The following is a 72,089-nucleotide window of genomic DNA, read 5'->3' on the forward strand; positions in this document are numbered from 1 at the left end:
GTATTTGTTAATATCAGTATTGGTAATATCACTATACAACATTAAATCTCCAAATAATTACTAACAGTTTTGTACCTTCTCAGTAATTTTGCTATCAAATCGTAGACATTCTGGAGCAAATCGTTGATCCCAATTGTATCAATATTGTGAGCAGTGGATTAACACATACTCCCATATCTCCTAACTTAACAAGTACTTCCTATCTCCATTTTTCAGGTAGGCAGAACAGAACATCGTCCACGATCTTGCAATCATAACAACAACGATGATCCATTCTTGGAAACCTGTAGCATAAATGCAAATAATAGTTCAAGCTATATAGACTCTCTTCTCTCTCTCTCTCTCTCTTTTCTCCCCTCTCTCTTTCTCTCATTACCTAAAAGCCAGTATATGCCTAAGTTTCAGGTCACTGTGTATAATAACCAATGGGAGGAGTATGAAGATAATGGAGGCCATCAGTCACCTTACAGTGTGTATATAGTGAAGTGTCATTGTTGCTAATAAGTGCTCAGCTAGTACAACTGACCTGTAAGAGTATCAAGTAGAGAGAAACAGGACAAAAATGAACAATTTGTTTCCTGTGACATTTCCTAATCCTCTCCAAAGCTCATTAATGGAGCCCATTCTAATATGAAAGATGAAGGGTTAGTGAGTAGTCCAACGAACTTCACAACAAAGTTATGATCAAGTACGCTCAGTGTGTTGAGCTCATATCTCATATCTGCATATGATTTGAACAACTCTAGTTCGGCATCATAATCCATGTCAGTGAACGAAATTCCTTAACAGCAACCTCAGGTATGCATCAAAGTTGTACTACATGGATATACAATACATAGACAGAGAGACAGACAAGATAGAAAGACAGACAGATCGTACCTGCATTTGCATTATCTTGTGATAAACAACACCGAAACATCCTGAGCCAATAGGACTACCGTCACTCTTGGAGGATCTCTTTAATGCACGTACGTTAATCTTCCATGTTGAAAGATCATTGAATGTCTGTAAAGAAAAAAATTGAAGGTTCATCTAAAAATAGTAACAAACATACAACCAGTCTAAAAATAGTAACAAATGTCATAGAACTCACAATGTCTGGGGACTAGGAATTCCAGAGCATATCATTTTACATTGGGGACATTGGATATAGTTGCTAGTCATGCTAGAACGGGGTAATACATTGGTCAATCGAGAATACAATGATAACATCATCACCAATTTTTGTATTGACAGTTTGAGGCTTTGCCACTGACATACCACGAAGTCTGTGGATAGCCGCTGGTACTGGGATTATGTTGCATTCCAAGGGTCTCACGACAATCCTTTTCTCCGAAACATATTGGACAAGGGACAACATGAATCATGTCACCAATTGTATATATACCATTCTGGCTAATTGCTCACAGTGACCTTTGAGAACTTCGTCGATCATTTCTAAAGCTTCGCTAAAAGCTTAGCACTGACGGTGTTATCATATTTTTGAGGGCTCACCAGATTAATTGTGGGACAAACCTCAACCACTTCATTGAATTGAGTGGACAGGAATAGTTATACACCTTCATCGGCAAAGTGAAAATGTTTAACTTTATCATTTGTTGCTGACACAACAGGCTCGTTCCAGGGGATCAATAAATTCATCAGTTTAAGGCTATTAATACTTAACCAAATCTTATCATCAAAAAACAGGACTATTCCGTTTTCCAATACATCCAAGTACTTGCCGTGATCCAATATCATAATACCAGTCCATGCCATCCAGAGAGATACATTCTGTTGCTTTCAATTCCAGAGATGATCTTTACAAAATCATTTTTTTGGAGGAAAGATAATGAGTTTGGCTCCAAAAACCAGCTGGTAATGGAGGAAGAAGAGAAACATACGACGATAGACCAGACCACTTGATTGTATTTGAATGTTCGGACTCTAGAGATCTGCAAGCTGCAGGAAGATTTCTAGCAAACATCTCCCAGTTTGTTGTCTTCTCTTGTAAGAGAAGTTACCTCGAGGGAAAAGCACCCTGACTTGTGAACACTTTCTCAGTGTGTTAAAAAGAATTTAAAAAGTTTTATAAACTATATCATGTTTATAACAGTCCAGCTATCAATCCATTGTAAAAATGTATGATCAGTTGAAATGAATCCTTCCATCCATCTATCCATCTACAAACAGGAATAGGGTGATATCATAGAAGGCACAAGAGCTGTTTCCTTGTCCACAGGAAAGTAATACATTCATATTGATGAAGAAAAAACTGAAGATAAGAGCAGCACATTCCTGATCATAGCCTTTATCTTGAAACATCTCTTGCATTTACTGAAACTTCAATAAACCAGATCCAGGATCTACAAAAAATAGTAAAATACTTGTAATAGCAGTTATATAAGTAACTATTGCCACACCACTGTTAATTAAAGCCACATCCTAATGAGAAATAAACCCGGACAATTTAACCTGCTCCTGCGTGACTAAAATGCTCACGTTATTGGGAGAAATAACAAGAGCACATGCATCAAACCACCACTGTGGATTAAGAATGTAGTAATACTTCTAAGAGAGGCTTAGGAAAATGGAGGACTCGGACCACTGTGTGGGTGTGTGTGTGTGTGTGTGTGTGAGAGAGAGAGCGAGAGATGAGAGAGATTAATGTGTATGTGTTAATGTTCTGAACTTACTATTATGAAGAAAATTGATTGCAGCATCCTTCTTGATCATCAGGAATAATTGTTGTTTAAACATTTTAACTCACTAAAAATTATGAGTTAGACTTATTTCCTGAATATCACAAAAAACTTACCAAAATTCACTTCTCTTGTAAATTGGTTTATCAATCGCTAAACCACCAATGACTTTTTCTAACTCAAGATAACATCTTGGAATTTTCTCATCAATTAGTTTCATATGTAAAGTAGCAGGAGTCCTGGAGTGGAGCTGGAAATGAGAGGAGAGAGAGAGAGGAGAGAGAGAGAGAGAGATCAAGTGGCATATATCAACACAAGGACTTACTTTGAGGTAGTTCCAATTGTGTTGCTAAATAAAAAAGTATCATGGAGCTGGTATAATTTAGTGGTACAGGATCAGCAGAGAAGGGACCAACAGTAACAGGAAACGAAAAATGGGAAATGACTCGAGAAAACCAACACAAATAAATTTTGTGTTATTTTGGTGCTGTCCTTTCACGTGATGAGTAATTTTGGAAGATTCTGGCTTCGATATTGGTGGAGAAGTTGCTCTGTGTTCTTGCCTTCTTTTCTAACGAAACTCATCCAAATGTGTACCCACAATGATTACTACTTAGCATAAGGAGCAGCAGCCTAATAACAAGAAACATAGTAGCTATCCTAGGTTACTGTAGTAAGTACTGATGGTTACTAGTCTAGAGCTTACTAATGGTAGTGTATCCTAGGTCACTGTAGTAAGTACTGATGTTTACTAGTCTAGAGCTTACTAATGGTAGTTATCCTAGATCATTGGTAAGTACTGATGTTCACAATATCAACTATAAGTTAGACTTACATGTAGATTCTCAGCCATACTGAGAGTCCTCAATTCCATGTTCCTTGTCTGTTACTTTCCAAACAAGTAGATAAAGTGCTCTGTTAGTTAAGAAGCACTGATGTGTGACATAGTACTCATCCTGAAAGAAATCATATTACACTATAGGGTGTAGGAACAATTTTGTCATTGGGGGGGGGGGGGGGGGAGCAGTGCCCCCTGTTCCTAGACCTATGTACACTACAGATCACATTGTAATATATACACATATAATAATAACAATATGCTTTCTCATAAAGAGCTGAGAATAATAGTAAATACAAGATAATACTTAGTTAGGACCACCTTGCATATTCAGGACACATGTTCTAATCTCATAATCTCATTATTTCATATATCTCATACTAGTACTTTATCTTTCAATAGAGGACAACCTCAACATCCCGAAGTGTCCCATATAAAAAAGTATCGTTATCTTTGCGTCGTAACTATTTTACCGTCCAGCAAAATCCCACGTGTAAAAAGTGATTTTTTTATTTAGTTTTTCTTTTTAATACAATGCCACAGTCCGCATTGGATTCCAACAGTATCTTAGAAATGTTGCACATCAATGGACACGCCCCTTTCAAACTAACCTTTCTCAGAGTTATGTCTGTCTCTTGGTCTATGTTCTCCTAAACTGTCTTCTTTTTAAACCTGAAGATCTTTGGTTTCTCTCCTTGAAGAGTTTTTAAAATGGTTGTCTTTCCTTTATGACAATGTCCGATAAGAAACAGTCTCATTGTTTTATGCTCGATTATCTATGGCACTAGAGACAAAATGGATGCATATTTAGTAGAAAGATGGATCAATGGATGAATGAATGGATGGGACAGATATATCTATAAATGGACTAATGGATAGATACACTGAGATATTTATTAGATAGATACACAGCTGGTTCACCATACTCAGTTTCTCGTGCTCTCAAGTAGTGAAAGAAAGTGGGCAGCATTCTTTAAAGGTTTCCAAAGTGGAGATACTAGGATATCCGATTCCTTTTTAAACGAAACCGATCCAAATTCTTCCAAAAGATGAAGTTTACGATGGGGCACCAATTCTTTAATGACGAGGATTGTTACTGATGTCTAAAGTACCAAGTCGTTCCAGTTTTATGAATTCCACAGGACACGAGGTCAAGTCATTGTCGTGAGAAATAAAGAACATGGGACTTTGGAATGATATAGCAGACGTTCTTCTAAGACAGAGATCCATGGTTTGAGGCAGGGCAGTAAATTGTGGGGTTTTCAACCTTTCAAGTACAACAAAGTTTCTTCCAATTCGTTTTTGCTCAAGTTGAGGTGTTGGTAAGTTAGGTGTTCGGGCCAAACGAAAAATGATCACTGTGTGTAAAACGTTTTGGTTGATGAGGCGGATGAGGCAGGCAATAAAACCATGGAGGCATCGACGGACGATGAGTGATGCACATTTTCCCCACCATGTTTAGTTCACCTCCAAGATTTAACAGAGTAGGTAATCTGATTATGTTGCCAAAATTCTTAATTTTATTTTTACTGGAGTTTCAATGTCAAGAGCATTGGTGCAAGGCATGGAAAAGGACTTAGGCAGGGACGTCAGATTGTTTTCAATAACATCTAAAAACTCAAGGTTATATTCCAAATGATTATTGATTGATAATCTTTCATCTCTAAGCTCTGCAGACGTGTCTATAAATCCATGCCGTCTATGCTGTGAGTAACTTCTCTCTCAACATACTTGGAGACAGTAGTCCCACTGATTGTATTGCTAAACTCTGCCTCCTCCACCAAAGTCAGGGTAAGGGCGTTCGTCAATCCTCATTTGATGAGGAAGGAATAGGGTTTTTGAGACACGGAGCTTTCCACATGGATTTATCAACATATTTGATCTTATTGTTACTGGCATTGAGACTTAACAGTTTAGGGGAGAGGAACAAGTCTAGGGGGAGATCAATAAATCATGCTAGACATATTAAAATAGGCTAAGTTCTGACTGACACTGCCACTTCTTCACAGGAGGGAAAATGTGAGAGTTTGTTCTGACTAAGTGCTAAGGAGCCTAGGTTTGGGTGGAAACAATTGCTAGAGGAACTTCTGCAATTCCTAATTCCGATAGTGACAGATTTACTAATGTACACCAATCAATTTATGACTAAGCATGGTCATGGATAATATCAGGACGACCCCGGAGGAGACACATGGACAAGCAACTCCAACACTGAATTTTTTTTGGAGAAGTCTCTTCCTTGCCAAGTTGGTATAGTCCTTGGAGAGTATCCGATCAGGAAGGGGTTTTTTGTCTTGTGAGTAAGATCATTTCAATAATTTTTCAAGTCTAGTCTTTTCTCTATAACAGCATCGAGGAAGATAGGTATGTAGGTATCACGAAAGTCGGAGGGAAGTCACTACAAAGACTGAGGATAGCGATCATGACAAAACATTAATACCTCACCAAAGTTGTGACCCTCTGAATATGCCATATGAGAATAAAATGGACAAAGTGAATAAATGGTTTGTGTATTGATGAGTGAATGGGTACAGAAAATAATAAATTAATAAAGGGAAAAAGAAGATGGCTGGGATGAGGTTAGTAAATATAAGGACAAACGATATACTCACCACTCTATCAAGTGATATAAAGCTCTCCTGTGATCATTATTAGTTGTAACATTTATTTGTCCATACTATGGACACAGAGATAATGGATACATCAGTAAATGACACTAACCAGTAACTTTACCAGGTGTTGCTACAGATTTATCTGATGACATTAAAGCTAACATATCTGGAGAAAAAAAAACAAGAGAAAATGATCATAGTAACAAACAATTAATAAACACAATAGACAGTTGTTTAAAAATCCATTAAAGTACACGATATATAACAATACATACCTTGTTGGTATGTATTGTTATCATGTGTATATAATCCAGCTGTCACATGACATTACTACAATAGTTAACAAAGTAATGTACCCCATAATAATGTATTGTTAGGTTTGTTTAGGGGAATGTATTATAAAAACATTAGATTGTGTGCTTTTAAACTATGAAAATATATACAAGTAAGTGATTATTTTTCCTCATTATTTCTGTTAATGAATAAAAATGAAAACATTCAGTTTCATAGTAAATCATAAACGACTGACCAATTAAAAGAGCAGCCCTCACTGAAATTGCTCTCATAGCTAGAGCCATCAATGAAGGATGGAGTGGTGGCTGGTGAAAAACATCTTCTTCTTAACCTGGTTCTTGTCCAAACAACTAGACCAGTAGGTGCCTGTGCTTTATGTAATGATAAAATATATCGAGTTGAATCTTGCGAGCTTCATCTGGTGTTCTTGGGAAGTAGAGATGGCTCCACACTAGCCTATAGAAAGGTAACAATATTATTATGAAAGTAACAATAACTGCTGTATCCATAACAACATGTAATTTGATAATGTGCGCATGTATTCAATATAATATATGATAGTATTTTTTAAACAATTTTACAAAGTTTTGTTCTCTGGTATACTATTGCGTACTATTGTTTATAAGTTAATAGTTATTACGAAAAAAGATTTGTTTGTTTTCCATTTGTTTATCAGATAAATTTGTTTAAGTAACAGCAACTTACTGTGGGGTCTGGTTCATTAAGAAGGTAGGAACAATTCATTGATACCCATATAAACAGCATAGTGATAAAGGTTCCAACCGTAGTGCTTTGTGTATCATCATCATCATGAGATCTATGAAAAAAAATAGAATATCCAATGTGTAGATGGATGAATGGAAAACTAATGATAATACATTATTAATAGGTTGAGTCAATGGTCAGATAGAGGATGGATGGATGAATGGGAGGATGGAAATGGGACAAGATAGAGGATGGATGATGAATGGGAGGGAGGGAATGGGGAGATGGAGGGGTGGATTGAATGGGAGGAGGGAATGGACAGATAGAGGATGGATGGATGAATGGAAAGAGAGAATGGGGAGATGAATGGATAGACAAAAGCAAAATGTCACTTTAAACCTTATGGTAGTAATAAATATAACACTGTCTTACTGAAGATATGTGTTAATGGATTTAATAGTGCATGTGTGTCTGCCAACTGTACCTATGTATGGTATTTCTTGAGTGCACCAAGGTTGACCAAATTGTGCAGCTGTAAAGAGACATAACGTGTGATCTCCCTTGGTTTGTCCTTGTTTTCGTCGACCCACCACTGAGCATCTTCACCTAAGCAAAACATGACCATTGTCCTGACGTCCTGTCCTTCAAATCCGCTCATAATGGCGTCACTCGTAACAATAGCTTGCTTCTATTAGTCTGGAACTAACAATTTAGTTTGTCTTCTTGGCTTTGCAGGTTACTACTAAAAATATGGAGACATGGACAGTCGTGCTCAGCACAGTTTTTAACCCCGGGGTTCCAGGTCAAATCCCCGGGAAATTCCCCAGGCTAGTTTAATATTAACTAATTTTATTAATAATTATTTATTTTTGAATGATTTATTGTTGTAGTTGACAACATTTCAGATATTAAATGAAAAAAAAGAGCAAATGTCGTCTCACTATGTTCTTGTCTGAAGCATCTGGAGTATAGTCCATGACCCTATATGGAAAATACCAGTTCCAATAAACTTTTTAAAAATAAAATGCATACCTCTCAATTTTTTTGTCCAAGCATTTTAAAGAAATCAATTTGTGAAATCAGAAGAATCTCTAATAATAAAGATAAATTATAAAACGAAAACATAATAATACCCTCTCTCTCCCTTCTCCCTCCCTACCTCTCTCTCTAATAATTATACGTACACTAAGACGGGCACCTCCCACGAACCTCAGTACCATATCGGGAAAGGATCCTGCTTGCATAATTATATGGCAACAAATGAGGATTTATTTGTTGAATTAATCGTTGTCTTCTACCTTCTTCACATCATACCTTAAATAAAACAATACAAATTTTACAATAATATTTTGGTAATTATTTTCTTTGGGACTTTACGGTGCAGAAAAATCAGGACCTATGTAAGTGGGATTCCTTGGTTGTGGTAAACGACTAGGTCTTCTACTCTAAAGGACTTAGTCTTAGAACATACTGTCTTGTTGCTGCTGTTGCTTCAGATACGAGTGGACCATCTGAAAACACAACACATGAATAATACACAATTAATAAACTAAGAAGCTAAGAATAATAGATTGATTATCTATTATTGTATTTATCAATTTTCAGATATACTATTAATTCATTGACCTTTCCCTCCATCCATCTATCCATTCATCTATTTCTCCATCTTCACTACATCCATCCATTCCATTCATATAGAAAAATATCACTCAAACAAACCACGTGTTTCTGTGTTCTTCTCTCCTTCATCTTTAGATGTAGGAACAACAGCGGGTTGGATAACCTCACTTGAACGTGAGGATCCACAACCCATAATTATCAGACTACTGACAGCATAGAACAGAACAGACAACAGATTTGTTGATTCATCTAACAAAGATATCTGTGCCATTTAAGGGGCAAATTGATTTCATTTATTAATTTTAGCCCTTTAAGTTATAGACAAGTAATTACAGGTCTTGCTTTACTTGGACGCCAAACTTCAAATCTTACAACGAGCCCCACCCCATTTGTTCTGCAAGTATGGGCGTGGTCTTTCTTCACCCACGTGGAACTAAAATGGCCATCTTACTGAGAATACTTCATAGAACATTCTTTGAGAGTTTAGGTTAAAAACAGAAGCTAGTGTCACCCAAGCTCTTACCTATTTAGTCATCAAACCCTTTTTGCTTCACCTGTTTTATTCAGGTTTATTTCAACGAAATCCACTGGGGCACTTCTCCAATAATAACACTACACATGTAAGTGTTTAAATGTCATAATTTGTTTTTAATAAATAGCTTTGCAGCCACTAAAGAACTAGAAAGTGGAACTGTGAAGAAATTGATTTGGGAAGATTACAAAAGAAATCACAAAAGGAGCCATACCCCCTCAAGTACATATTTACATATTCTGTTGTAATTATCTCCCTCTTCTCTACCTCCCAGGAAAACCAGACTAAGATGCAAGGTTATATACATTTTATTTTAAAAAGATAATAAATTACTGTATTTGTTCTTTTAACAGAGAAGAACCAAGAAACATATTGTAGGCAACCCCTGCCCAATTTTGTAGAGATAACATTGAAATTGAGTATACAGTATGTATGATGGCTACAATTATAGCTGGTAGATTTTATTATTCCATAGGATGTTAAGTTTATTAATACAGTTTATATGCCCCTATAATGGCACAGATACTTCCAGCTACTAAAAACAGGTAAGTTGGCAACAGTAAATACACTGTAGCTACTGGTAACTGTGCTATATATTTCACTACAAAATAATATACTCCAAGATAAGTACAGGATATAACATTAAATTTTCCCTTAAAGTATAGCACTTTATTATCAGTAGACACAAACCACACGATTGTTATATAGTATTCTCTACTTTATATATATTTATATAGGATTTATGGTAGACTGCAGCAGAAGAAACTAGTAACTGCTATTGAGAAGCAGGGGATTATGGTAACTTGTTTAGTTAACTGTCTTATTTTTATTATCCTCTCAGGTCTAATGACTTATACTATCCAAGAGAGACTGATGCCCATTCTACTGGAATGGAATCGAATTATTCTTTATCCTGGAACAAGATTGATGTTATTGAACCTAAACATTAAGAGTTTAGTACATTTCTAATAACAATTATATTAACAATATTTATAACATCAGAATTTCAAAGTAGATTCTTTAGTTTCTCTGATATGCTTTTAACTACAAGCGTGCATGTTTTAAACTATAAGCTAGAAAAATATTAAAAATATGAAATTACTCTTACAATGATGAAAAATATACCCTTACGCTTTTAAATGTGCTCTAATATTCTCAGTAAAGTACCCACTATCAATCCACTTCGTGATCTTTAATGTAATCAAAAGCAGTCTTACTATAACAGCATTACATCTATAGTCTGCACCTAAATTTTAAAAATTAATATTATGATCAGATGACACTCTTCTTGTGATCACTGACCATGCTGTAAGAGTTTACTAGCTGCATAGAAATTGTTATTTCTGACATGCAACAAAAGTGTGTCATTTTGTGCTCCATCAATACTATAATATCTGCATTAGATTCTAATAATAAGTCTACTATGTCAGAGAGATAAATGTGACCAACAGCATAATGTAGTAGACTAAATCAAAGAAAGAAATATAGCTAGTTTGTGTTAATGATAAGTTGGTATTGTTTTATTCTTTATACCTTTTGCCATTTTGAGGACTGTGTTTACATTTTAATAATCCATTTTTTTAACAGAAATCTGAACATGTCTATAGGATTTTTACTGTATGTGGTTGTTATAAACAATTTTAACTAATTCTATACTTACTGTTTTTTCTCAGCATTAGTAAAAAAATAGTTTTGTGCTAAAGTTGTAGCTTCTTCCTCTTCTAACAATGACCCATTCTTCACACTAACCTGATAGAGAGACTTAAAATTAACTCTTTAGAATTCACTCATAGTCAGCAAAGACTCCATGACCTACTTACCATTCTGTACACATTAAGTGACCTTCATTCAAAGCTATATATCCCAAACTTTTAGTATTTGACTATTAGAAAAATGATTAGTCAAATGAACTATTATAACTTCTCTATGTATGACTTTGTTAGATTAGTTGTTGAATATTGACTGAACAATATCTCTAATATTGCTATGTGACTCTCTCAGTGTAGCACAGTGGATAGGTAATAGCCGTCATCATTCTCCACTGTCAAATCCACTCCAGCTTCTAGCTGTATGAAAATCAACAATATAGCACTTTATACAATTAATACGTTATTAATATATGCAATTAATAAGGTTAATAAAATATGTACTTACTAACACTGCTATTAATTTCTTCTACTTGTGCAGTGGGTTTTCATGTCTAGACAGATACAGTGTAGTGGCGTGTTCCCTTTCTTGTCTACAAAATGACGTATGTCCATAATCCAATAACAATTAGCTATAGTTGGATGTCTTGTTAAATGTAATGCTGTGGATCCAATATACCTCTTTACATCAGGATCAATATGCTGAGAAGAGTGTGTCTTGTGTGTGGTGTGAGAGAGAGAGCTCTTTTAATGTATGTCATTACTGACAATACTGAGTTACCTTTGTCAGATCAAAATGAACCAATTTTAACAGCCCAATGCAAGAGAGTAATAACCATCAACACATCTGTAGGGAAACAAAGAATAAAAAATCATTTTTATAAATTAGTATAGTCAACTGACCTGCTTGTAAGACTGGCAAATGGTTTCTCCTCCAAAATCTGGTCATCCTCGAATAATCTCTTCAAGATAGGTCTGGTTTTTTTGTTGACGAAATTTCTTAACCAGTTCTGAATGTTCTTCAGCCACTCCTATTAACACAGTAATGACATTGAAGTAACATGAATTCATTAAGTAAGTCTTTCACTTTCTAGAAACTTCTTTAAGTCACTGTTCCTCACTATCTCTAATGCTGTCTTGCTTTTTCTGTTAGGAATATCAATATTAGCTCCCCATTCAATTAGTAACTATAACATAATGATGCAACAATAATAATTAATGATGTATGTACTTGACTTAGTTTCTTGTGAATCCCTCTACGCTGACAAAGAAAGGAGTACAGCCTGAGTTGTTTTGGGTGTTAACTAATGCTCCATTCTCCAGTAGATATAATGCTGATTCCTATGACAAAATATATATTAAATAAAATTATCAATGATAGAAATAAACAACTTACAAAAAATGTCCATTTCTAGCAGCAAAATGGAGTGGTATATTACCAGTCGTAATATCTAAACTATTAACAAACTCTTCATCAGATTTGAAAAAGACGACCTATAATATATAGGTGAAAAGTATTGGATTGGATCTAACTTAAGACTGACCCAGTTTCTGTATTGTCTCTAGATCGCCTCCTTTTGCAGCTGACCTGAGCAGGGTCGTTGACATTGATTTGGAGTACCAGGAAACACTTGATAGAGAAACCTGTTTGTAAAAATACAAGTCATTTGAATACTCTGTGTTATACAAACTTGGAACCAGCTTTGAGGATTTTGTTCCTAGAAGAGCTCTCAAAGAACAACTATTTCAAATGTAATTTTAAAAAGGCATTTTCGGTATATTAACTAATACCTCATAATTAATGTGGCTCTATGGCACTACCTCAATTCATCAGTTAAATGTAGGCCTAGTAATCCTCTTAATGAACCTAATGCATTTGACAATGAGTCTATAGAGTCTCTATACATGTGTAGCAGTTACCTTTAGGACAATCTGCACCTGAGAAATCATCATAGAAACTCACCTAATGACATTGTATAAGTGATAACTGTGAAACAGGGGATTTTTTCTAAGTTACCAGATTCTTTGTCTCTAGCTACCATCTTTCTTTTAGTCCATAAAATTCTCTTTATTGTCATTGGTATAGAATCCATTACACTAGTTTAAACTCTGCAAGGAAGTAAGAGGCAATGATTACAATACGAGATTATGTCTCACCAATTAATGACATATATCTTGCACAACTCATTAATTGTCAAACCACTTAAAAAATCAAAGGAATTTGGAAGTCAATTTTTAACTTTTATACAGTGCTTTAACTGACCATGTATTCTCTGGTACAGTACAATATCAAATCTCCTACTCATTGCTAGCAATGCTTTCTCTTACATCAGCTTGAACTGTTTTATTGATCTCAGCCAATCTTGACATCTTTCTATATTGTAAGTACTGCTGAGCCAAGACAACTCTACATTATAAAGTTATATAATAACAACATTATGTTTGATTCCTAATCACCTTCTCTAACACTCTGTAATGCCATTTCCTCTGTCCTACTCCTAAGACAGCATTGGCAGTAAAGTACATATGTAGTAATGTACTGACTGTTTCTCTTTAGGTGGTGATGACTGTAAGAGAGATATTGATCTAGGAGCTTTACGCTCTTGAGATTAAGGATTTATTTTCTGTAATAATTCTGGAGATCTTCTTGTCTTTTATATTTAGTTCTTCCTAGGGATTATAGAAGTCTGTAATGATTTTTAAGAATTCTTACAAATTGATAACAATAGCTCTTGCTTGAGTCAATGGTAACAAAGCAGAGAAAGAAATAAGTCAAGAATCACCAAGCCCCCATGTCATCTCCCTAGTCAATAAAGGTTATGATAAAGTTTTTTTATTATTTTTTTTGTAGAGAATAACTAACTTCATTTAATTCTTTAGAGGTCATTTTTAGTGTCTTCTTTGAAACAGTTTTAGCAGCAGTTTGTAATGCCTAGATTTATACTCCATCTTTAATAGAAATAATATCTATATGAAACAACACAGTACACAGTATTACAATCATTGTACCTGTCATTTAGGAGAACTTCTGATGTAAATGTTCCTGGTACAAAAGACTTAACTAGTGGCACCTAATATTCTGAAAAAATATATCAAATAAAGAAACACATTTAATAATACTCTTACTTGCTATCAACGAGTTCTTGAAAAATCCTTCAAAAAAGGAATTATTTATATTTGTATATATGTACTTTTAAAGGGTATTTATTTCTTACTGATATTTTGAGCCTTCTTCCTTCAGGAACAGTCTATAGTGTATAGTCTTAAGTTACATATATCACAGCAATATCAAATCTTTACTTTCAATTGAGTATTCCTAACTTCAGTATCATTTGTTCAGGTGTCATCAGAGTACCCTCCTTTGCTCTATAAATGAGGACAGTTACTAATAAAATCTTTCTACAAAACAAATACCTCTTTTGACTACGAAATGTGCTGAATTTTCGACTCTCAGCTGATTGGTAGTAAGGCTAAAGATACAGAATCAGAATGCACACAATATCATAGGACCATGCCATATATATAGGTACCTACTTTGTATTGTGTGTCATTAGTTAAATCTTGTGGGCCATCCTATAGATACACCAGTAATAATTATAGTGCAAACTAGTTATATATATTGTTTTACTTTCAGTGGTTCTGTCGTATGGTTATATTAGCACGGATAAAAGCCTGTTGAATGTTGGTGCTATCTCCCATAAAAAGCAATATCTGTCACTAAATAAATGCCACAGTACTGATATATCTGGTTTAGTTCAAATGGACAAAATGTATTATTGAATGATAATTGAATTGGGCATGATAGATGGATAATAATGCATTATGGATGAACTTATTATTATTATATGAGTAATGGATATGGATATTCAGTGGTCAGCTGTGTATCATATCTCACATGATCTGTAGAATGCTTGCAAAGTCTGGGAGCTAATTTTTCAATGATTGCGGTAGTTTATTTCTATAACAAAGAAAGAATCAGATAACATAGTTGCAGAATAAGTTGCCGTCATCACTTACTGTTGTTTTCCATGCATCAAACCAATCCACTCTTGTGACTTTTTTGTGATGGGTCCCAATCTAAAAAAGGATTGGTATCGATATTCATATTTAATGCAATTGACATATTGTGACTTACCCATCTTAATGAACCCTAATCTCTTTGGGAACTGTTCCTGGGAGTTCTGGAGAGATAAACTTTAATTGTTTTGACAATATATCTTCACTTTCTTACTTTCAAAGAGTGTTTTCATATCATTTTGCTCCTGCCATTTTGTTCTTTGAGAATGTTTTCCACATCAACAGAAAATTACCAGACACTATTCTCATATTAGCCCGATGCTGTGAGCTCTGTCATGGTGATTAACTCCATCTTTGTATGTAGTGCCCCTTCGGGGATCATTGTTTATTTCCATGGTAACTACACTGGTTATCTTTCATTAGGTTGAAGCCATAGTTTACGGAATTGAGTTTAATTTGTGGCATTTCCATTTTTTCATAAATTTCTTTTTTTTTCTGTCACTTTTTTTTTAGCAACGAATGCAAACACAATCTAACACAGGTATATATGAATTGTTTGTTGAAGTATTTAAAGAATAATTTTAGAAAACAGCTATAGAAATTTCAGTATTATTTGTTTCCGTTTTTTTGTTCGGACATTGGTTTCCAAAAATGGGCTTTAAGTTGAAAACATATTGGCGGAAATGAAAGAACGTTGACTTTAGCAGCTGCAATAGAACTAGTCCTGATTGGTTGCAAGAACTCTTGTTCTTGTTTTTAGGTGTTGAGCATAGTTTGTTGATCATACCATTATGCTTCCTTTGTGAACTCTGTAGACGATCTGTTCTGTCCTAAGACGAACACCATGCTGGTTTTCTTCCCTTTATTTCAGATGGTTGGAGTTTAGACTGACTTCTTTAACCCTCTATAAGGGTCCTGCAAGTTAAGAGGTCCCTTTTAGAAAGTTCACAGCTATCTATAGGACCTAATGGAGCAGGTAAGAGATGCGATTGTATTATCCTACTATTTTTACGAGGCCAAGTCCCATCTCATGCGAGGCCTATTAGCTTTGTATTAGTCGGCGAATCAGACAAGAGAAAAACCTTCGCATTCCAAAAGTTTAAAAGTATTTAATTAATTATTAGTGTTATTTTTTCCTACCCTTCTCGATGCTTCCTTTTTTTTGTTCTGTGAAATTTAGGAGTTGATCCATGGAGAGCACCCATTTCTAAACCCATAGCAGCCACAGCTCGTTTCCAGCATCGTTTATAAATAGAAAGGAATGGTATATCTACCCCAGAGACAATCCTCTTTCTTCCCCATTTTTTGATCCCCAGAACCGTGAATACATGTCACTAATCGATCCCGATCCCCCATTTCTTTTAATAGCTGCCGTTTCTGCCTGTCCATCTTGATTTATTTATAACATTGTCATATGGTTTAGTCATCGCCTTATAATAGTCTTTATTTTATATAGTATTGTTGAGCAATAAATCGAACAGAAGAGTGTCCTATTTTGGGAAATGTTCTATAGAATTTAATGACAAAGTAATTTACCTCAATAACTGTTTCACATGCTAGATGATATATGACCATTGATTATTACTAGGTAAAGAGTGCAGTAGGCAAATATGAATTTTCCCTAGAACAGATTGAGCTCTGTATTAAATCAAAGAATTTTTCTATGGTTCCCGTACGGACGAATGAAAGTAACCAATTTATTATATATTCAGTTCTATGGTATAATAGGGGATGTGGCCTAGTTGAGTCTCTCCTTGCATGATCTTATTACACCTAAAGATATATCTCCGTAATTCAGTGGTTTGAAGAATTTCATGTTAGGTATTATAGTATTTTCGGTGTTTTTTTTGGGTAATATTTTTTCCAGAGCGAAAAAAAAACAAAGGAATATGGCGGATGAGTACGAAGAGAAGAAAACCAGCCATGGTGAAAGCTCAAGAGGAGACAAGCTCTTCCGCTACCAATTACCAAGAGAAGGGAAATCACTTAAAAATTCTTTTAAGTTCACAACTTACATGTATACTCCAATGTATGTGTACCATTGGAATTGTGTTATCTTTTCCCCCCTTATCAATTGATTGTGCTACATGTATATTGTATACAACCATGGTATTTTTCTATTGGTCTAATACACTATCACTGTTTCGCCCTCATAATCATTAGAGAAGAAAAACGAGCTCGATCAGAAAAGGAAGAAGCTGCACAAATTCCCCCCAAGAACCACTAACACATTAGAATTGGTAAGTTTTTTTTGAACTTTTTCTCTCACTTTACCCCCCATGCGACTTATCTATTATAGTGTTGTTGTTTGTGTAGTTTGAGGGCCCAAGTTGAGGATCAATTGTTTAATTAGATTCATATGAGCAGCAGATTGAAAAATTGAGCAGAAGAAATGAAGTCTATGCAGAAAGCAGTCGTTGATAAAGATATTAAATAAAATAAATTCCTAGATGGTAAAGTTTGATATCATTGTTGTAGATTTCGTAATCTCCGAAAACTGGAGGACCCGCCTTGAAGTCTCCAATACGTCAAGAGTCGGCTCGATGGACTAGAGCCAAATCAACTCATTATAAAAGAATGATGAGAGAAAGAAGTTGAAATGAATTCAAAAGTGGGAAAAAAAAACCCACGTTATCATCAAATTCTAAAGAGGAGACTTCTCCTGGTATCAAAAGATTGGAATCTCAGAATTAAAGAGTTGTTGAAAATAATAGTTACATTTTCGTACCGAATACTTTCCTTTGAATTATAATTAACGTTGTTATTTTCTTTAGAAAGACACTATCCAAGGCTAAGGAGAAACCACTCTGACAAACTACAAGAAAAGGTAAGTATATTATAACAAGACTATTAAAGATATTTGGTTGCCATGGTAAATCTCTAGAAGAGAGCTGATGAGAGAAAGTAAATGAAGCTTTTGAACTTTTCAATGTTCAAAATTTGCTGCTTCCAAATGAACGCACGGGTATACAATCAAGGATGATGAGGTCAACTCTCTCTAATATTAATATTGTACTAATGGACTATTATAGGTTGCTGAGTATCTAGTAACTATAAAGATATTGCTGGCAAAACAATCTGCGTCCAATAGCCACAGCAATTGGAAAGGGTATGATGACATCATCTATTCTAATATAATACATATACTATCTTTTACATGTACATACCATGTACATGTATTATTGCACCTGTACATTTTGTAACCATCTACAGGTCGGACATGAACAACGTACGATGAGCCAGATCTTGAACACGACAAAATGAAAAAAGAAAGAATGTAGAGACACGTGAACAAACACTTCAAACCAACTCTCACCGCATAGACAGAGATTAAAAGAACGGAGTCTTACATAAAGTAAAATAATAATAATAATGTATTTTATTTGATAGTTTATTGTCCCCTTTCCTTAGAACAAGCTCAGAACATCATTGAAGTTAAAAATGATCATGAAAACTATATGATGAAATAACTCGATCTGATCTCCGTTATCAAAGAACTTCAATGAAGCATTGGGAGGAATTCATACTAAAATCAGAGATGCCAAGGTACATGTGGCACATGTTTTACTGATAAAACATTATATGCTACGGTAGTGTGATACTCATGAGAACATCGGACTCAGAGAAAACTGGAACTACTTGAGAACCTTGAAGAGACTTTATTATCCTGGTGTTTCATGGTCGTCGATTGATCTTTGTGAACCTGTCCATCGAAAGATACAGTGTAGCCATTACGAAAGTGATGGGTAGAAATATGGATTCTATTTTTTAACCATGAGAAAAACTGCAAGGACTGTAATACATACATCAAAGAACAGGTTCTAAATGGACAGGTAAATATGATGGTGACTATTGTTGTACGTTGAGAGCCTTGTGGTTTCTTCCCCTTTTGGATAGTAATTGAAGCTAAGCCAACAAATGGAAGCCTTGCGGTATAAATATGGGTTTGTACTTCAATGGGCATACTCTCTCTTCCCTCCAGGAATCTAGTGTGGTTCAGACCAAAAACTAGTTATTGACATTATTAAAGTTTGAACCACTGTTAAACCAGCTTTAACTTTTGCTTGTGTAACTCCCTGTGCTGTGAACATCTACAGAAGAAGCATAGGAGAGTAGCCCCTTCGGTTCACACCAGAAGAAAGAAAGGTGCACATTATGTTTACACCAATAATATTATAATCTCTCTTTACTGTAGACTGTCTCTTTGGATGGGACTCTGTTTCAGAAGTCAGGTATTATTTCAGGTGGAGCTAAGTAATATTAAAGCAAAGCTAAAAGATGGGATGATAAGTATTGTTATACAATACAATGATATCAGTCTTTGTTAACACTATAGCACGTGGAAGACTACGACTACAAAAAGATCGCTATCTTGAAGAGATACAGGAACTGGTAGTTGTTCGACGTAAACTCATAACTCCAAGGTATGACAGTCTCAAAGATGGGGGACTAGAATCTCGACTGAACTACTCCAAGAAAGACTATGACATACTTGTAAGTGAACTACTGAGAGTTTTAGTCAATTAAACAATATTATATAGTCTAATTTGTTGTCCCAAAGACAGAGTAGAGAACTGGAACATATTAGGACAGAATTACAGCCTATTGAGGTAAGCCCCTTTAATTACTACTGTTATTATTATCTTATTAATATACCCAGCCTAGAATGGTCAATATTCAAGCATCTATTGACAAACGAGAAACCAAAATAAACAGTCCTTAACTCAAAAATTAGCAAAGTGGAAGATCAGGTAACAAATTGTATACATATATATTTATATTCACATTACTTACAAACCATTTTTTAGATTTTTAAAGACTTTTGTAGAACGTATCAAAATATCAAACATTAGGTAATTATGACAATATCTGACTTCTAAAGTCTGTATTGTGTTTATTTCAGGGATATGAAGGAAGAACAACTTCGTAGTCAACAACAACAAAACAAAAGAAATTGGAGTATGGAGAATCAAATCTCAGACTCGAGAACCAACTAGATTATGAAAGACGACGTGATACTAAAAGGTATACAGAGTAACTAGATTACATATAATATGTACTATATAAATATGGAGTAACTAGATTACAGTAATATGTACTATATAAATATGGAGGTAACTAGATTACATGTATATGTACTATATAATATGAGTAACTAGATTACATATAATATGTACTATATAAAATGGAGTAACCTAGATACATGTATATGTACTAATAAAATATGGAGTAACTAGATTACATGTAATATGTACTATATAAATATGGAGTAACTAGATTACATGTAATATGTACTATATAAATATGGAGTAACTAGATTACATGTAATATTTACTATATATTAATATGGGAGTAACTAGATTACATATAATATGTACTATATAAATATGGTAGTAACGGGATTACATGTAATATGTACTATATAATATGGAGTTAACTAGATTACCATTTAACACGTACCATATTATTATGTAGCTATTGTACAGAAAATTCTTACAAGTATTGCAACTGACGAGGGACTCCAATTGCCTCTCTACAGAAACAAGAGATAACCTCTTAAAAGTACTTCTATGTCATGTATCAACTACATGTCCATGTAACATTAATACATGTACATATACTATGCATGCATATGTATTTTATGATGTGTATTGTTGTTAGGCTATTGAGTTCATTGAAGCTGAGATTGAGGAACTAAGAACTCAAAAATTATCTGTACAACGAATTGAATATGACCAAGTACTTACATTAAACTACAGTAATATGATAGTATAATTCTTTTATTTTTAGGATGTTGAGGTTAAAGAGTTAACAAAAAAAGATGTTAGCTAACATTAGTTTTTATTGGTTTTTGTTTGGTTTACTAAGGAGTTGTTGTTTATAACTATACAACAGACAGATCAATGCTATGGTACTTATAATACAGTTTAGTGATTGTAATAGTTTGTCTTCAATATTAGGAGACGAGCGAATTAGATCAGAAGAAATCAGATCGTCATAGTCTGTTGAAAGCCTGCAAAGTACATTAACATTGATAATATATATTTTATGTTGTGGTCTTCTTTAGATGGAAAAATATTCAGATTCCAATTGCTGACAAAGGGGGGGGGGGGGGGGGGGGGGGGGGGGTGCAATGGAGATATTGAGATATTGAGGTAGTGCGAATATTATGTTATAATTTGTATTGGTTTGTACTCTCCTCTTAGGGAGGATCACTACTCAAAGTGGTGAGACTAGTTCCTCTATTGCTATGATGGATGTTGACAGCATGACAACACAGGTACATGTACATTATAATTACATGTATTATTATCATGTATTTTTCAGGGTGCCCAATTACTATATGAGAGAGAGTCTAGGATTTCATAGACTACATTGATTTAGAGAAGGCTACAAAACAGTGAGTTATACACCCCACTCTAACAAGCAAATTAATGTATCTCTCTTAGATAACACAAGTTGACCAGATCACAGAGCACAGCTCAGACCTCAATGCTCAAGTTGTTTCGATTACAAACTAACTTGCAACGTATTACACTCCAAATATAGAGCACTAGACAAGTAAGGGGACTATCCTCATATTATATGTACTGTTTAATGCCACATTGAGTATATCGTACTTCATTCATGTGGATCATGCTATAGTTTTTAAGAGCTAACATTGTGCTATATATTATACCGTAAATGTGTTAGTTTATATATAGTAATGTATTTTCTTTAGATTAGATTATGTTGAAGCACGATTGCAACAAACTGCTGCTGCTTTTGAACATCGAGACTCATGGCTCTAAAAACTAAAACAGATTTTGCAAGAATCAAAAAGAAAAGGTGCGACTATATTCTCTAACTAGATCACAATTGTGTTCTATTCTCACTAGATATGATGACTTTATTCGAGCATTTGATCATGGCTCCACAGTATTGATGACATATACAAAGTGAGTACAGCAAATATCAATTTAATTTTAGCTCATTTTCTTTATGTATAGAAACTCTCTAATAATTTCAAGTGCCGCAAGCTTTCTTAGGAGCTGAGAATGGCTGAAGTATGCAATTACATAATAATTAATGTATTATGTATATTAATTATAGGACCCTATCTTGATGGTATTAGTTATTAATTGTATTGCTCCTGGTAAAAGGTAAGATAATTGTAAAGTAGTATGGAATTATCAATGATGTGATGGTAAATGATTAGTTTTCGTCCGATGGATAATTTATCTGGTGGAGAAAAACAGTGGCAGCATTGGCTCTACTGTTTTCTATACACAGGTATAAAAATTAGATACTGTAACTATATAATCTCCTCTCTTTCTTTTTCTCTCTCTCTCTCCTCTCTCTCCTCTCCCCCCCTCCCCCCCCCTCTCTCTCTAGTTTTTCAACCAGCTCCATTTTTTTTTCTAGATGAAATTGATGCAGCTCTTGACACTACAAACATCAACAGGGAGAATGACAAACATGTACATGTATCTTGATCACAACCTCCCTCATGTTTGCGCGTTACATCACTGAACAGACTAGTACAGATCGATTTCAATGTATTATGTCATTTCATTGAAAGAAAGATTTTTCTCCAGTCTTTGTAGGCATATCTTGAGCTCTTGTAGGCATATACTGTGAAGTAAAGACCCTGATCGATATCCAAGTACAATGTATAAGTATCTATATAATGGGTATAATAGGTACAATGTATGTAATGGGTATATAATGGACAATATTGAAGTGAATAGAGACAATACCCTCTGTTTTTCATGTTATAATCTTCCCCCCCCCCCCCCCCCCCCCCCCCCCCCCCCCCCCCCCCCCCCCCTTATAGCCTGGTGGAGATTACTATCATTCATACTTTACTCACGACTTAACACCATATTCATCTGGCTCCAAACAACCCCTTCTAAACAACCGTACTTATGTCTTTTCATTTCTCCCCTCCGCTGTTGATCATGTTGACCCATATCAGTGATACAGCATGACATGTACTGTATGTTATTAATTGTTATCAGAAAAATAAGACCCCTTTACTAGGAACAAAATATATAAGTATAGTTTTTTGTCAGTCAGAGAGTGAAGTGTTATATTTCTTGAAAGAGATCCCTTTCTTCCCCATTATGTCTATGTATTGGTGATGTTATGTTGAACACACACACACACATGCACACACACACATAATTTTTAAGCTGGACTTGTGATATAATGTGAGTGTTATTTTTAAGTTATAAAATATACATCAAAATTTAATTAATATTATTTTAAGTAAAAATAAAATCATTGGTACACAGAAGTATTATAATTATTATAAATGCATTTCATTTTCACTCCTAATATGACCTACAGTTTCAGTTAGGTTGGATTGTTTTTGTGTGCGTGTTCATTTTTTACTTGTCTTCGCAAAAAATTACTTTGAATAATTTTGTCATAACAGTTTGAAAACTTTTTTATATTTAATTTTTAAATAAATTTAAATCTTCAAATAATTGTTTTTTGAGTCACCGTCTGGTAACTAGACTCATTCCAGTTACAAATGTTTCCAGCTTGTGTCATCTAGGAGAGGACAAGATGGCCTTTGGCAGGAAACGAACCTTGTTCTTTTTCAAACTTAGTATTTTTTTTGTGTATCGTTTGTTTTGTTGTGAGTGAGTTATCTACATCTAATATATTGAACACCTCATAATTAATACTGTTAAGTGCTGTGGTCAGTTAAAGTATTCTGTATTCATCAATTTAGTATTAAAGATATCATGTTTATAACAGTACTTGTAGTTATAACAGTAATGATTAACTAAAATTTAATATAAGCAAGGTTATAAAAGACACAATGATCATTATTTCTGTTCATAGTTTATTCACTCTAGCTTCTATATAAATCCACCTGTCGCTCTAGGTACTCAGTTTCTCATTCAATGTAGCAAGACGGGATCGTGCTGAGAGATTCAATGCATTCAAAACTCTGTGATCTTTTTTTATACTGGTTGTAATGAGTTTCAATAAATTCTCTGTTATTCCAGTCTTGTTGAATCTGTGCTTGGACTGAAGCCATTGTTGAACTGGTGTCCTAAAAGAGATAGAGAATACGTAGTTAGAGATTTAGTACAACACAAGGTTTAGAATGTATATCTATTGACAAACGATTAAAGAAGAAATCTACCTTCCACTAAGTAAACTGAACTGAATTCACTGGGTGTGGCTAAAGGTGGTTTAGTATTAATAATATAATATTTTCTCTGACTTATACAGGCTCATGTCAATTCCATTGCCTCCCTTTCCCTCTTCCCAAAATGAAATGGAGGGGTTCCTCTTATCTCCTCAAAATCTCTCAATTCCAAATAATTTTCGCAGCAGCCCAAAGTGGGTACATCTATATCACTATATAGTAGTAGTACAACTGCATACATCTCATGCAGTAATGTAGTGCATTAACCAGCTGTAATAAGTAGTAAATATTAAAATATACTGTTTATTATGGAATATTTGAATATGTACCAGAACCTCCACTTATGATATTTTGATAGGTTCTGGCCGAGGGTACCTAAGCCAGAGTCATTTTTTTGTTCCTCTTTGTCCCCCCCACACACAAATTGCTGTGGAACGAGACCCAAAGACTGGAAAATTATCAGGCTATAAAGAAGTATAGATACCAAAATGTACTATAATGCTCTAATTATATGTTGTATGCTATACAGATTGAGTCAATGAGGTGGGACTTACAGCTAAAACTCTACCTCTCTTCAAAGGGCACCAGTCCACTTGATCAATCCATTAAAGGTGACTCCACCCATTTCCCTTTTTGGCCAGGTACATCTGCACACTCATAACACATGCAAAATGGGAACGAGCCTAATATATAAATGTTTAATAATGCAGGTGGTTTGGATGAGCCCAAGGCGCAGTTAAAAATATACTTCAATCTACAGATGATAACATTGATTTTAGCAAAAGTTAGTTGAAGATACAGCTGCTGGTGGTTGATGACTGAACTGGTACTAGCTAAAAATATTTCCTTTTTATTATTAGATCTCTGTTGTCTGTACCTCCTGGATTCAGCGAGGGAATGACCTTTCCTGATGAGTCCCATTGTCAAATAGCTGGTAGTTTTAAATCTACAATATGTGTGTCTTTTATGATTCCTTAGACTCCGTGCAGCCTTAACAATCTCCCTCCAAGACTTACTTTCTGGTTCTGGAAATGGACTAGGATTGGAATGGACTTCAGACCAAGACAGACACACACCAACATATCAGACTCCAATCCAGTACTAATATAATAATTATATTTCCATACAAAACTTAACTATTAATATATTTTAGGTCAAAGATAGTGACAGTGCTATTGATGGACTAGTAGAAGATATGTCCCCTCCAGGGATCAAATTCTGATGTGTTTTCAGAACCCTGTTGGTAAAAAGACATGGGCGATTAAAGTTGATTTACAAGAGAATGTAGATGATTTTCCATCAAGAGGATACCATATATGGCGCATTCAGTCAGTGTTTATGTCTAACTGTCTCCATATCTCATTGTCTTCTTTAGTGGCCATTTTGAGTTAGATATTTTTCAGAAACAAGCCATATTGAGATTAGAATCACAACAATGTGTCTTTGTTGCTGCTCACACCTCAGCAGGAAAGACGGTAGTACAGAGTATGCTATAGCTCTTTCCTTTCTCACATGACTAAGTTAGTCAGTCACATGTTTATCACATGCTAGTATGTTTTCTTTATATAGACTATTTATACTTCACCTATAAAGCTCTTTCAAACCAGAAGTTTAGAGATTTTCGATTGACTTTTGAGGAAGACAAAATAGGATTGGTGACTGGAGATGTTCAGATACGCAAAGAGGCACCTGTCTCATTATGACTACAGAGATATTACTGGTAGGAGAAAGAGAGAGGGAAAGAGATAGAACCTTGTTTTTTTGCTAGTTCAATGTTGTATCATGGATCTGATATGATACGTGATGTTGAGTGGGTTATCTTTGATGAAGTTCACTATATCAATGATTCTGAGGTAACAATCATCCATTGATCTTATCTGTTGGTCCAGCTGTCTCTTTTGTCCATTTTTCATTCATCCATTTGACATTTGTTCATCCATTCAACTATTTATCTCTCTCTCCATTTATTCATTCCATGTATCCATTTAGAGAGGGGTTGTATGGGAGGAAGTCCTCATTATGTTACCAGAGCATGTCAATCTAATCCTATTATCAGCTACAGTACCTAATGCAATGGAGTTTGCTGATTGGGTTGGGTAAGTAGTTTAGTCATGTGACATTCATGCAATTTACATGTGATTAATATTGTCCACAGCGGACAAAACAAAGAACATATATGTTATCAGTACCAGTAAGAGACCAGTACCATTGCAGCACTACTTTGTATACTGGTAACAGTAAACAAACACAAGACCAATTGTTTATGATTGTAGAATGAGCACAGAAAGTTTATTTTGAAAGGGTAAATTTGCTGTTCATTTTAGTTTAAGAATTAGAGTCTCATGTTTTCATAAATTGATCTTGATACCTTCATATTTAATACATACTGAGCATTTATCAGTATTTGTAGATACTCAATATCAATAGATGTTTACTGACTACATATATACTGATAATTTCATTCCTATACTACTGATATATTGATAATTTCATTCCTTTACTACTGATATTTTGATAATTTCATTCCTATACTACTGATATACTGATAATTTCATTCCTATACCTCAGATAATTTGATAATTCCATTTCTATACTACTGATATACTAATAATTCCATTCCTATACTACTGATATACTGATAATTTCATTCCTATACTACAGATATCATCAGGCTTTAGATGCTAAGAAAGAAAGAGAAGAAACAAGGAGCTGCTGCTAAGTTTGGTCCTAAAGGAAGATCTCAACTAGGACCAGCTCAAGACAAAAAATATTTGGCTTTCTCTTATTTACATGTTACAAAAAGAAGACAACTTCCATTAGTAGCATTCACTTTATCTCGTGCTCGTTGTGATCAAAATGCTGATTCTCTAACAAACTTAGATTTAACTGACGGTGACGAAAAACATAAATAAATTCTTTCTTTCAAAATCAATATCGATATTAAAAGGTTCTGATAAAGAACTACCTCAGGTACTTACAAATCTAGCAGTCATTTTTTGATTATAATTACACGTACTTAATTTGATGTTTGTAATTGCTGTTATCTCTTGGTTTTAATTTTAGGGACTTTGGATGAAAGATCTATTAAAACGTGGTATTGCTGTACATCATAGTGGTATATTACCAATTATTAAAGAGGTATGTGGTATATTACCAATTATTAAAGAGGTATGTGGTATATTACCAATTATTAAAGAGGTATGTGGTATATTACCAATTATTAAAGAGGTATGTGATATTACCAATTATTAAAGAGGTATGTGGTAGATTACCAATTATTAAAGAGGTATGTGGTATATTACCATTATTAAAGAGGTATGAGATATATTAATAAAAAGGTAGTTAGTATATATTAACACACTATGACTATGAGTTAATTACAGCTGGTTAGCTTAAACTTGATCTCATTTTGTTAGGTTGTGGAAATGTTATTTGCCAAGGTTTAGTAAAGGTATGTAAAAAAATTGTAATATAATTTGAATTGTAAGGTTAATAATAATAATAGAATGAGTATTTTGACTTCAAATTTTGAATGACTTCAAATTTTTGCTATGATTTATAATTACAAGAGCCCATAGTTTCACTAAAGAGGGGTGAGTCTTGTTATTTAGTATTTTATATTTAATTATCAGTATTGATTTTAAAATTACTTTTAGTTATTATTTGCTACGGAAACATTTGCAATGGGTGTCAATATGCCGGCTAGAACAGTGGCCTTTGATTCTATGAGAAAAACACGATGGAGTACGAATGAGAGATCTCTATACATGGTCAGTGACCACATGATCATCACATGATTAGTGGATAACGATGTTATAGGAGAGTATATACAAATGGCAGGAAGAGCCGGAAGAAGAGGCAAAGACTCCACAGGGACTGTTATTATTCTCTGCAAAGCTGACATTCCAGAGTCCAGTGAACTCCACAAGATGATACTGGTCAGTTTAGTTTTTGATGACTCTGTTGCTATGGTAACATTTGTGTTTTAGGGTATTCCAACAACATTGGTTTCACAGTTTAGATTGACGTACACAATGGTTACTAAACATTATGAGACTGCCAACATTGAGGTAAATAAAACAATAACTCCTTTTAATGTAAACATTTTTAATAAATTTCTGTTAGAGTTGAAGATGTTATGAAGAAAAGTTTTGCCGAATTAGATTCTATAAAATACCAAGATGACCGTCAAGAAAAACTTGAAGCATTGCAACAGACAATGTCATCATTAGATGGATTGTATTGTCCTGTATGTATCACTGATATCGATCAGTATTATCAGTCTTGTGATCAGTTACAGAAATTAAAGAAGAAAATGCAGGTATGAATGGATGGATGGACAGATAAATTGATCTATACTTTTTGTGATATAGGAGTTGCCTCTTAGGAAATGTACACTTTCAAAAAGCTCTTGCTCCTGGTCATGTGATATAGTCATGTGGACAAATAAATACAAGTATGGTCTAGGAATTATTTTACAAGAAAATGCAAAAAAGAACAATGACCACACCTACATAGTACTCATGTTATGTAACCGTGATGATGAGTCTGAAAATGGTGCAACTTCATTGGTCAATTTTGATCCTGATCATGTGATCCCTTTTGAAGCCATGACGAATATGTTTAAACCCGAAGGAGAGGTCGGGCACATTGTTGCTGAGGTCAAGGTCACATAATAATTGCTGTAACCAAGAATGTAATATCAGTGGATACTAAAAGAATAATTAATGATTATAAGGAAAGGCAACTCCCCCGATTCAAGTCAGTCATGTGACTCTCATGTGATAGTGGTATTATATCACATGATATTAATTCATTAGGGATAGATCTCCTATTCCAGACACAGTTAAGACAGTTGAGATGTTAAGACAATTGTCTGATGGTACCTATAAAGGATCTGGGACTATTAGATCCAATAGCAACCTTGAACGATGAACAGTTTGGATTATGTGGAGATGAAGAGTGATAAGGAGAGAATTGAGGGGACCCCTGTTGTGTTATACATGTATTAAATGTCCGCAATTCTTGGAACATGTAAGAGTGCTATATTTGAATGGATAAGTCTTGAATAGTGATAATGTAGATTGACAGTTATAATTGTATTTATTGTAGTTTGAAAAGGCACGTACTAAAGCTGTCCTTCAAGACCAGCTGTCTGTACTGAGATACAAGTTGTCAGAGAACAGTCTTCAGTTGTTACCAGAATATTACCAGAAACTAGATGTAAGATCATTTGTTGTTAAAAGTATCTTCAATTTATTTCATGTTGACAGGTTTGAAACATTTAATATATCAGTGAAGAAAATGGCACAGTAAAATTGAAAGGTCGTGTAGCATGTGAGATTCATACTCAGGAGATAATGATCACTGAACTATTTGTTTCGAAACGCTCTGGAGGGATTTGAACCGGCTGAAGTGGCAGCTTTACTATCCAGTATGGTATTTCAACAGGTATAGTATTAGACGATGACTGTCATATTTTAATTTTCTTTATATTTTAGAGTAAATGTAGTGAACCAAACTATACTGAAAGATTAACTGAGGTAAGTCTCAAACTAGTGAGGCAGTCTCAGACCTGTTCTGAGTTCATGTAGTATAAGTATGAAATTATGAAATCTATACTAACAGGGCAAACAAATGATATTGAGTATTGCTGAAGAGATAGCTCGTGTAGAAATGCATATCGATTAGAAACGTCAGTAGAAGACTATCAGAAAGAATTCAAGTTTGGATTAGTGGAAGTTGTTTATGAATGGGCCAAAGGACAGGTAAAGGTATTAGGAATGAGACTTTTATACATATCAGTATGGGAATGAGACCTATAACTTGTGAGTATGGGAATGAAACTTGACTCTTAAATTGATATTTTAGATTATAAGCAACTTTTAATTTTAGGAATTTGTCAAAATAATTGAGTTGACTGATGTATTAGAAGGTATGTTGTCTAACTACAAGCTACATCATGTGATTATGACATGTTATTCATATATCATAGGTGTGATAGTCAAGTGTATTCAACGTCTTGATGAACTTTGCCGCGATATTGGCAAAGCTGCCCGACTAGTAGGCGACCACGATTGGCTAGCCTCATGCAAGAAGTCTCAACATTGATCAGAAGAGATCTATTAGGAGTAGTATTGCTGCTAGTCTTTACACAATATAAATAGAATCACTTTAAAACACATGTGTTTTTGACATTTTTTCTACCTAATATAGAGTAGTCATTCAGGTAAACAATTGTTACAAATTTTATTTCCCTTTTTGTTTAATTCATTTATATAATGCAATATTTTTTGTTATGATGTTTTTAACAATTCCTGATATGAAATTTGTAGGTTCTTCCCAAGGTATGTATTGGCTTTTAAAGACATTACTTTTCTATAATATTTGAGCAAGATAGGGTCTTTGACACAAGTTTCTTAACTTCTTAAACAATTGTTGTTCGGTGTTATATAAACATTTGTTCTGAAAATGAAAAGTCGATAACATCCAATGTAGGGAGAATGTTTTTAACAGTATTCACTGAAATAGATAAAGTAAGGCTCAAATTATGTCTTTCATTATGTCTCTGATTTCAGGAGCCTCATTTCATCAATGTGTTTTAGTGAATTGTTAATTCCTCCCAAGTGATGTAAGTTTGTGAAATGTTATGGTAAGTATCAGTCTTGTCTGTATAAATGTCCTCATGCAACATAGCCTCAGACCTATACACTGAGTCATAGTGTATAGGTTTGAGGCTATGTTGCATTACCTGATAGATTTCAGGATAGACCAATCTGTTAGGGCATAGTGGATAACATCCACAACAAGTTGCTTCTAACCTAAAATTTAAACTACCTATCATATCCACAATGGTATATCAAATCTTACATTGCTACACCAAAAAACTCATGTTTAGCTGTTGATATGACTACATCAGCTTCATGGAGTACACTCCAATAATCTTCTTTGCTGACTGGTCCACAGTGGAGAAGACGAGGTCCCAACATAGGAAATATGTCTTGAAAACAGACAAGTTGAAAAAGAAAGATAAGTATTTTTTTGCCAATATTATCAGACTTTATAATCAAGTATATCTGTAAACCTGGAATATCTTCAGTGTGGTCTCCTAATATTGATATTCTAAATTTTAGATCTGCTACCAACAATTTTTGCAGTACTGAGGCACAACTCTTCTGGTCCTTTGTCATGTTTTCCCTACAAAGTAAAGGATAGTTAGAAAAGTCATTAAGTACTTTAAGATCTGTGAATGCACTAATAGTCTAATACCATCTGTGAGGCCATACAATATGGAGGGACTTTTGCTGTGTTAGTGAGTCTATACCAGAAGTTTGATGATCACATGGTGGTTCATTCATTGTCCAAGTCATTGTTTGTTGAGCAAGTATTAATAACTTTAATTGTTGGCGATGAATTTATGTCTGTCATTAAAACTTGTTCTGGTATTTCCAGTGGATAATACAACACACTACATTTTGGTCTGATCTTATCAAACAGACCACTAGGTCGAAAATCTGGCATCAATTTCAAAATGGATCAATGTTTTCAAGAAATGATGTCATATTGAAATGAGAAATTAAAGACGATTTTATTGGCAACAAGACTAGAGAATGAATGAGGACTGCTAATGTCATCAAAATAGTCAGTGTTGATCTTACCATGATAGTATCTGATTATATCCATATTGAAAATCTCTCTCTTGTTGTTTTCTAACAGGATAGATAAGTTGATTTTCATGAAAGTAGAGTATCTTATGGAGTTTATTCAAATCAGGCCGAAGAGCTACTAACTCACACAAATTAAGTACACTGCTAGCAAAGAGTATCCTGAATAAAGAATAACCCACAGAGATCATTACTTCATCTTAACATACTAACTTGTATTGATGTTCTTGAGGTAATTGCTCTGCAAAAATACAATGCTGAAGTTCTCATTCTCCATGTGCCACTTACTGGCTGGAAGAGAATAGATATCACCTTCATAGTCTCTTTGTAACAAGGTAATCAGCTGCTTATGAGAGCCACCATAATAAGGTTCAAGATATAATATTTTAGAAGAATCCACAGCAAAATGGAGAGTAGTTGAGCGGTCTGGTGTTCGAGATTGTGTTGCCATTTATTAATAGTTAGCATTAATTCTTGCTAATTAACTTGTGGTCTAAAAAATTCATTATATCACTTATTGTGTGTAAATGTGGGGACATAATAAAATTGGCAAATATTTCACATAAGTTGACATAAACAAGACCATAATATACTCATTGCTTCTTTCAATATCTCATTAATGTATTGTTAGGAAATTAATTAATGTAATCTGACAGGCTACCTAGCTAAACTTCAAAACTAACCACAGGGTCAGAGTAAATTTTAATACTGATGATTTATGGATACAATTAATTAAGGGGAAATTGCTATACGGAAATTAATAATTTTATATATAGCATTTACCTGATGTTGTTGGTTGCAATAGCTTTATCTCTATTTAAACGAAAACCGAAATTACCAAATTATTTCAAAATCCCACGTGTTATTTCCGACTTCTTGTGCAATAGGAGGTTCATAAGATCCAGGAACCGTTAGATCTACCACAATCTAGACGCTAGTAAGAAGAGACTTAATTGTCAGAGAACGTTACAGGTAAAAAAACTAAGACATCAGTACTATTAGTTTGATAATAGAGCTTTTGTAATTTTTAAACTTCATTTCAATATTCTCCATCTAATTAGTAATGGCATCAGCATCAAGTAGTATATTGCCAGGAGATGACTCTGCTGACAGGAACGTTGAGATGTGGAAGATCAAGAGGCTCATAAAAAGTCTTGAAGCTGCCCGTGGTAATGGTACAAGTATGATCTCCTTGATAATACCACCCAAAGATCAAATATCTCGTATCGCAAAAATGTTAGCAGATGAATTTGGTACAGCCTCTAATATTAAGAGTCGAGTAAATAGATTATCTGTATTGGGAGCCATCACGTCTGTACAGCAGAGACTAAAGTTATACTCAAAGGTCCCTCCCATGGACTAGTCATATACTGTGGTACTATTGTCACAGATGAAGGTAAGGAGAAGAAAGTCAACATCGACTTTGAGCCTTTTAAACCAATCAATACTTCGTTGTATCTCTGTGATAATAAGTTCCACACGGAGGCGTTGAGTGCTTTGTTAGCTGACGATAACAAGTTTGGGTTTATTGTCATGGATGGAAATGGTGCATTATTTGGAACTTTGTGTGGTAACACACGCGATATTCTACACAAGTTTACTGTTGACTTACCCAAGAAGCATGGCCGTGGTGGACAATCAGCATTACGTTTTGCCAGACTAAGATTAGAGAAAAGGCACAACTATGTAAGGAAAGTTGCTGAGACTGCAGTCCAATTATATATCTCACAAGACAGACCAAATATTGAGGGTTTGATTTTAGCTGGGTCAGCAGACTTCAAAACCGAGTTGAGTCAATCGGACATGTTTGACCCTCGTCTTCAAAGTAAGATCCTCAAAGTAGTTGATGTATCGTACGGTGGTGAGAATGGTTTTAATCAAGCTATAGAACTGTCCGCTGAGGTTTTATCAAACGTTAAGTTCATACAGGAGAAGAAATTAATTGGACGTTATTTTGATGAGATTTTCACAAGATACTGGTAAGTTTTGTTTTGGAGTCGAGGACACTTTACAGGCTCTGAAATGGGTGCAGTAGAAATCTTAATAGTTTGGGAGAATATGGATGTAAGCAGATTCACTTTAAAGAATCATGCAAAAGACGAAGAGGTAATTCTTTATCTCAATTCTGAACAAGAGAAGGATAAGACTCATTTCTTAGACAAAGAGACAGGGGTTGAACTGGAATTGGTTGATCGTATTTCTCTGCTTGAATGGTTTGCTAATAATTATAAAACTTATGGCGCAACTCTGGAGATTGTTACAGGACCGATCACAGGAAGGATCACAATTTTGTAAAGGGTTTGGAGGATAGGTGGCATATTGCGTTATCGAGTTGATTTTCATCGATGGATTTTGATCCGGACGATGAAGATTATGACTTCGATTATTAGAAAGTATAAATTTATTTTCCTCGCTTCTCTGATTGTTATTATTACTATTATTATTATAGTTTAATGTTCTTTTCAAAGTTTGAGTCTTCTAAAATGCTCTCATCTCATCTTATTGTAAACTCATTATAACTAGTTAAATTAATATTAATATTATATTTATAATTATTATTAAGTTTTTGTAATATGTCACTGATTTTTATGTTATTGTTAAATAGATTAAGATTTAAGGGTTCCCTGCTATTGCTAGCTTGGTAAACCTCGTTCGAGGATGAAGCGATCCTGGCTGGAATGTCTAATACACCTAGCCTGATAAAATCTATGCTAAATAAAATTCTTTGTTAGTTTAATGATTGTAATACTAATTGTATATACAGCTTAATCAAATTCACGGACCAGTTCTACTGACATTTAACATAATTTATTAAATAGATTTATAAAAATAACAAAAAAAACCCTTGTGTGTTGCCCAAACGATTCCTACTCGCTCACCCACTCAGGCTTCCACTTAGGCTCCAGGATTCCCTGCTATTGCTAGCTGGGACCGCCACCTGGCTTGGTAACCCTCGTCTTCGCGAGGTAATCCTGGCTGGAGCGTCGCCCTAACTTAAAACCAGCCGTACGGGATTCCAGCTCTTAGGGAATGTCGCATTCAGGAACCGGGAACCACAAATACACCAGCCTCATCTCGTTTAAAGGGAGACTACCAGCCCTATCCTAGTCGGCCTTTCGGATATCCGTAGAGTATGCTGGTAACCATCTCAGAGGTCTGATGCATTGCAGAACGCTGGCCCACAACACACTGGCACTCATGACTGGTTCAGTTTCTTTATATATGTACGTCAGATTTTGTCTTCGGGCTCTTGTGGGTGGGGCGCGCTGTGAACCGCTATGAATCTCATTAACGGCAATTCATGAATATGATATACCGGTATCAAAAAATTGAGAAGGCTGTTAAAAAATACGTTTTTAATTGTATTTTTAATATCATGTCTTTATTTTTTTATTATAACTAAATTATTAATTCATACAGCAAAAGACAATGTTGATTCTTTAAGATGATTTTTTTACAATGGTATCAAGAATGGTGTGAACTCGAGAAGAACCTTGCATGGCTGCTGATAAAACTTTGTCCAAGTTATCAACATGTAATCTGGAGTCAATCTATTTTTGAAGTTACAAGTTCAAATGTAAAAATTATTACACAGCAGTACCTGTAGCATTATTATTTTATTTGATTTTGGTAAAATAGCTACAACAAGATCTGGACCACCAGCTGTCTCTTCTAAATAATTCAAATCTAAAAGAATAACAATTTTACTATTTGATCATTATTAAGACCATCCTCATACTCATACTATCAGTCATGAGAATGAGACTTTGCCAGAAGTATCTTGTTAAATATTAGCTCACCGACTACTGGAGTATCATCTATTAAACTAGCACTGCAGGCACATACGAAATCTCTCATAGGAATTCCAGCATTGATTAGTGCCATAGTGGCAGCATTAATGCACACAGCTCTATTACCTGACATTAGAGTGGTAACACAATCATCAAATACTCAACAGAATGTTGTGTAATTGTAACTAACTTCCATCTGACTGTAATACTTGTACAAATATATCAATTTTAGACATGGGATAGAGCTCTGTTAAGATAACTTTTCAAAATTTTTTTTTCATTGCTAATGATATTTCTGTTGATTTTCTGTAATATATATTTGAAATGCAAACAAATTAAGAAAATGAAGTCAAACCTGTCTCCTTTTGGTCTTTTCTTTCTCTCTGAAGTAGAGAAGGTAGCCATGCTAAATTGACATTAATACATGCTCTATCATGTAGTGCTTCTGATCGACGACTTACCTAATTAGAAACAACCTACATTATAACAATTAACATTTATATTATTTTCAATTGCTTAAATAGTATTTATTGTATCTAGACTCCTAGTGGAAATATCATATTTTAAGGTACCGCCAATAAAGCTTAAACTTTAAACCTGATTTCATATTGGAATATCTTTATTGGGGACTCTAAACACTTTGCTTATAATTTATACTAACATCGTGTGGCCCATATACTGTAGCAATGACTTTAGTATTGCCTTGCTCAAGGTACACAGATCCATCAGCTTGTTGACATCGCTCCAGTTGGCAGTTCAATTTACGAAGCTCATGTGGTCGTCTTCCGTCGATTCTCAATCCTGTAAATAAGATATAAATGTAATCTAATTACATTTACATGTATGTACCTTCAGGAGACAGATATTCAATGCCAGCCTGAAATAAAAGTTAGTCGTTGAAATAAAGTTTTATCTTACCATTTTCCACGTGGTTGAAGTGATTTCAAAACAGTTTACGGAGGTACACGGAAACTCTGTGTGTGAGTAAAGTTAAAGGTGATTTATTCAATCATAGAACAAATGGAAGAAGAAGAAAGAGAAGAGTCTGTTTCATCAAAGGATACTTCATTTAGATGTTCTTGTCCTATTATTCTAGCCTTTGTAATTTGCATAATTGCTATTGTTCTACTGTTCTGTGATCAGTTCAGTACAAAATGGCTGAAGTACTTTGATGAATGGGCTGGCAATGCTAGGATACCGCTATAATAACAATGGATCATCATATCTCTCTACACAGACGATTTCCAAACAAGAACTTACTAAGACTAATTCCCTCTATTTGATTTCTTGATTCATTTCTGTTAACCACTTATATTAATAATAGTATTTGTCATATCTTAGTTGTTAGGTAACATTAATACAAACATTATTTCTTATATCATTCTGAACTGCTCATAGATAAGATCTGATTGTCGCGGAAACGTTTATGACACAACATGTGTCCATATTCTTTATATTCAGATTGAGTCACAGGTTGAAAATCAATTCCCTTCGCCATTATTCTCTTTCCTCCAAACCATGGTGTACAGTGTGGCTGTTTAGAATGGCCATGTGCACATCATGTATATCTGGAGCTAGTTTTCGGACTTCTTTAAAGATCCTATCATAAAACCCTGGAAAACAAAGTACTTCCACCAGTTAATAAGATATTATGATATAAGTGAGCATGCATTGGTTTTGGTGTAGTCGATATACTGTGTACTATAGCTTCAGCTATCCCCATTTGATTTATACCAATATCAGATGGATAGAACAAGATCTCAGGGACTGCAAATCGCTCATTAGCTAGCTTTAAAACCTGTTCTTCAACACCACTCTTGGACCCTAGTTCACGGATGTAGCCTTTTTTAACTGATGTAAAATCAGGAAGTACATATTCTCGTAGGATAGTGTTTGAACTGTCTTTTTTTGAGCAATTTCCATGTCAGCATATAAGTCTTGACTAACAAAAACATACTTCCTCTTTGACTTGATTCATAACATAGGTTTCATCCAATACATTTAATTGCCGGTAAGAAACAATCTCTTTCAAATGATGGTTAATACTTTACCACCAACATCAACTCGTCTGATGCTATCTTGGAGAAACTTTTCCTTGAAATAAGGTACAACATGAGTGAATGAGTACCCAGTATCTACGACAAGACAACAAGGACGATCAGGTACTTCATGGAGTTGGTACACTGCTGAGAGTGTTGTTTGGTAACGTAATGAGGATAGAAGAAAATTGATACTCTTCAAAGAGAACTTCATGTAATGATTCCTGAATTGAGGAAAATTGAAAGGTGGTTCAGTGAATATGAGATTGAGATCCTTGGGAGTCAGTTTAAGATTGCTGAAAAGGTAGTCCCAAACTTGACGTTGAGTATCCCAGTTGACCAAATATCCTTTTTGAAATGGAAGTAAATAGAACAGTCTGACAAGTCTTTGCACTCATCCAATGGTTTGCAATGAAATTACGCCTTCTCTCAGATTTTGATCTTGAAAAAATACTGTAATGATAATCATACAATTTAAATCTACCTTGTTATACAGTTAGGTACACACATAGGTTCACTGTCTGTATGTAAACCAATCTTTAACGAATATGCTCCATTGTCAATAATTAGCTTTTTTTGAGAAGACATGTTGAAGTTATGATATAATAGCCACCATGCGCTTATAGAACGTTGCTACTTACCGAGCATGCGCAAACAATTCTAATAGCCTCATGTTTTAGGTCAATTTCTTGTGTAGTGTAAACGTTTCTCTAACCTTATTCAATGGCTGACACTTCTAATACCATAATATCAGAAGCTCAGAAGAGGGCACAAGAGGTAAAGATGGCCACAAAAATTCTAATTCACTTTGTCATTGTCTCTTTTCAGATTGCTGCCAAATTAACAGCTGGAGCGTTCAGTAATGGCGGAGATGGTAAGTATTTATTTTGTGTAGTCAATCATGTTATTTGTACTAATAGACAATAATCGTAAAAGACCACTAGAAGATAATTATGGCATTGATGGGCCAGAAACAAAGAAATTACCAGCGATGGTACAGTTCCTCCCGGGACCCAACCAGCTTCCGCAAATGCCAAAGCAATAGCTCAAGCAGCAATATCAAAGTATGCGTACCTAATTAAAAGTCTATTTCAATTTTACTTTTATATTTCAGGATTGCGGGACAATTAGGTTTAGCAGCATCGATGACAATAGAGATTAAAATTCCTAATAGGATGGTCGGTTTAGGTAGGTCACATGACTTTCTCTACCAAGTCACACGATTGAATCTTCTACAGTGATAGGTAGACAAGGAGAAATGATAAACAAATTACAGGCTGAATCAGGAGCTAGAATACAAGTAGCACCAGGTGACAATGTACATGTAATGCATGTAGTATATCCATGGATACTTTATAGATGGATCTGAGATAAATGGCGAGAGGCAAGTGAGCATATCCGGATCTCCCGAGACAGTAGAGTGAGTTTGTGACTCTTGATTGACTTCAGATCATGTTTCTGTGTTTGCCTAGGAGAGCTAAAAGTTATGTCCATAAAGTGATAGAAGATGCTGGAGGAGTAACAAGTGTTGTTTCAGTATGTAATATGTTTATATGTACTGTTAGTGAGCATCAGTGCATACTTACTACAGTGACCCTAGGATAGCTACCATTAGTAAACTCTAGACTAGTGAACATCAGTACTTACCACAGTCATCTAGGATAGCTACCATTAGTAAGGTCTAGACTAGTAAACATCAGTGCTTACCACAGTCATCTAGGATAGCTACCATTAGTAAGGTCTAGACTAGTAAACATCAGTACTTACCACAGTCATCTAGGATAGCTACCATTAGTAAGCTCTAGACTAGTAAACATCAGTACTTACCACAGTCATCTAGGATAGCTACCATTAGTAAGGTCTAGACTAGTAAACATCAGTACTTACCACAGTGACCTAGGATAGCTACTATTAGTAAGCTCTAGACTAGTAAACATCAGTACTTACCACAGTCATCTAGGATAGCTACCATTAGTAAGGTCTAGACTAGTAAACATCAGTACTTACCACAGTCATCTAGGATAGCCAGCATTAATAAGATCTAGACTAGTAAACATTAGTACTTACCACAGTGACCTAGGATAGCCAGGGTCTAGACTAGTGAACATCAGTACTTACCACAGTGACCTAGGATACTATAAATTATTCAATAGACTAGTTTGACATAGGATGATAACATTTCTGTGGTAGCAAGTGATTTAGTTTTTTACGGATCCTCTGTAACTGATGATAAAGCTATTCATTGCTATAATATCTGATGCTACCATTTACACTAACCTCCCTCTACTAATATAAAAGAGGGAGGCAGTGGTTATTGCTATGATGAGCTGTCTAATCTCCCTTATTAAATCTGATACTACAGATGACACCATTAGGACGCCAATCCTCTGAGCTGACCACAATAGTAAATTAACTTGATAATGCTGTGAATTTCTGTTAATATATAAAATCATTTGAAATTTAAATTTTAAACCTAATAAACATTAATTTCATATGTTTCCTTTTTGTATACTAGCAAATGAACTTGAGCCCGGTCAAGAGATAGTTGAGTTATGATTCCAGCGAATAAAGTCGGATTAATTATTGGTATGATGTAATAAATGTATATTGGACCAGGTGTTGGCACACGTGATGAATTTATTAATCATTGTTTGATTAGAAGTGTGAAAAATTACTGATAGGGTAGAATCTGATGTGTCAAGAGTTTAAGAGTTCAACAACAATTATTTTTTGAGATGCTGTAGTTTATATAATATGTTATGTTTTGTTATTATATTTAGTATTATATGTACAGTATGTTTTCAGTTTCATTCCTATTGTTGTTGTTATGATGTTTTGTTTCATTTTGTTTTCATTTTCAGGTAAAGGTGGAGAGATGATCAAGATGTTACAAGAACGAGCTGGTTGTAAGATGCAAATGATACAAGAGGACCATACGCTGCTACACCTGAAAAACCTCTCAGAATGACAGGGTTTCCAGAAAATTGCAAAGTAAATAACACACACACATACGCATGTACACACCTTCCAATGGCTACTGATGTGATAGAGTGCTTTTCATTCTGATAATATTGTGATGTTTACATTATTTTTCACCGGCGAACTGAAGTCATTGATTTGTTAGACATCACATTTTATGAATACACATACACACGCATTTTATTATCCTGTTGTTCTGTTTTGTTACAGAAAGCTCGTCAACTTGTATTAGAACTAATGGAACAAAAAGAACTAGAGGTATGTCCTGACAATATGTGACATCATATGACATCACTAAAGCCACCTCCTCCTTTTTGGTTTCAACTAAAAATGTAGTTATTAAGTATAGAAAATTTTTAAATGCATTTTTTAAAAACATGCATGTATGCATAATTTTTGGAGGGTACATTTACATGTACACAACCCTCGTCACTCTGGCGGCGAGGTAGCCTCCGTCCCTCCCTCCCTTTCCTTCTCGCACAAGACGATTCCAGACAATATCATTTAAAGGTTAGGTGACAGATTTTGTGCATTTTTTCTCTCGTCATGTGTTAATATTGAGTATATTACTGTACAATGTAGTGTGTGGAGAAATAATAGTGAAAATAAATATTTATATTATTATAAGGCAGTAAGAATGATGTTTAATAACTGTTTGTATTGTATTGGTTTCTCTTACCACTGCTATTTCACCACTGATTGACTGTTTATTGTATTATGTATTCATGGGAGTAAAGAACACATGTATACTTATTTTGTGAAATCTAGCATTTGAATACAATATATTTTATTATTCACTTGTTTACATGTGCTAGTAGCATATGATTATTTCTATAGGCTCGGGGTTTAACTGGTGATCTGGGTGATCTCTCTCAAGGCATTCCCGACACACTGGAAGTATGTGTCTTCTGACTTTATGCCAATATTATTTTGTATTATTAATTTATATGTGTAGATCAAGTACCAAAGCTTTAGTTGGTTTTATTATTGGACGTAATGGGGAAAATATTGTTAATATTCAGAACACCTGTAATGTACGTCTGCAGTTTCAAAATGGTACCTTCTTAGCCACTCTAGTGTGTGTGTAAGTTTGTTCACTTCACACAGATATTCCTGGGACTCCATTCAGAGTAGCTACTATTGCTGGTGATCCTATGAATTGTCAAAGAGCTAAAGCTATGGTAGAGGAAATGGTTAACGAGGTGACGAATGCATGAGTCATACGATCTTTATTTAGGGTGTGACTACCTGTACATGTTCTTTTACATGTGCTACTGGTTGGGTCATTTAAAATAATATTAATAATATTTAATAACTGTAAAAAGGAGGAGGTGGTTCAAATATTGTTATTAAAAAGGAAAGTTTGAAATGTTTTTTTTTTATTTTTACTTTTGTAGCGACAGCAATCTGGTATAAAGCCTCGTATTGAGTTACCAGATCCTCAAGGGCCAAGTGTACAGACGGTTGGTTTTCCAATTCCTGCTAATAAATGTGGCCTAATTATCGGCAAAGGTCAGGCTCTAGTATTAAATTTTAACTCCTTTCAAGTGGTTTATCAGGTGGTGATACAATTAGACAATTAATGGTACAATCTAGTTGTCACATTGAATTGGACAGGGGTCCAAGTCCTAACCCCCATGAGAAAATTTTTCAATATTCGTGGGAACCCACAACAAATACAATTAGCACAACAATTGATTAGGCAAAAATGTGATGTAAGAGTTAATTAACTATTGTTATTATTATTACTTCCTTTCCCTCTTTTATTAAGGGGGAGGGGATGCCTGGTATATATCCTGGACAACCACTTCCAGGGTAAAATCTCTATTGAAATTGTTATTACTCAATAAATAGATTACTGTCCTCTAGCATGCCATTCCAAGGCCTGGAGCACACCATGTATCAACAGCCTGCTGGATTCCAACCAGGTCAACCTCCTATGGGAGGTCCCCCTAATCCGTGGGGTCAATATGCTGCTTATGGAGCTGGGGGTGGCTACCCTGGTTATGGAACTTCACCTGCTGTGAGTATATTCAGTTATAAAAATTGTTTATGTGTGTTTTAATATTTATTTTGTTACCCTTATATCTAGCAACAACAACCTCAAGCACAGCAACAGCAGCCATCAAATGCTGAAGCAGGTAAGTTAAATTTTAAAAAGCCAATGATTTGGTTCATCATCTTTCTTACTCATTTGCATAAACATACATTTTATAGCGCAAGCTTGGGCGGCATATTACCAGCAATTACAAGCATACACACAACAACAACAGCAACCAGGGGTGGAGCTACCACAGTAACCCTCCCACAGCACAGGCACAACAGGCTGCCACGCAACCAGGTTAGATAATGATATGAGAAGACAACAAAATGACTATCCTTAACCTTTTTAGCTCAGCAAAGACCTCAAGGACAGGCTACTCCCAGTAATGGCACTAATACTGTTGCTACTGCTGGTGCACAGCCAGCTGATTTACAAGCTCAGTGGGCGGAGTACTATCGCCAAATGGGATATTACTATCAACAACAGCAACAAATTGGTGGTGCTCAACAACAAGGGACTGCTCCGTCAGGAGAACAAAAGTAGGATAGCTAGATAGGTGAGCCATGTACTGTCTGAACTGGTATCTATAGCAACTGCTAGTGTTTGTTGCTATGGATACTAGGAATGACATGCGTCATAATGGCAGCCCCAATACATTATTATTTGCTCTTGTTTCCAGTGATCTGATGATGGTGAGACAATTGATGTATCTATCATTATATTTGTTGCTGATATTGGATTTTCTCTCTCTCTATCTCTATCTATTTTTATTGGGTCTTTTTGTTCAGACCCTTTCCCTGAGTACCATTAGGTACTCTTAAGTAGTAATAGCAAGAAAACCTTATAAAATCACATGTTGTTGTTTTTTTGTTTCTTAATATATGTGTCTTGATAACTTTGTGAAGTACAATGTACATAACTACAACCAGGTTACAGGAGCCAGGTGTAATTATTATATATATTATATATATAGTTTATATGATGGTCCAACTATTATATTCTCTAAATGGATTGATTCATTTCTCTTACTAGCCTCTGTTTGCATGAGCTGGGGAGATCACTCGCTGTAGTCGATGATCTGTTAAGAGCTGTTCATGGCTCCCCTCTCCCTTCCTCTACAGTCCAGGTGAAAGAAAATTGCTATTTTTTCTTGAGTGCATACAATAATTAATGCGATGATAATGATTTGATGATATGATTCTATTGTTTTCCATTTCAATGACTTGTCATGCCTCCATCTTGTTATTGCTTTGCCCTCTCTCTCATGCACATTGCAATATTTTAAGTGCATATAGTATTCTTTTAAGGTATTGATAGATATGTCCCTCAACTGTTATCTGTGTGTGAGGGCAGAGAAAGTGAAGGTGAGATTATATAACTTCTCTAATATGACTTATAAATAGTGATGTTGCTACTTGTTATCTCATTCTTGAAATGTTCTTCGGTTGTTTTTTGAATAAATTTTCGAAGATTGTTTTAATTTTTTGAATAATACAAGTCACAGTAAAATTTTAATTTAGTTTATTAATATTTATTAATACTAATTAATAAACCTCACAATGGTGTCTCTTAGTGTGTCTTCCCAGTTCTCTCCTTGGTTCATTTCTTGATAATATTCTGTCATACCTTTTAAATTATCAACACAAGGATGACTAGGTATTGGTACATTATCTCCAATGAGATGAACAAAATCAGGAATTTTGCAGCTGTTGCAGTAGCTAGACAGACTGATAGTGTCAATGAAAAAGAAGGATCTGCTTTGGTAGCTCCAGCAACTCCTACAGCAGTGTGAGGACAGATATGGATATAGTGGTACTTCTCCCATATCATTTTAGCTGTTGTAAGAGCCTCTTCTTGAGTTATTCTTTCTGTATGAATGCCTTTACTTGCAACATCTAGTATGGTTTGAGGAATCTTAGCAACACCTTTGGAATGATAGTCTTCCATAATAGACTTGACAAGTGTAGCATCACCTTTAGCAAGTAAGAACAGGATGCGTTCAATATTGTGTGGGAACACTGTGTCCATGGAACATGATGGTGTATTAATAACATTCAATGGTTTGTAGAGGTAACCCTGAGTGAGGCACTTGTGAAAGAAGTCATTCTCGTTGACTACAGATACTACTTTAACAGGGACACCCATACATTGTGACAGGTAAGCACTGGTTGAATCAACCAATGCTCCAGAAGGTATATAAAAAGTGACATCGTTATCACAACTCGGACATAACTTCAGATATGTGTAAATGTGATGTACAGTATGACACACAAGACGTCCTACATTAGGACTGTTGACCCACAGCATGTTGTGCTTCTTAGCAAAGTTCTGATCATTGAAAATATCAATGATCATGTTATCGAAACTATCTGAAGCATTGTCACAGGAAAAGGTCCTGATATTTGGTGACTGAACAGTTGTCATCTGTAGTCTTTGCAGTGTGCTGATACTGTGTTTAGGGTACAATACAATAAGATTGACCTTTCTGAGTTCTTGAATGTTTGAATAGCAGCACTACCAGTATCCCCCAAGGTGCTAACTATTGCTGTCCCTTTCTTTCCTTGTTTCTGTAGGAAAATGATCCACAAAACGAGAGAAGAGTGCAAAATGCTAAATCTTTAAATGCTCCAGTTGGACCATGCCACATTTCTAAGATATTGTAAGACCAACTTGAGTTACAGGGATGATCTCTGGATGATGGAAAGACGAAAAGCAGTCCTTTACCATATCTGTTAGGATTAAAAATACAATACTACAGATCATAGCACAGATATATTTTCCTAAATTTAACCTGTTAGGTCTAATGTAGATATTTCTTCTTCTGATACAAACAATTGTACAACTTCTTTTGCCAACTCTGGGTAGGTCAGATTTGACCAAATTTTTAGTTGTGCATTGGTGATTACTGGAACTTGTTCAGGTATATATAGGCCGCCATCTGGAGCATATCCTGTTAAGATAGCTTCTTGAAAAGAAACAGGTTGGATTCCACCTCTGGTGGACACAAAACGTTTCATTTCTCAGTATGGTATGCTAGGCTGTTTATATAATCGTCACATGGTAACTACGTGCAGTCCATCCGCTTCCTTCCTGCCTAAAATCTATTTTTTCCTGAGTGCAATTACAATAATTAATGCGATGATAGTGATTCGATAATATGGTTCTAATGTTTTCCATTTCAATGATTTGTTATGCATGCCTTGATCTTGTTATTGCTTAATTTGTTCTCATTCTCTTATGAACATTGTAATAGTTTAAGTGTATATAATATTCTTTTAAAATATTGTTAGAAATATCCCTTGTATTAAAAATACAATACTGTAGAGAAACAGGTTGGACTTCTCTGCTTCTGGACACAAAGCATTTCATTTTTAATTAACCCTCTATGTAGGTGATGATCAGTGTTTCATAGAAAGACCCTGTCCTGAAGTCTTAACTTATTTATAGAAATATTTACAATCATTAATAGCAAGTTCACAAAACTCCTGTACACTGAAGAATCACCATTGGCAACACATCAAATAATGTCAGTAATTCATCACATGACTTGCATTGATGTACCATGAATATTGACATTTGATATGAATTGTTACATTTATTATATAGATCTATATCTCTTTGCTATGATAGTAGTAAATAAAAAATTTAGTTGTTCTTAATATGTTAATAAATGAAACTGAAAGTAACTTCTGACAATATTATCTTTCTAAGCATGTTTTGGCGGAAAATATATTATTCACTGACGAATCAGATCGCTTCATTTCTGATATCATCATACATTGTGCTTATCAGAATTATATTGTTGGATGTTGTTACTACTAACAATGTAGTTACCAGTAAGACCGGTTTGTCGCACTGGTCACACAAGTTATAGATCTTACTGCGCATGCTCAGTATAAACCCGGGAAAAACGTGCTATAAAAACAGTTATGGTCTGCACTTGCACTCTGTTTAACCAAATTGCAGAGCTGAGGTACAATTGATCCTGTAAAAAAAGAACTATTTTCTGCTGTTAGATCCTGCTTAGCCAGGTTGGCCAAACGAATGCTGTTCCCTAGAGAAGGGACAAAATCACATTCACATGACGTATCTATGATGTTCTTGTTGGTTATTATGGTAATCTGTAAGTCTGTTCATGTATGTAGTGTACATTTCTCATGTATTGGTAGTTGCATGATGGACAACATATGATGGACTAAAGTGAAGACTTGCATGTTACGGCACATGACAATATAGACTTCCATCTCCCTATGTTCTGTTACAAGTCCATTTGTTGATACACCGCTGTATCTAAGGGATTTGTTTGTGCTTAGTTGGGTTATCACTGTGTGTTCGCTTCGGTAGAGAATCATTTCTGGCCCACAGCTTGGCTTTGACCCTGACGGTATCTGGGCCATCTAGTTTTTGTAGACTGGGGCCACCACTTAGTTTTTATAGACTGGGTCATCTAGTTTTTGGTAGGAGTGCATGATCAACAAGGTATCATGTGCTCCTAGTTTTCTTAGGTCTAGATAATTGATACATTTTGAGCATGTAGACTAGTTTTTTGTGGCCCATCTACTTTTTACCCAGCTTTTCTGGGTTACCTAAGTTTTCCCAGCTTTTACTGGGTCTAGTTTTTCCCCAGCTTTTACTGGGTGTATTATGTCCACATTCACCTCTGTATTTTTATTTTTTTTGTTGTTGTTGTTAACATTGTTGCTTGTCTTGTCTTGCTTGTCTTCCTTCAAAAATGTGAGTTACGTTGTCTTTTTGTTTAGTAACTGTACACTATGTGACAGTAATTGTACTACTACATTCTATAACAGAACTAAGCACCAATACAGTTCATTATAAGGAGATGGAAGTCCTAATATATAATGTATTGTAGAAACTAGTGATACCTCTGTGTACCCGTAGTACATGAGGACTAGTTTCTATTACTCTATTCTGTATATTGTTGCTGCTGCTGCTTTGGACTGCATATTATGAGCATTAGCTTCGAGAAATTTCTTCAAATGAGCTTTTTCTGATATTGTTTCATAGTATATTCTTATGTCAGGTTTTGTATGTTATAGTTTCATTGACTTCAAAATGTGCATACAAGTTTGAATGATTGAAGATGGTTTCTGAATTGAGGTTATATCTCATGGAGTTTAAGGCACATTCATACAATTCAAGTAATTGTCAAGAAAGTTTCGGGCCTTTTACAAAATCATCAAGACAACTTCGGGCCTTTGACATAATTGTGGTGATAGCTTCAATGAATGAATCATCAAGACAGCTTTAGACATTATCAAGAAAGCTTTGGACCATTGAAATATATATCAAGACAGCTTTGAATGCTTCGGGAATTGGATTGAGAGTCAAGATGGCTTAATGTTGAGCATTGAACCAATAACTGTGTTATATGACTTAGTTTGATTGTTTACTGATTTCAGCGTCGCTTTTCAAACTGTTTCTTTTTAAATTCATATTTTCAAAACAGCTTAGCATTATTTAAAGAATTTTTTTTCTTTAAGTGCTTAATTTTGGATCTGGTTTGTTTCTAAAGACAGTTAGCACGTCATTTTTAATATCAGTTTTTTTTTGACTAATGTCTTAGCTTTGTTTTTCAAACTGATTTCTCTATTTTAAAATCAAGTCTCTCGAGCAGTATTACAAAGACAGTTTAGCATTACTTTTGAGCTTTCATTTACTTTTCATGAGAGCTTAGCATCTCCTAATTCTTTTAATTTTATTATGATAATAATATAAGCATCATAAGGAGACCAATACATAATTTAACTTAGCTTATTACAAGTATTCAAACTATATATTTAACAAGCTAGCATTTACATCTTGAATGTAGCATAGCATCATTACAGTGAGCCTATTGAGAGCATCTAACACTAGCTTTAACATTTCAATGAGAGCATCTAACACTAGCTTTTAACATTTCAATGAGAGCATCTAACACTAGCTTAACATTTCAATGAGAGCATCTAACACTAGCTTTAACATTTCAATGAGAGCATCTAACACTAGCTTAACATTTCAATCAGAGCATCTAACACTAGCTTTAACATTTCAATGAGAGCATCTAACACTAGCTTTAATACTTCAATGAGAGCATCTAACACTAGCTTTAATATTTCAGTGAGAACATCTAACACTAGCTTTAACATTTCAGTGAGAACATCTAACACTAGCTTTAATATTTCAGTGAGAACATCTAACACTAGCTTTAACATTTCAGTGAGAACATCTAACACTAGCTTTAACATTTCAGTGAGCCTACCATTGTTGTATTGATTGGCATAGAATTTGGCTGTAAATTTGTCATCTAGCTTTCTTCATTCTCTGTAGCTTTCTTCTGTCAATAGTAACAAGTTTGTTGATTTAGAAATTACATTGAATGTTGTAGCAAGTATTGCAGTGAGACAAAAGATTCTTAATGTCTATCAGTTTGAGTAAGTTCTTAACAATATCTCTTACAGTATCACATTGGATCAAGAACTCTAATAGCTGGTAAGTTCTTAACAATATCTCTTACAGTATCACATTGGATCAAGAACTCTAATAGCTGGTAAGTTCTTTACAATGTCTCCTACAGTATCACATTGGATCAAGAACTCTAATAGCTGGTAAGTTCTTACAATATCTCCTACAGTGTCACATTGGATCAAGAACTCTAATAGTTGGTAAGTTCTTTACAATATCTCCTACAGTGTCACATTGGATCAAGAACTCTAATAGTTGGTAAGTTCTTTACAATATCTCTTACAGTATCACATTGGATCAAGAAATCTAATAGCTGGTAAGTTCTTAACAATATCTCTTTCAGTATTACATTAGATCAAGAACTCTAATAGCTAGTAAGTTCTTTACAATGTCTTCTACAGTGTCACATTGGATCAAGAACTCTAATAGCTAGTAAGTTCTTTACAATGTCTCTTACAGTGTCACATTGGATCAAGAACTCCAACAGCTGGTAAGTTCTTTACAATATCTCTTACAGTGTAACATTGGATCAAGAACTCTAATAGCTGGTAAGTTCTTTACAATATCTCTTACAGTATCACATTGGATCAAGAACTCTATAGCTGGTAAGTTCTTTACAATATCTCCTACAGTGTCACATTGGATCAAGAACTCTAATAGCTGGTAAGTTCTTTACAATATCTCCTACAGTGTAACATTGGATCAAGAACTCTAATAGCTGGTAAGTTCTTTACAATATCTCCTACAGTGTCACATTGGATCAAGAACTCTAATAGCTGGTAAGTTCTTTACAATATCTCCTACAGTGTCACATTGGATCAAGAACTCTAATAGCTGGTAAGTTCTTTACAATATCTCCTACAGTGTAACATTGGATCAAGAACTCTAATAGCTGGTAAGTTCTTTACAATATCTCCTACAGTGTCACATTGGATCAAGAACTCTAATAGCTGGTAAGTTCTTTACAATATCTCCTACAGTGTCACATTGGATCAAGAACTCTAATAGCTGGTAAGATCTTTACAATATCTCCTACAGTGTCACATTGGATCAAGAACTCTAATAGCTGGTAAGTTCTTTACAATATCTCCTACAGTGTCACATTAGATCAAGAAGTCTAATAGCTGGTAAGTTCTTTACAATATCTCCTACAGTGACACATTGGATCAAGAACTCTAATAGCTGGTAAGTTCTTTACAATATCTCCTACAGTGTTACATTGGACCAAGAGCTCGATGGTCATAGCTGGTAAGTTCTTTACAATATCTCCTACAGTGTCACATTGGATCAAGAACTCTAATAGCTGGTAAGATCTTTACAATATCTCCTACAGTGTCACATTGGATCAAGAACTCTAATAGCTGGTAAGATCTTTACAATATCTCTACAGTGTCACATTGGATCAAGAACTCTAATAGCTGGTAAGATCTTTACAATATCTCCTACAGTGTCACATTAGATCAAGAACTCTAATAGCTGGTAAGTTCTTTACAATATCTCCTACAGTGACACATTGGATCAAGAACTCTAATAGCTGGTAAGTTCTTTACAATATCTCCTACAGTGTTACATTGGACCAAGAGCTCGATGGTCATAGCTGGTAAGTTCTTTACAATATCTCCTACAGTGTCACATTGGATCAAGAAGAACCCAAAAGGATCATACTCTACTGGTTTGAATCACAATTAACTAAATTTGTTGTCTTCTTTCAGCAAAGATTATCCTGTAAGATTCAAAATTCCCTTAGGCACATTGTTAATTTATATCTCTCCTCTTTCCCAACAGTGTGGACAACAATGTAGTACTACCTCCATTGGCTGAGATCTCAACAGTTTTTGTAGGAGGACTGTCTATTGAGGATTGTGTTGACTGAGCTTCCTCTTGAGTTGTCTCTGGAGAATTATATTGTCAAAAATTTGTTAGAGACCTTGTAATAATGTTTGTTATTTATATATTGTCAAGTGATCCATCTATTTATCCATTCATCTATCAATTCTCTATTTAGTAATTTTTTCATTTCTTTCATTATGTAGCTGCTATTGGGCCTGAGGATATATTCTCAAAAGAGAGAAGTCTTGTCATACAAATGTTTACAAATCTGATGATCTAAAGTCTCTTTTAACATGTTATGTTTGTATTATTGATTTTTGTCAATTATATTCTCTCACTTTCATTAACAAAAAAAAAGTTAACAAAATAAATGTTTTTTAACACAGCGAATTAAATATTTGGATATAGAGACAATAACAATGTTTTAATATTATAATAATTAAAATTGACTATACAACTCTACAATGGTGTCTCTTAGTATATCTTCCCAGTTCTCTCCTTGGTTCATTTCTTGATAATATTCTGTCATACCTTTTAAATTATCAACACAAGGATGACTAGGTATTGGTACATTGTCTCCAATGAGATGAACAAAATCAGGAAATTTTGCAGCTGTTGCAGTAGCTAGACAGACTGATAGTGTCGATGAAAAAGAAGGATCTGCTTTGGTAGCTCCAGCAACTCCTACAGCAGTGTGAGGACAGATGATATAGTGGTACTTCTCCCATATCATTTTAGCTGTTGAAAGAGCCTCTTCTTGAGTTATTCTTTCTGTATGGATGCCTTTACTTGCAACATCTAGTATGGCTTGAGGAATCTTAGCAACACCTTTGGAATAATAGTCTTCCATAATAGATTTGACAAGTGTAGCATCACCTTAGCAAGTAAGAACAGGATACGTTCAATATTATGTGGGAATAAAGTATCCAGAGCACAGGAGTGTGTATTAATGACCTCCAGGGGTCGTTGTAGTAATCCTTCTGTGAGTAATGTGTAGAAACAATCATTTTCATTGACGATTGGTACCAATTTCAAAGGCACACCCATACAAGACGCTTGATATCCACCAGCTGAATTACCAAAGCCTCCAGAAGGTACGTAGAATGTAACATTATGTCACATTTAGGACAAAGCTGTAAATAGGTGTAAATGTAGTGGATAGTTTGGAAAATAAAACGACCAACATTGATACCATTACACCACAGTAAGGTATATCTCTTTGCAAAACTCTCATCAGCAAATACACTCATTATGGGTTCATCAAAGTCATCTGACAGACAGTTACAAGCATAGAGACGTAGATAAGGAGATTGAACAGTTGTCATTTGTAATCGTTGCATTTTGTGTACTCCATGCTTTGGAAAGAGAACTATTAATCTGATGTTTTTTTTGAATTCTTAAAAACTGTGTATAGCAGCACTACCAGTGTCTCCTAGAGTACCAACTATTGCCGTCCTTTCTTGCCTTGTTTCTGTAGGAAAGGATCCACAAAACAGAGAAGAATGCAAATGCTAAATCTTTAAATGCTCCGGTTGGACCATGCCACATTTCTAAGATATTGTAAGGACCAACTTGAGTTACAGGGATGATCTCTGGATGATAGAAAGATGAAAAGCAGTCTTTAAGTATATCTAAAGAGAGAAATTAAGATTTATGCACTGTACATTTATGAGTTAATACAGTAGATAATTATTACCTGTTAGCTCTACTGAAGACACTTCATCTTCTGATATAAACAGTCTTATAACTTTCTCTGCCAATTGAGAGTAGTTCAGACAAGCCCAACTTTTCAACTGACTAATAGAGATTTTTGGGGTCTGCTCAGGCACATATAGGCCACCATCTTGGTGCATGTCCGTCAAAAGAGCATTTTGGAAAGAGACTCCCTGACACCACCTCGAGTAGATTTTGTATTTCATTTCCAATTTTGATGGGCGTGGCTTAACATCATGGCTACTGGTGAATGGTGTTTGATAGAAAGTGATCCTGGCGTGTTTACAGAATTAATTCGAGGCTTTGGTAAATATAATAGTTAAATTGAAGTGCTTAATTATTTAATTTGTTCTGTAATTAACAGGAGTACAAGGAATACAAGTAGAAGAGTCTACAGCCTTTTTTTTTTTTTTTTTTTTGATGAAGAATCATTTCAGAATCTTAGTACTAAAATAGTCTATAACAACATATACATTATTGATCTTTCAGACCAGTTCATGGTTTAATCTTTTTATACAAATGGCGACCTGGAGAAGAGCCACAAGGTTCCATTGTACAAGACGATCGGCTTAAAGATATTTTTTTGCAAGACAGGTAACTGTATCCACTAATTACTAGGGTTCTCCTCTTATGAGTCAAGTGTACAGATACCAGCTGCATTTTTTATTAGGTGATAAAGAATGCATGTGCTACTCAAGCTTTATTGAGTGTTCTACTTAACGTTCCTGATATGGAATTAGGCTCTATTCTTTCCGAATTTAAAGACTTTGCATCCTCATTTACTCCTTCGGTATGCTAATATACAACACTAGAGATTCTCATTTAAATAATACTTTTTCTTATTGTAGGATCGAGGCTTATGTCTAACTAACTCAGAACAAATTCGTAAAGTTCACAACAGCTTTTGCTAGGTATGGGAATGGGAGACTGAGAAATGTGTCCTTGTCAGTAGCTGGTTTTTGGAATTATTTAGTTTCTATTATGATACATGCATAATAAGAGTATATTAAAACAAGATCAAGGTAAAGATACTTTTCTTCTCTAGACAGCAATTATTTGAGTTTGATGACCACTCTTACCAAAAAAGATGACGTTTTTTCATTTTGTGGATATGTTCCTATCGATGGACGGCTTTATGAACTTGATGTCTCAAAGAGGGACGATAGATCTTGGATCATGTGATCAAAATGACTGGATTAAAACAGTCAGACCTGTTCTTGAAAGAAGAATACAAAGGTAGTACAGCAAAAATACAAAACGCACACTCTCTCCCTCCCTACCTCCCCCCCCCCCTCTCTCTCTCTCTCTCACTTACTATCAATAGCTACACTGCAGATGAGATTCATTTCAATTTACTGGCAGTAGTGACAGATCGCAAAAAGCTATATCAGAAAGAGATAGCTCAACTTGATGCACGAAAAGAACTAGCAGCACAAAAAGTATTTAGAAGTCAACTCACTGTCTCCATTATAATATCATCTAGATACAGACTGTGTTAGCAAATGAGGGAGAAGCAATGGAAGATGACTCAGATCTTCCAACTGATCCTGAAGCGTTACAAACAATTATTGAAGATGCAGAAGCAACCATTCTTCTCTTCAAGGGTTCTATTGATTTAGAAGATGCCAAGATGGAAAGATACAGAGTGAGTATTTTAATAATAAGGATCAACTTAAGATTTTTTGATTGTAGTTGGAAAACATTCGTCGTCGCCATAACTACCTCCCTTTAATCATGGAAGTACTTAAAATTTTAGCAAAAAGAGGACAATTGGTACCACTATGCGAAGAGGTGAGTTTTATTTGACAGTCTCTCTCTACATATATATCTCCTTATTAGGCAAAAAAGAAGAAAGCTGCAAAAGCAAGATGCAGCTGCTGATGATAAGAGTTCAAAAATGGTGGAATGACTCTATTTAATTGACTGGCATACAACACTATTAATAAAATAGGTGTTGTTTAATATCATAATTGTTCTTTTAATAACAAATAAAAATAAAGTGTTTACTTTAGTTACTTAAATGAATTCACATTTACTAAAAAGTAATAAAATTAAACTAATTAACTAATTGATCATCATTGATCACAATTTAAACTATTGTACAATTATTAATGGAACATTTATAGTGTGTGTTGTTTCCATCGTGATATATGAAGGTCACATGACTAGTTAAGTTGATGTAACTCTGAATCAGAATATGCTACTGGTGTATTGTGATTGTTGTGGCTTTTTTTAGAATTTCGTCTTTGATTGTTTCCTCCACCCCCTTCCTCTCCTCCTCATCACTGTCCTGTTCTCCTTCCCCTTCTGTACTAGGAGAGATGTTCCCCTCAGGATTGGACCAATATCCTTGAGAGAGAGAGAGAGAGAATCATTTGCTTTTTTTTCTTGTTTTCTATGTACCAGTAATATCTTCATTTTCTTCGTTGTTGTCTACTTCTTCTTTGCTTTAAATTTTGGTATTTCAGCAGCAGAGCAGCTAAATCATGAATAGATGAAACTCTTCCACGTAAAGAAGTCTATGACAAAATAAGTGATATAATAACTGATAGAATTAAAGTCATTTTACTTCTGATGGTTGAAGTAAATTACGAGTTGACTTTAAGTCTCTCCTTTCTGGAGTGCTAGAGAGAAGACCTGACATAATGTGGTTCTTTGTCCAACCACTTAATACTGTCTTACAATGACGATAACCTATGCGCTGTAACAGAGAAGAGAGAGAGAGAGAGAGAGAGAGAGAGAGAGAGAGAGAGAGAGAGAGAGAGAGAGAGAGAGAGAGAGAGAGAGAGAGAGAGAAAGAGAGAGAGAGAGTAGGTAGAATTGATCATTACTATAAAGGTATATTATTATTAATGTACTTACTGAGACATCTTCAAAAACTACCAAATTGTAATGTTCTAATGCTAAATAAAGAAATAAAACAATAGTTAAGAAGACAGACAGATAGACAAAGCAATAAACAACAGACAGACAAACAGATAGACAATAGACACAGACAAAACAGATAGACAATAGACACAGACAGATAGACAAAGCAATAAACAAGAGACAGACAAACAGATAGACAATAGACACAGACAGATAGACAAAGCAATAAACAACAGACAGACAAACAGATAGACAATAGACACAGACAAACAGATAAACAATAGACACAGACAGATAGACAAAGCAATAACAAGAGACAGACAAACAGATAGACAATAGACACAGACAGATAGAAAAAGCAATAAACAACAGACAGAGAAACAGACAGTAAGTTATAGTTTTACTTGTCAATTGGAGGTCTTATATATTCACATGAAACATCTGACTTAACAACTTCTAATTGTCTAATACATGATACATATGCTAGACGAGACTGAATCTCAGTCAGATTTGGGAACCTGGATATAACAAATAAAATAAGAAGATAAAAATTAATTGACTTACTCTCATTTTCTTAGAAAATGGATTTTAACTTGTTCCAAATTATTCGCCAACCAGAGATACAATCTCCATAGTTTTCAAGATCATTGTTATCCTCGGAACCCACGTCTATAGCAATAAATTATCTCCGCCCCTTGAGACTTCATCAAATCAGCTAAAATATAATAAAGATAACATCAATGTAGTTATGGCAACAGGATATCTCCTCTAAAGGACACCTCTTACACAAAGTCCCTTGAACTATTATTCCCTCCTCGTTGTATGCAGAGAAGGAAGGACAGTTTCAGGCTAAGTTAAATGAACGACATGTACAGAACAACTTACCAGGTAAGTTGTTGACATAGCCTCCATCCAAGAGGAGATGACCATCCACTGGATCACAGAGAGGTGGCATGTATCCTGACAGTGACATACTAGCTCGTACATATCTCCAGAGACAACCAGATGTGTGAACCTTCATTTTTGATTCTGTAATATCAGTTGTGACACAGAAATATGGGATCCAGAGATCCTGTGAATGGAATAATAAACATGAGGATGTAGTTATGATTTATTGACTGACCTCAATTTGTCTTTCTTCAAAAACATTATAAATTATTCTATTTAATGACCGTCCTGTTTGAGAGAGATATATGTATACTGCTGATAGACACTTTAGTTACCGTAACTATGTACGGCTTACAAAATGTAATGGTAGCTATCCTAGAATCCTAGATCACTGTGGTAAGTACTGATGTTTATTAGTCTAGAGCTTACTAGTGGTAGCTATCCTAGATCTTACCTGTAAACATGGCCATTGATGGATAAGTTAAGTCCAACATCTTATCCCAGTAAGCGGCCATTCTTTTAGAAAAACTATGTACTCGCTTACTAACTTCATCAGCGTCACATTCCTCACAATAGACTCCACCAATTAATGCACCAATACTAGTCCCACCGCCCACCATATCAATTGGTATACCTAACAATAAAAACCAATAACTATAATAAATTATAATAAACTATAATAAATTATAATAAACTAATTACTCTACAACATACCAGCCTCTTGGAATGCTTTCAACATTCCGCAATGAGATAGTCCACGAGCTCCACCTCCTCCTAGTACAAGACCCACAGATGTCCCTGTTAACCTTCGAGCTAAACGAGCTATGTCAGAGTGTCTGAGATGAAATGAACCAATTGTTACAATCATTAGCATGTACATAATAGTGCCCCACCACAACTATGAAATAAATTTCCACTTACCTGCCAGGAGGTGAAGGAAGTGTCTTTTCTTCCTAACATATTAACAATTAGTAATAATTATTAGTAGTTATTAACAATTATTAATAGTTATTAGAAGTTATTAACTAACTATTTTAGTAGTTGCTTGAGAAAAGAAAGTCTCTGGACATCGAACCTACAGAAGGAAAAGATATACTCAAAACTGACATCTGACATCATTTATCCATTCTTCCATCATTACATGTGAGTATGATGAAATCCATCCAAGAGCATTCAACCATTGTACTGTTCCTTGAGGATGTTCAACATCTTCTTTATGTAAGAGAATTAACTCTTTACGTACACGAGCTGAAATAATCTCCACCTCCTTCACGATCTATAAATAATACCATATATAATCTAATTAGCAATACAACAAAAATAATTTCACTGACTTTTCCCATTGATTCAGAATTAGGAATTTTATCACCAATTCCTACCAGCAAGATACAATCTGCCTGTATAAAGAGTTTGATCACATGATGATCATGTGATAGTCATGTGACACAGTACCTGTCTTATACAACGAGCTGTCCATTGAGTTAGTGAGCGATCAGCTTGATAGATCACAATTTGATGTGTGTCTTCCTGATGTCCTAACCAGGTGCACAGACGATACTCTTGAAGACTACAGATCAGAGATATTAAATGGATCAATGAATTAATTGATGATGGATAAATGAACAGATCAAATGGATCAATGAATTAACTGATAGATAAATGAACAGATCAAATGGATCAATGAATTAATTGATAGATAAATGAACAGATCAAATGGATCAATGAATTAACTGATAGATAAATGAACAGATCAAATGGATCAATGAATTAATTGATAGATATAAATGAACAGATCAAATGGAGCAACATAAAATTAACCCTTCCAATGCTAATGTTCCAAGTTCCTCTTCAATTAATGAGCTTGTAATTTTTTAGTAGGACTAAACACAGACATTATATTATCTACAATATTGAGTGTATTATATCTAACCTATTGTATTAATAGCTGATGTGAGATAACGTGATAAATGAGAGAGTGGTATATCAGGAGTAATAGGAACAATGGCGACAGTAGAGAGATTGGAAACAGCTTGCTTACTGAGTGTGTCCCTCCTGAGAGAGAGAGAGAGAGAGAGAGAGAGAGAGAGAGAGTATAATCAATTATTAATCATCACATACCTCCTAATATGGTACCATGTGATGAAGTCATTCTATTATAATTACCAATAATCTTTTCACCTAACAATTGAATAAGTCTAGACACAACCTACTCATATGAAATCAAAATATCATATTATTATAATATATTGACAATATTTTCTAGTACCTTACCTGTGGTTTCTTTGTTTTTATAGTGTTCAATAACCCTACTGGTATACTTGCCAACTCTGTATCTCTATGAATAACAAACAATTATTAGAGGGGGTTTACTCAATACAAAGACTAGATGATTAATAGTTAATTAGAGGGGTTTACTCAATACAAAGACTAGATGATTAATAATTAATTAGAGGGGTTTACTCAATACAAAGACTAGATGATTAATAGTTAATTAGAGGGGTTATTATATATACCAAAGTCTCTCTATAGTAGGACACTGTCTTTAACAACATAGACTAAAGAGGTTCAGAACAAGAATTATGAGACTATGAGATTGAATCTTGCCACAATGTCACTAATATTATTGTGAAGTAAGAACAATTTGTGAAAATCACAGATATTTATCAATATTTAAAATATTGGACTAGAACAGGTATCCTAAATATAAATGTTTCATTGTATAATAGTTAACCTGATTGCATGTACAGTTGTTGCCCGAAGTGACTTGGTCATAACCTCTACCTAGAGGACATGTGACTGGATGAATATAATTGGTTAGTTTGTTTTAACTTACCACACCCACTGTCTCACCACGCCCATATTCATCAGCTAGTTGTTTCTTGCCGTCAGCATTTTTAACAACTGATCTGACACGCCCCATTTAGAATGATATAAACTGTTTTAGACTCCTCCCTTGTCTAAGAAAAAGAACACCTTTACAAATTAATACATGTACTAATAGATTTTTATATGTACACACTATGGCATAAGCTACATATAAATACATGTATTAATACATAGATCTTATTACACATATAACTGACCTGTACAATGCTTTTCCAGCTTCTAGATCAGTCCAGTCAATAGCAAAATCCATTTGTCTTACAAATGGAGATAATCTTCTCAACTAGATCAATAGCGATACCACAAACAGCTGCTGGATGCTCTGACAAGATCCTATGTAATATAATGGAGGATATAAAATATAGTAGTTATTATTAATGGCCACACCCCACTTACTGGTAAAGTTGGTTTTGGTGATTGCAATTAAATGGCAATAGGAGGCAGCTTTAATAGAGATAAAAGAGGGTTCACCTGTAAGAGCGGAGAGGACACCGACAAAACTCGCCTGGAACAGCGACATATAATAAATCCTTGGATAAAAAAATAAAGACTTATTTATCTTGATAACAATAATACTACTTTAATATATACAATTATAACATTATATATCAAGGGGTAAGTATATAGCTAGTTAATACTATAGACATATCATATCATTATATAGCTCTACTAAGTACATAGCTAGTTAATACTATAGACATATCATATCATTATATAACTATACTGTGTATATTGTCCTCATATTCTCTGTACCTCTGTGCTGTGTGAAGGAGCTTTAGTTAATCTATAAATTTTTATTTTGCCTGAGACAATAAAGTAAAAACACAGCTGTCCTAATAATTAGAAGAGATGACAATAGTTTAATTACAGATAACTCACTAAATCGCCTTCATGACCAAGAGCTGAGTTGGCAGCAACTTCAATGAGTTGTATCCGTCCTTTGAGTAAGGAATCGTCCTAAGAGAGAGAGAGAGAGAGAGAGAGAGGAAGTGTGTGTGTGTGTATCAACAATACCTTCATCTGAAATATCTTAATCAAGTCAGCAGTAGCAGCTGTTAATATTTCACTGCTGTCAAGTAATACAAAGTGAGAATATTTTAAAGGAACATTTTGTTTCAAATTAGCTTTCATAGGAAGAAATCCACCAAACTCCATCCTATCAACACGTGCCTACAAGAAAAAAACAAACAGTAGAAAATAGTTCTGGTTAGTGTGTTTATGACAGTTAGTTTTTAATATGAACTCTGTAAGGCTATGGACTCCTAATAATACATACAGTAATTAGTGACTGTTGAAAATTGATGACATATTCTAGAATTATCCTAATTAATGGGACATCCTCATTGATGAGATAATCTAGAATTATCCTTTTTAATGGGACATCCTCATTGATGACGTAATCTAAAATTATCCTAATTAAAGGGACATCCTCATTGATATTAATTACCTGATTAATAACATTATCAAATTCAGGACTTTGTGAAGGTAAGAGACGGTGAGTGAACTGTTCATTTTGTGTAACATCAATAGCAACAGTCTTCTGTTTCTTTCCGTGAGAACCAGATTGCATAAATTCGTCTCCAGTTGATGAGGGTGTGTCTGATCGAGTGCTATCCTGGGTTATCACAACAGTGGGTGTGGCTTCAGCGTTGCTATAACTACTACAACAATAATATGCAGTAATGAATTGTTTAAGACATTACTTTAAGTGACTTCTCCCATCTCCTGTTGGTCCTTCACTGTCACTGTCTCCGCCCACTGTGAAATTACCAGATAATTCATATGTACTGGGATCAAAGAGTGTTTCATCAGATGGGGCTGAGAGGGGTGTGGTTGTCGAGTATGGCTTTTAGCTTGTGAATATTTAATTCAGGTAATATCACTTTCTGAACAAGAAATAGTAAGGATTAATAAAATTATTTATCTATAAATCTATCAGTCAATACATTCATCCATCTGTCTGTCCATCCAAAGCTGGGCTACCTGAATTAAAAGGTCTTCTCCGAGACCCAAGAATTGACTTAGAGCCAGAAAGGTCACTCTTTGAAGTCTCAACATGATAATCTAAGTTATTAGTTAGTAACATATAATTATTTTAAAACAATACTTGAATAATTCGAAGAAGTGAGTCTGGATTTTCATCAAAAAATTGTCTGAATGCTTTAGCTTGAATTCTAAAATAAGAATAGAATCATTTGATATTTTTGACTTTTCATCTATCCATCCATCCATCCATCTATCCATCCATCCATCCATCTATCCATCCATCTATATCCATCCATCCATCCATCCATCCATCATCAATCCATCTATCCATCCATCCATCCATCCATCTATCCATCCATCCATCCACTATCCATCCATCCATCCATCCATCCATCTATCCATCCATCCATCCATCCATCCATCCATCCATCCATCCATCCATCTATCCATCCATTGGTACATACTGTAAAACATAAGTATCTCTTATAGCTCTAGCAGCTACTGTTTTAAAGGGGTGTGGTTGTCCAACAATAGCATCCATTAAACTAAGCAGACTATGAACACTATCTCCTGTTCCAGCTTCTTTTGAGTGGCATTTCACTGCCATCTTGTTCACAAATAAACACTTTTAATTTACCATTTTGTACAACATAAATACTATCATCGATCTGAAGAGGGAGGGAGAGAAAGAGAGAGTGAGAGTGTGTGAGAGAGAGAGAGAGAGGAGGGAAGATAGATATAGGAGAATGAAGAGAGATCGTTTTAAAGTGATCAAGTACATGGTTAACCTGTCCTGGTCTAAACAGAATTGCTCCAGCTGGTACAAACTTAGTCTCCACATGTTTACATAGTTCCATAAAAAGAGGGTTTCTCAAAATGGCCAAACACACTACATACAAAAATGACAATGGTTATCACAATAAACACTTACCGAACACTTTTAAGCAAATACATAACATCATGAGGTATCTGACTGTCCAACTATAAAGACAAAAAACACTATCAATAAAACAATTGATATTCTCACTTCCAAATCTGCTTCTAAGTAAGCTGCAGGTGGCTCTTTGTGCAGCTGGATTTCTGAACTCCCTGGAGGAGGCAGCCGAAAACTAACAATGAAATACAATAGTAGACAAAAATCACATGTACATGTAAATGTACAACTACATTATTAACATGAAGTAAACAATTAGGTCACACGATATGACATGTCAATGTACATCTCAGTATATGCCAGTATATCTCAGGATATTATTAGAAACACCAATGTCGAGAACATGCTTCTCAACTTACTTGAGACTTGAATTCCTTCGTAGGTCTCTGAGACGAGACTATAATCAATAGTGTCATTACATTAGAGACTAATAATGACATCACTTACCCACCCACTCTAATTACCCTCCTTCCTAAGTGTCGTACAATGTCTCTTTTACGCATTGATCTTGTTATCACCAGTGGAGCCTCTCCTGCCTGGTCCTTAGATGCTGGAGAAGATATTAATAACATATAGACATAGATAGATGGTAAATAAAATTGCGCACAATACGTTCCAGACAGCAGACAAACACAGATGATAAGCATATATATAATATGATCATTTAATGTAATAGCATTGTTTGAAGTACCAGCTGTAGTTTTGTGTACTACACCCTAGACTCTGAACCTAAATGTTGTACTATGTAACTTTGTATTAAAGTATGGTATTCCATAGTCTCATTCCCAGACCTACTTGATGAAAAAGTACTTTTCCATCTGGCAAGTACAGAAATGAGACTAGGTATTCCAGTATAGGAATGAGACTAGGTATTCCATTACTGGTACTTCGGGCACTATCGTACGTAAAGTAGCTAACTAAATACCTTGTCTCCTAACTGGTTTCCTACAACAACACCACCATAGACAAGTACACATCAATATGATACAGCAAGTTATCATAGACAGTACTGGGCGTTCAACAGCTGATAAAGCTAAATAACTTAGCTGTGACACCATCCAAAGAAATGGTTTGAATAGAATATTAATAGTATTTTCCTCATCTCCCTCTGTGTCCAGAGAGGACGAAGCTAACAGCTCAGAATTAACAGAATCTCCATGCTTCTCCATGCAAGATATTAAATTAATGGGCGGGGTAACAAAACCTGAGCTTTACTTCAGCCACACCCACAAAGGGCAATGGCCAAAAGAAGCAAGTAAGCCATTTCAAGTAATCACTGTGATATCATCAAATAATTTATGTTCTATAGAGTCCCTGAATTTCGAGAGCTCTTGTCAAAAGATGAGATTGATATAGTACAACTTCGATGTCTATGCTTCAATGGTAAGTAACTCACCATTAGTACTGACTTTTGATAACATACTTGCTTATTCTAGGGTGTGCCAATGAACGGGGTATCCGAGCTACATGTTGGAAAGTACATATAGTTACCATAGCAACAGTAGTATTGTGACATACCCTCATAATCCATCCTTTTCTGTCTAGTTACTCCTAGGATATCTTCCATTAAAACAGAAATATTGGGAAGACGAGTTAAGGAGACAAAGGTATAGGCATGTATAGTCATGTGATGGTCATATGAAAATCATGTGACAGGTCATCATATCATAGTTTAATGAATGAAGTGATAGTTAATCCATACAAAGATAGTGAAAGTGATAATGGAGATATTGAAGTAGTAGATCATGTGAGTATCAAAATATCATTCCTAGAATTGCAAATGAGTTCTCTCTCTCTCTCTCTTCTCTCTCGCACACACACACACACACAGCCTCTCAATACAAATCCTGATAGCCAATGGCATAAATATTTTGAGGATAATGATGTCCTCCTACAAGTTGATCATGACACACGTAGATTATATCCTGATATGTCCTTCTTCCAGTTACCAACACATATCCTAGAAAAGCATTTAACACTGGTATCAAAAATATAAATACACCAATGTTACTTATCTATGTATCCATTGTTAAATCTATTCATCCATTTCTTTTATCTATTCATCCATTTTTCGTGTAGGAACTGTATTGGGTATAGATGCATTAAAACAAAGAGTAGATAGATCATCTCTTCCATCTCAACAAGTAGCCACGTCAAGACTAGGAGTTAAAAATGTCGGACAAACTAGACAACATGACGACTCTGAACCGTATAATCCGTTAAAGGAAGGAGAAGAGGGACATTGGGAGGTAGGCGGAGTTAAACAATATTGATACTATAACTGATATCTAACGCAAGTTGATTTTAAATTGTTTTCTTTTTAAAGGTTGTTGAAACGAATCCTCTTCATCTATGCTAAAATGAATAAAGGCATTGGTTATGTACAGGTTAATTTGTAGCCTTATTTACTATTCATAAGATGGGTGTGGCTTGTTTATTAATTAGGGAATGAATGAAATTATTGGACCAATATATTATGTATTGCACAACATCCAGATCCCAAATGGAAAGGCAAGCTACCAGCTGTTGTCATTGTGTTATTTAATTCTTTTTAGAGCATGCTGAAGCTGATACTTTCTTCTGTTTCTCAAATCTTATGGTAGAAATTGGAGACCACTTCACAAAAAAATTTGATCGTTCTCGTGCTGGTATAGGTATGAGCCTTATCAAGTACTAATGTATGAATAGCTAAATTTTAACCCTTTTTGTACAGGGGGCTCAATGCATCGGCTGATGGAACTGCTCAAATCTACAGACCCTGACTTACATAAAAATCTAGTAAGTAACAATGGTTGTTATGACAACTATTGTATGTTTTTTTTCTACAGGAAAGAAAGAAATTGACCCAGCATTCTTTGGTTTTCGTTGGATTACATTACTATTATCACAGGAATTCCTGTTACCAGGTACATAAATAAACACATAGTAAATGTACATGTACATGTACATTTACATGTACATGTACATTTGTGACCTGATTTGCAATAAGGGATCACTTCAATCAAAACATTTGTGATCTGATTTGTGACTGTTAAAACCACAGTTTTATACACATACCTACAGTTATCATGAATAGTTGTGTATATATAGCGGCTGTATATATACAAAACTGTTTTTTTGTGGTGGTTTAACAGTGGTCCCTTTTCACAAATCAGATCACAAATGTTTTTACCCGAAGTGGTCCCTTATTTCAAATCAGGTTACATGTACATTTACATGTATTTTATCGTTGTGTAGATGTTATCAGACTATGGGATTTCTCTTTTTTCTGATAAAAACCGATTTGACTTTTTGTTATATGTCTGTTGTGCAATGCTTATGTGAGTAATTACTCATTATTTATTCATTGAGAGTTACCATGGTTATTTTTATTAGGTGTATTAGAACAGACATATTGAGTGCTGATTTTTCAATGACTATTAAAATGCTACAGGTATGATACTATTGCCTGGCAACCATTGAGTTACATTGCCATTATGTCACTGCTTGTCCATTGTACCAGTCAACCTATATACCAGTAGACCATTCAACCTCCATACCTATGTACTATTAGACCAATCATCCCTATGTACTATTAGACCAATCATACCTATGTACTATTAGACCAATCATCCCTATGTACTATTAGACCAATCACCTCTATGTACTATTAGACCAATCATCCCTATGTACTATTAAACCAATCACCTTTATGTACTATTAGACCAATCATCCCTATGTACTATTAGACATAACCCCTATATACCAGTAGATTATTGAATCTATGTACTTATGTATCATTAGACCAATCACCCCTTTGTACCAGTAGACCATTCAACTTACATACCAGTAGTAGACCAATTACCCCTATGTACCAGTAGATTATTGAATCTATGTACCTATGTATCATTAGACCAATCACCCCTTTGTACCAGTAGACCATTCAACTTACATACCAGTAGTAGACCAATTACCCCTATATACCAGTAGATTATTGAATCTATGTACTTATGTATCATTAGACCAATCACCCCTTTGTACCAGTAGACCATTCAACTTACATACCAGTAGTAGACCAATTACCCCTATGTACCAGTAGATCACTTTAATACTAAGTTACACTATATATTCATTGTAGAATTATCCAATCAATGATATACAGAGAATACTCAGAAAAGCTCAAGACATTCAACAGTTTTATCCTCTTCCTCGAGATTAATATGATATGTGTTACAAACATTTCTATAATATTTATTTTATGTGAACATCACTTTAATAATTAATAACTATTAATAAGACCTACAACTTACTAATGGTGGCTATCCTGTGGTAAATACTGATGGTCACTAGTTTAGAGCTTACTAATGGTAGCTATCCTAGGTCACTGTGGTAAGTACTGATGTTTGCTAGTCTAGAGCTTACTAATAGTAGCTATCCTAGGTCACTGTAGTAAGTACTGATGTTCACTAGTCTAGAGCTTACTAATGGTAGCTATCCTAGGTCACTGTAGTAAGTACTGATGTTCACTAGTCTAGAGCTTACTAATAGTAGCTATCATAGGTCACTGTAGTAAGTACTGATGTTCACTAGTAGTTGAATATTTAAAAGGAAAACAATAAGAATGAGACTAATCATATGATAACAAAAATAAAACAGATGATTGATTCATGAGTGAATGGAAATTATTGTAATTCAGTTTAATAAGTTCCTTTAAATTATCAACGATATGATCCACATTACCAGTGCCACTAAATGACTTAGAAAATCCAAATTGTACCAATTTCTCAGAGTATGAGCCATTGAATAACCCTAGAGAGAGAGAGAGAGAGTAAATGTTGTGTAAATGTATTTATACTTGATCTGAAGAAACCTCATCTTCATCATTAGTACTACCAAACATAACTCCTAAGTAAGCAAGATGAAATACAACAACAAGAGTAAAACAAACATTGATTATTTTCACCCACAACACTGACTGAAAAATAAAACAATAGTTATATTATAAATAGTATTATTAACTTACAGATTTATATTTATGAGAACATCCTATTGAACACGGTCTGTCCTTCACACACGCGTTAAACCTCTGACTTAACTTATATCGAAACTCTGTAACAAAATATATTTAAGTAAAAATGAATTTATTTTCTTACTGTTCTCAATATAAGCATACAAAGCTATACTGAGTAACACAGCCGCCAGCTGAAAGTTGAGACCCTTTTAGTTTTCAATACAATATAGAGTTATATGACAGTCATGTGACACTCACATGCAACATAGCACTTGTCAGAAATGTGAAAAAAGAAAGCACCAGCATAATTTAAACGAATCAGTGTGGGTTTAAATACATCTGATAACAGAGTGAAAATGAACCTAAATTTACATAATATTTCACTGACAATTTTTAAGGAAGTGATGCATTGGAATGTTCCAGTATGTCACTAGAGATCCCAGTGATCTCGGCCATTCCACATGAAGGGGATATGCCACTCGGAACTGATCCCAATTGGTTGTCCCTGCAGAACCAACACTATATCCAAGTCCAACCATGATTGTGGAACATTCAGACATCAGAGAAACAAAATAATGACTAAATCGGTAAGAAGACGCTGTTGAATAAGCAGTCAACCATCTATGAGAGAGTGAGGGAGAGAGAAAGAGAGAGAGAGTTATAGTGGCATTGGAGGAACTTTACTTGTTCCAATTAATCTCATCAAAGAGAAATGGAAACAAACACGCTGAGAGACACAGACATAGCAAAGAGAATAACAAACTTCGAAGAACACAAGATAACCAGTTTATACTCTGTAAAACAAATAGAAAAAAAATAGTTAATTGTAATAGAGAAAAGACATATACCAGTGGTATTCTTCTAGTATATTTTACATGTTCATTATATGTCACATAAGGTCCAAATATGGTCGTTGATGGTATGATACAATATGATATAAAACTGAGTACGTTAGGAAGAGGAGGCGTGGCTGACGGAGGTTTCTTTTCTGACGGAGGTAGAGAGGAATCAAGATCGTATGCTAAGGAAACTAATTTCATTGAAACTATCAGAAATGTTCCTATCAAAAAGAGATAATGGGTACAATTAAGTGACTGTTTATTTTATATCCCATCGTTTGTCTATCCATTAAATTATATAGTCATACCTCTAACTTTATGCCATTCTACTGCTGACACAATAATCAATTCACTGTCAATATACATATTATGTATTACATATATATATAATAGTATGATGTATTGTTACTAACCATATTATTATGAATGTCATACAAGCTCCACTTACAAACGGACCTCTTCGACCCACTGGTAACCATAGCAACAATACATAAATGAGACTGATTATTGTAACAAAATATACAATACTTGTTTCATAATACCACCACAGTGACCACACCCAAAATAATATTGTAATGATGTCCAATACATGCTGGCGGAATGGTAACCATAGAACACAGAGTCTTATAACTAATGAGCTCAATAGAATAGGATACGTTATATAGAGTCCTTGAAAGAATGTCGGTATAGCACACTCATGTATCATCCAATCAATAGGCATTGAGAAGAAAGTGGCCATTGTGAAAATTAACCCTTTATAACTAAAGTGTACGGAGATGAGTACAATAATTACACGGAGATGATGAATTTTAATTAATTTTATTCCTATTGCATTTTCTATACAAATTTCTGAATGTTCCGTTTACATCCGTTTTAGCTTCGTAAACTGTGACGTCATTTTATGAACGTGTACTTTCTGAAATTGTCATAGTCATAGTCATTGTTGAGTTAAACTTTGAACACTTGGAGTTGTCTTCTCGAAAAAAAGGTTCGTTGAAAAGAGCTTTTAAGCTTATATCTATGTAACATTTATTAACCAAGTTCTTGGTCACTAAGTTAAGAAGTGGTTACAGTCCTGTTGCTGGCTGTTGGTTGGTTACCATGGCTACAATGTCTACCTTGACTTCTCAGTCAGAGATTGACATCTCAGCCAATCTAGATGACATGGAAATTGAGAATCTTGTGTCATTTCTTGCTACAGATGATAATGTCTTTGACGATCTCAATAAACTCCACCTACCTAATCCTCCAATGTTAGACCTAGCATTTGTCAGCAGCCAACCAGGAGATCTTAACATTGAAGATCTAGACGAGTTACTAACATTTCATGATGCATTGGAATATCAACCAGATACACAAACTCAAGACTACTACTCTAATTTAGACCAACAGAATTGGATAGTAAACCATACTTCAATGGAAGTCATACCCCCTTTAATCAATCCTCATATCATACCTCAGAATGATGCTGGCTTGCCCCTCTTTAATGATTTAACTATGCCGATCTTCCTTGAACCTTTACAAAGTCTTCCCACTTCCAAATCAGATATAATAGCTTCATTACAAGCTGGTGTAGCTCATGACCACACTTATGCTACTAAAGACGTTCCATCTGATCATAAATTGGAGTCTGCTATGTTGACCCGTGTCGGCTCAGACTCCTTGTCATGTGACCTAAGTGGACGTGGCAGTGATGACAATGAAGAAGGCAATAGTTCAGATGGAGGTTAGTTAATTAAATATTATCATTATTGTATTGACTTACGTTAGGTTATGATACCATGGCATCTACGTCCCCCGCCAGCACTAATAGCGGTCATAGTGGACAGAGTAAAGAAGTGACCTCTGTTTGTAACTCTACTTCATCATCTCCTTTGTCTCTTGTTCAACTTCATCCTGATCCTGTTAAACTCATTGATGAAAGAATTAAGGTATATACCGGACTAATGGCTGCTTGTGGTATCCCAAGTTGTTATCCTCTTCTAGTTCTTTATGAGTAGACAACAAGTTCAGTTAACAGAAGAAGAGAAAGAGACACTAAAATCTGAAGGATTACCAATACCTACCACCCTTCCTCTAACAAAGGTATGTGTATAAAAGTTATTTTCTATCAATAAATGTTTTTTTATCTGTTAGACTGAAGAAAAGGCTTTAAAATCAGTTCGTAGGAAGATCAGAAATAAAGTATGTTTCATAATAATAATATATTATAGACTTGATATCTTGTGATAGTTGGCTGCTCAGGAAAGTAGAAAGAAAAAGAAAGAATACATGGAGTCACTTGAGGATAGGTAAGTCAAACATCTAAGCATGTACTTCTCTCAGAGTCTCTTTGTTTTTCTGTCAGTTTTTTTTTTATAGACTAATTGTTGTACAAATTATGCTACTTGGTTTCCTTTTAACAGACTTTCTCATTGTACTCAAGACAACTTGAGGCTTATGAAAAAAGTGGAAACATTAGAGGCAGAGAATCATACTCTCCTTCAACAGTTGGCCCAGTTACAAGCGCTAGTTGCTCGTACTACTAATCCAATGTTAGGACGACCCGTACATCTTGGTACATGTCTTATGGTAAGTCACATGACTTTTGTACATAAAATACATGTTTTGTTCAGGTTGTGGTCTTGTGTTTTGGAATTCTCTTTGGAAATCTCCTTCCTTATAAGGTATCATTTACATCTGACGTCAGTTATACAGCTGCATCAGGTACATGAATGGAATAATTGATTGATACATGGATATATTAAAGGATAGATGGATAAATATATGAATAGAGTTGTTGTATAGTTGTCTTTATTTCTTCCAGTGAGATCTAGAGCTTTGCTCTCAGTCGATTCTCCTCCTGAAAGCTGGATGAATTGGAAAGAGTATTACAAGTATTTGTTGCCAGGCAACCAGCATGAATTAACTCCACCCAAACAAGATCATCTTGATTATTATGAGAAAACAAAATGTGGTCAAATTTGGTATTGATTTAGTCAATGATAATAGTACAGACTTTGATAACCAGAGGCAGCCTTCATTATTAGCTGCTAAAGCATGAAGTAATCGCCTTTGTATTTAAATACATTAATAATTATTAATAAACTATTAATAATTTTTTGTATATTTATATCAGTTCTATGTGATTGTAACACAGACTTTTTATAACAGAAATTGCTTTTGTTTTTTTAAGTACTGAAAGTAAAAATCAAAGAGGTTTCAAACCTAACATGACCATTTAATAATCTTAACAAACCACTTTTGAGTCTGCATGTGCATTTTTTGTGGACAGATGACAAGGATTAGCCAATGCTAAGTTAAAGTCAGTTGTATTTTGCAAACAATTCTAATTCAAAGGGTATTGAAGTATTGCCATATTCCACTTCTCTTGGCCTACCAGGACTGCTATACTAGATGTAGCCATAAGTGTTTGTTCAAAATATTTCTGCACAAAAGGCTCCTTTTGTCAAACTCAGTCACTATTATTCAATTAATTATTAATATAGAACTCTAATCATAATATAATTCTTTGTAAGAATTTAAAATGGAGGTTCCAAGAAATGCTTAAGGTGTATCAAATTGTAATATGAGGAAAATATGGAGTAAGCAAACAACAGCTTGGTCAAAAGAAAACACACAACTTCACTACAAATCACTTAATCAAATCTATGACAGACTGAGGACCAGTTCTACTGACTGACATTCATTAAATAGATTCAAGATTTATAAAAAAAAAGCAAAAAAAAACCCTTGTGTGTTGCCCAAACGATTCCTACTCGCTCACCCACTCAGGCTTCCACTTAGGCTCCAGGATTCCCTGCTATTGCTAGCTAGGACCGCCACCTGGCTTGGTAACCCTCGTCTTCGCGAGGTAATCCTGGCTGGAGCATCGCCCTAACTTAAAACCAGCCGTACGGGATTCCAGCTCTTAGGGAATTTCGCATTCAGGAACCGGGAACCACAAATACACCAGCCTCATCTCGTTTAAAGGGAGACTACCAGCCCTATCCTAGTCGGCCTTTCGGATACTCCGTAGAGTATGCTGGTAACCATCTCAGAGGTCTGATGCATTGCAGAACGCTGGCCCACAACACACTGGCACTC

At 34.9% G+C, this 72,089-nt stretch overlaps 3 protein-coding genes and 4 pseudogenes across 3 annotated transcripts; 4 read left to right on the forward strand and 3 right to left on the reverse strand.

The window, feature by feature from the left end:
• Positions 1–16,834: 16,834 nt before the first annotated feature.
• Positions 16,835–30,260, forward strand: LOC121391037 (annotated as a pseudogene).
• A 211-nt stretch (positions 30,261–30,471) lies between these two features.
• On the reverse strand, positions 30,472–32,208 carry LOC121391038 (glycosyltransferase-like domain-containing protein 1). The gene is given in 11 exon segments (XM_041522801.1): positions 30,472–30,558; positions 30,845–30,914; positions 30,964–31,093; positions 31,236–31,290; positions 31,528–31,622; positions 31,625–31,667; positions 31,669–31,696; positions 31,752–31,919; positions 31,971–32,005; positions 32,007–32,033; positions 32,035–32,208. Coding segments are annotated over 11 exon segments (912 nt in total).
• Positions 32,209–32,838: 630 nt separating this feature from the next.
• On the forward strand, positions 32,839–34,147 carry LOC121391051 (eukaryotic peptide chain release factor subunit 1-like). Its single transcript, XM_041522809.1, is given in 7 exon segments — positions 32,839–33,109; positions 33,112–33,722; positions 33,724–33,772; positions 33,775–34,019; positions 34,021–34,063; positions 34,066–34,095; positions 34,098–34,147. Coding segments are annotated over 7 exon segments (1,257 nt in total). The 5' UTR covers positions 32,839–32,880.
• Positions 34,148–35,438: 1,291 nt separating this feature from the next.
• On the reverse strand, positions 35,439–38,175 carry LOC121391039 (annotated as a pseudogene).
• Positions 38,176–44,239: 6,064 nt separating this feature from the next.
• LOC121391040 (threonine synthase-like 2) lies at positions 44,240–51,752 on the reverse strand. The gene is made up of 3 exons (XM_041522802.1): positions 51,434–51,752; positions 50,881–50,964; positions 44,240–45,102 (listed from the first exon to the last, which is right to left on the reverse strand). The coding sequence occupies exons 1-3, from the start codon at positions 51,750–51,752 to the stop codon at positions 44,240–44,242; spliced, it is 1,266 nt and encodes a 421-aa protein (XP_041378736.1).
• A 1,099-nt stretch (positions 51,753–52,851) lies between these two features.
• On the forward strand, positions 52,852–55,098 carry LOC121391041 (annotated as a pseudogene).
• A 7,102-nt stretch (positions 55,099–62,200) lies between these two features.
• LOC121391043 lies at positions 62,201–65,498 on the forward strand (annotated as a pseudogene).
• The last annotated feature ends 6,591 nt before the right edge of the window (positions 65,499–72,089 follow it).

The sequence above is a fragment of the Gigantopelta aegis genome, unplaced genomic scaffold (assembly GCF_016097555.1).
Source record: "Gigantopelta aegis isolate Gae_Host unplaced genomic scaffold, Gae_host_genome ctg1250_pilon_pilon, whole genome shotgun sequence".
Lineage (NCBI taxonomy): Eukaryota > Metazoa > Mollusca > Gastropoda > Neomphalida > Peltospiridae > Gigantopelta > Gigantopelta aegis.

What these genes read in the sequence shown, in the direction of transcription:
- LOC121391040 (XM_041522802.1), bottom strand. Translation starts at nt 51,752, where the DNA reads ATGGAAGACTATTATTCCAAAGGTGTTGCTAAGATTCCTCAAGCCATA. An exon ending in TTGTGTTGATAATTTAAAAG is followed by an intron (nt 50,965 to 51,433) that starts GTATGACAGAAT and finishes ATAATTCTCCAG; the next exon opens with AGACAACTCAAGAGGAAGCT. An exon ending in TGAGATCTCAGCCAATGGAG is followed by an intron (nt 45,103 to 50,880) that starts GTAGTACTACAT and finishes CAAACATTCAAG; the next exon opens with AACTCAGAAAGGTCAATCTT.